This window comes from Barbus barbus, assembly GCF_936440315.1.
Source record: "Barbus barbus genome assembly, chromosome: 32".
Lineage (NCBI taxonomy): Eukaryota > Metazoa > Chordata > Actinopteri > Cypriniformes > Cyprinidae > Barbus > Barbus barbus.
This window is the reverse complement of record NC_136760.1, coordinates 22,837,302-22,909,390: the sequence shown is the minus strand read 5'-3', so window position 1 is coordinate 22,909,390 and position 72,089 is coordinate 22,837,302. Positions and strand designations below refer to the sequence as shown.

Below are 72,089 nucleotides of genomic sequence, written 5' to 3'. Positions count from 1 at the left end.
CTCTCACAATGCTGTAGGTAACCCATTCATTTATTTTATATTCATTTATTTTTTTAGATTTTATGATTCCTGGACGAAATCACTTGCCTGTGAAAAGATAGTCAGAGATGATGTTGAGGAATATAGCCAAATTCGTGCTAAAGTATTACTGATGCAGTCAAAAAAATCAAATAAAAACTCTCCAACTGCTTTGCAACCAGAAGCTTTAACTTAGCTTTGGCTTCCTGAAAGAAAAGTACTAGAGATGTTATAACAGTTGGTAAATCTGAAAAAAAAGACAGACAAATTCATCCAAATAAAATAAATCGTTTATATATTTAAAAAAAAAAAAAAAGTATCAAAAATACAAAGAAATTTGGCCCCAAACTTGTGTGTGTGTGTGTGTGTGTGTGTGTGTGTGTGAGAGAGAGAGAGAGAGAGAGAGAGAGAGAGCGAGAGAGAGAGAGAGAGAGAGAGAGAGCGAGAGAGAGAGAGAGAGAGTACACATTTCAGCTCATGAATGTGTGTTTTTTTTTTTTTTTTTCTGTTGTGTTTGTTGCACATTTTGATGCCTTGATGACAGGGGTAGGGGGCTCCCATATAAAGCACTGTGGCTTCCCCAAATTCAAATTCACATGCAGTGTGTTTTTCATGGTGGATTTGAACAAAACCAAAACTAGAAACAGTTTGGCTCTGGATGGAAAGCTATTGGATAAAAGTGTCTGCTAAATAACTAAATGTAAATGCATTATCTATCATGACAGAGCTTTACGTATGTGGGAGTCCACATTTTGATGCCTGACAAACATTTACTACAGAGAAAAAAAACAAAACAAAAAAACAAGCTGAAATGTGTGTTCTCTCTGTGTCTCTCTCTCTCTCTCTCCCACACACACACACAGCTTGACATACATGCTCAGGGTAAGTACTTTAATCCTACTGTATGTGTACAGTATGTACATTGAATACTGCTGTTCAGTTGGCTCGTTTGGGGCAAAATTTCTTTTTATTTTTGATTAATTTGTATTGTTAAATACACAAGTCTTTTTATTTCATTAAAATTAATTTGTCTTTCATCAGATTTACCTGATGTTATCATTTCTATTTGTGCTGGTCATTTATGAACAATAGGTAAAATTGAACTGCTTTGGTGCTGCAAATAATTGAGTTGCTCCTCCCCTTTGAGTGACTCCTCCCCTTTGCGTGCCCCCTCCCCTAATCTCACTCCAAACTTTTGCTATAACTTGAAAGCCCCTGGTGTACATGACATTCCCTATGTTATGGGGTCCAGATATGTGTGTGTGTGTGTGTGTGTGTGTGTGTGTGCCGTCCGACTAGACCGATACTGATCGTAGTGGTGTGAATTAAAAAATTGGAATAAAAAAAAAAAAAGGCCAGTGATGATTTTTTATTCCAGTCCGGTATTTAGTTATATTGATATGTCAAGTAGGTGTCTGAAAAGTGTTAGTCTTCGTGAGTGAGTCATTAAACCATTCATTTATCTGATTTAATAAAAAAACACTGTTTCCTACTGCAACAAAACATGAAACAAGCGACTGTCTATGAATGACCCACTGAATCATTCACTTACTGTATCTAATTCATTAAAAAAAAAAATGAAAAAAAGGTTTTGATGTGGAAACAAGTGACTGTCTCTAAAAGGGGCATTCATTCAAATGATTCATCCGACAATGATTCATTTAGAAATAAAATAAGTTACTGTCTTTGAGTGACTCACTGAGTCATTCTCTCATTGATGTGTTCAAAAACAGATTTATATTTAGTGTCACGAGTGCTGTGTTGCTCAGAGATACAGCGTGTGCAAATATATATGTATATCTTGACAGAAGAGGCACACAACTCTTTTAAAGCAGCAATCTACTATTTCACCCCCTCACAAAATATCTGTGTTGGAGGCTGTAAAGGTGAAAATCACACATATTTAAAAATACCTGGATTAATTAGCTTTACTTTTCTTTTCAGTGTCCATCTACCTCCTCAGGGACTCACAAAAGTACCCAGCATCACCTGAATAATGGGCTGATCACTGAGAAGAAAAGAACAGAGCCAAAGGGCTTTTGTATATTAATGATATCATCAGCCCTCTAAAGCATAACCAAAAAACAGACACCTTGAAATTTCCATGTCGGCTGGAGGATGTGGATAAGAGTGTGATATTTCACACTCTCCCACTAATCACATTGTAAAGTGATATGAAAGACTCTCCTTCATGGTCATTTGAGAGTGCTGTGACTGACGGAAGGAGGATGGCACGCTATTCTGAACCGCAGCTGCACAGAAATCAGGAATATCTTGATGGGGTGCAGTGCAGCAGAAATTCATTTTGGAAATCTGTGGCTAATTAGCCATTTCAGACAGACCTAAAGTGGGTTTAAGTTAAGCCTATAAGGTTTATGGGTTATACCTGTTTTTCAGAATACCTTGAAATCTGCCAGAATTCTCTCCTCATTATTTAGGATAGGCATTATTCTCAGTGCCAAGATTCCCAGATGCTGCTGATGCACAGCTGGAAAAAATGAGCTCATAATTTTGTCTGGGAGAGACTCATCCACCGGAAAATGTCTTACTCTGTGAATGAATGACTTATGGTGCTGTCATGCAGCTCAAATACAAGTCAAATGCACCCTAACATCATTTTTTATTTTTACTTTTTGATGCTACGTACCATCTTCCTAAGATATCAAGGCAGCTACACCATTCAAAAGATGATTTTTTTTTTAAATAAATTAGTATGTTAAATTGATCAAAAGTGACATTAAAGATATAATAAAACAAATATTTGTATTTTAAATAAATGCGGTTCTTTTAAACTTCGTATTTATCAAAGAATCGCAAAAACGAATGTATCATGAGTTTAGCAAAAATAATAAAGCAGCACAACTTTTTTAATATTGATAATGATTAGAAAAGTTTCAGCATATTAGAATGGTTTTTAAAGGATCATGTGACATTGATGACTGGATATTCAACTTTGACAATAATATAACAGTCTAAATAATAAACAGCCATACTAAATTGTAACATTATTTCAAAATAATACCGTTTTACTGTATTTAAAATCAAATAAATGTAGCCTTGGGGATTTCTTAAAATAAATAAATAAATAAATACAATAAAAATCTTACACATTTGAAAATTTTAAATGGGCTGTATATATTTTGTGTATACTTGTAAAAATAAAAATATCAAAAAATATGTGTAAAATATTACAGTACCTCAAAAATATTTAAAATATCTAATTATCTTTAAAGTTGCTATTATATTTTTTATGTTTTTTTCAACACAATTAAATAATTGTTTTACATGATTTTCAATCAGTATGTATGTGTGTTGTTTCATTGCTATACACACATACATATATATATATATGTGTGTGTGTGTGTGTGTGTGTGTGTGTGTGTGTGTGTGTATACACATCCTCATTATCTGCAGCTGGGATGTTCCTGTGACAACGCAGTACAGTGTGCGTCAGCGGATGTCGCTTTTTTAATGGCATTGCATAAATGTCTTTTTAGTGTTGTTAGCATAACTGTTGCAAATTAACATATATTTTCTATTTTAAAACCCTCTTTAAAGTTTTTTTTTGCTATATAATATATAAAAACTAATATGCATAAAACATTCTCGGAACATAAAAAAGCAGCACATACTGTATTTATTTTGGTGGCTCTATTAACATATTAACTGCAGACATAAGCAAGAGCATAGATGCACGTGGGGTTAAATGACTGTAAAAAGTTTGACTGAAATAATTATGAAAACAAAGAACGGAGAAATAAAAAAAAACATGATGAAAGAAAACTATAGACAGACTCAATTTCAAGACCCCCCTCCTCCGGTGGAAAGATAAATCGACTGAACCGGTCCTGAACCTTATCACTGTATGAACTGAAAGAGAATCACTTCATTAAGATTCCCAGCTCGTCTATCCCACACTTCTCCTGCTGTTTATTAAGTCTAACTCTATCGGCATGGCACTTATCTCTGTTTTCATGTCTGCAGAATGTTTATTGTCATTTCAAGCTTGTTTTCTGTGACTACAGGGAGATTGTATTCCTCTTGCTGTCATTATTAATCTTGAGAGGAGGAATGCATGTGGAATTAGATCCACCAACACAATCACGGCAGCCATCCGTTCACAGGTTTTTTCAAAAGTGCATTTTAAAGTGTACTTTGCTTTTGTAATCAGACTGGCTCGTGAAACGCTTGACTTGCATGTGATTATCAACACGCTGTTCAGAAAACTATGATGTAGCACCTTTGATAGGAATTTCACACATGAGTGAAACTGGCTCCAAACAATCTCATTTTTCGAATTTCTCACTGTTTATCCGTGTCTGGTTTATTTTCCAGATCTGTACACTGTGTGAAACCAATAATGAACTGACAAAACTGATGTCAACAGTTACACAACACTGAGCACCTCACCTCTAGCTTACACTGGGAGTATGAGACCTCATGCTAAACCCAAATAATATTAGGGTTGAGCGTTTCTCCCCCGTTTCCCATGATGTAGACAGTGCTAACACCCTTTCCATCATTCTAGGCAAGTTTACAAGCGCTATAGCCACAAGATCATCCAAAATCAGTTTGTGCATGTCAAAAAATGAAAGATTAAATCTTGTTTGAAGCAAAAAACATTCTTTTTTTCTCCATAGAGTTGTTTTTATGTATAAACGTAAACCTTTCTAGACAAAGCCATCATGAGCCCTAAGATTAAGTGGTGATTTATTCATTAGAAGAACACAAGAGTTCTTTAAACACTGAATATCATCCAAAAATTGTACAAAGAAAAAGACGTATAAATAAAAACAGCAGCCCCATCCACTCCCATGAAACATTGTAAATGACATACTTGCTACATTAAAAACTTGCTACAGTGTCACAAAAATATGCATATAAAAATGCATATATTTATATATACACGGATATAAATGTGTGTGTGTGTGTGTGTGTGTGTGTCTAAAACAATGGAGAAAATAAATACTTTTTGGGGCCAGAATAAGAAAGAAAGAAAGAAAGGAAGAGTATGAAAAGTAATTTGTCATTAAATTAACTTAAATTTTGAGGTCGGTATTTTTTTCTATTTTTTTAATAAATCTACGCTTACCAAAGCTGCATTTATTTGATTTAAAATACAGTAATTTTACAGCTAAAAAAGCACTAAAATTGAGATTAACTGCTTCAATATAAAGTTTTCCCCCCCTTTTTTTCTTTTTAAATTTTCTCAATGTAATTTATTAGTGAGGTCTGGGGTGGGGTTAAAAATTGTGCTATAGCCTAATACCACAATACCTAAATACCACATTAATACCACACTAAACACTTTAAAATAGACAGGGATGTAGATGTTTGTGAAAGATTTGTTCTCTGTTTTGGTGAGATGAACACTGTTAAATTATACCATATTTATTGCATTAACATCTATTAATAATTTACTATAGGATTGGGCATGGATAATTTTATCAGTTGTTTATTATTCATGCAACAATACATATTACGGTTCATTAATATCCATTGCTATATAGATGATAACTTTGTCTAGTGCTCTTATGATGAATGTTTTCAGACGGATAATACACACACACACACACACACACACATATATACAGTATATATATATATATATATATTTTTTTTTTTATTTTTTTTTTTTTCATAATTTCATTCATTAAATCTTTTGCAAATAAGATAAGATAAACATCACTGACCCTAAACTGCAACTTCAGTGTCAAATTAAGTGGAAAAGACAAGTCCAAAATGCTTAAAATACTTGGATTTGGCAACATCCTTAATCAGAGAACAAATTTTATTTTTGAAAATGTACCTAGCGGTTATTTCAGCAGCCAAGGCACCAGTCTTCAGTGTCACATGACGTCACTTTCGATAAAAGTATTTATTTCTTTTAAAAAAATTGTACCAACCACAAATTGTTAAATATAAATATACTATAAATCAAATCTAAATATTAATGTATATCCTGTATAAAATAAGCAACCAAACTTACAAGAGCATTTTGGGTAATAAACAATGGGGTAATTTCCACAGTGCAACTATGTTCTGTCCATGAAACATTTTGATAAAGCGGTCATCCTCAGTGTCTCGCTATAGCTCTCTGCAGGTGAATGTCTATGAAATGTCTGCTATGTTGATCGCGGAATTGATAGAGGATATTGGTAGCCACTACAATTCCTTCACAAAAGCTGTACAAATAAATGCAGACCTCTAGCTAATGTCAGCAGATATGAGAGGAAGTAGGCCTGGCAGGACATTCTGACACTCCTGGGGCATAAACAGAGAAAGAGCCTGAAAAGGGACATCAGACATGCTAACCGCTAGCCCGTGGTATGTTATTGTTGCCGTGGGAGAAAAGGGCGTTAAAAAGTATAGAGATATATTACTCTCCCAACCAAGAAAAACATCCACGGTTAGACCTTTACAGCTCCTGAGCATTGGGCTATTGTTATACTATAACAGTTCTGCAGTGCACATTAAAGCTAACATTGCCAAGAAACATGGCTTTTGATAGATATTCCTCAGCCTGGGTACATTCACACAACCGGAACCGCTGAAATATGAATATGGAGCATTAGAGATAGACGAGCGGATGGAGAGACAGCCCTTGCGAGTTCAGTTCAACTGTATCATCTCCAATCTGATACCGAGACAGTCATGCCTACTGCTCACATGTGGAAAATATGTCTTTTTGAAAGGCTTTGGATTCATTCAAACAGCATTCATAGCTCTCTTAATGGAAAAGACTATTATTTAGGGCCCACTGACATGGCGCAATATCATCTGAGAAGGACCGGGCGAGAGTTTCCTTTAAAGCGCACCGCTTGCCCTTGATGATGACAGATTTAATACAGGCATACAGACACAAGGTAGATCTGATATCAAACGTATCTCGTTATTTTATTCATCTCCTCTGGAGTTATTTTCAGCCGCCCATGACAGTTGCGCAGGTCGCAAAATACCGGACGTCGAAAGACATGGGCCGGCAAAACCTTTCGCTACCAGAGGAGACCTGAATGTGGACGGCGAGTTGGAGCTGATTAGCCATGGAGATTATTCCCAGTTGGTTTTCATTTTCCCACCTTGTTTATAAAACATTACATTTCCCTAGAGTCCCAAAACAGCAGCTGAGGTTTCAGCGAGATTACACACTGTACACGGAGGGAACGGGGTATTTGTTACTTTAGACGAGGCTTTAGAGTACAATTGGGTAAGTCAAACATCCAATTAGTTTTACTGAAACATTTGCGGCCAGCCCGTACTGTAATGTTTTAATTGCGCAGTCTGTTGGCAACTGTTTTGTGCCCAAGCCCTCTCTGTGCTTTTACTGGCTGACAATGAGCTTGCAAAGTAGGTGATGAATTACAATGTAAACATGTCACATATAAACCGCTCCTCTTTCCAATTTGATCGTGATGTATTGATGCCATTAGTGCGCTTGGTCTAAATGATAAGCACAACTTGAAAGGTTAGTTTTGGCCCACAGTGATGTCATTATACACATTATGTCTGTATTGGTAGACCTCACTGTTTTATTCTGTCTGCTGAAGGTTACGCAAACATTGCCTTAATAAGCAAAATCAAATTCATTTATCAGCACATTTTTTGAGGATGACACATTTCTTCTCTATTTACATCTGTGTTTCCATGAAAAACCTTTCAATTCCACCAAGGATTGTTTACAGTGAAATAAAAAAAGGTTATTTTAAGAAGTGTACATTGAGAGGTTCTTCAGGGAACCAAAATATTTATTCTATGGCATGGAAAACCCCCTTTTGGAACTTTTATGTTTAATAACGTGATATAATACACATTTTTACGTATTAGTATACTACTAGTAGCCGAACATTAAAAATAATAATAATAATTTAATGAGGTTTTTATAATTCTAGAATTCTAGAGTTGTTGTGACTAATAAATAAATTACATAAAATGTATTATGAAAATCCTGACAAGCTTATGAAGCAAGCTTCCATAATACAGATGCAATATTTTATTTTATTATCTGTATTTGTTTGAAAAAGTACATTTGTTATTGCAATGATCCAGTGTGTCACTTAACGGCATTAAAAAGCTAAAATATCAAGGTGCAGTCTTAAAGTTGGAGTATTAAATTACAGAGCACTGGCACAGAATCTAAGGAACCTCAACAGGATGTGTTTTTACGATGCGTCCTCAAATGTCTAACCCACTAGAGCTGTGGGTGATGGCCAGCAGTGTGCGTCATACTGTAGCCACCAGCGGTTGGACGCTTTGCACTTTTTCCCCTTAAAGGTACATTTGCAAGAAGCCATAACCATTTGCAAACACTGTCCGCTTATACTTCTCTCTCACACTGATTTCCATTTTTACAACTTGAACTTGAGTGAGGTTTGCTTCTAGCAAACATTCTCATAAAACAAGATATGATATCATTATGGCTTGACACATTTATGCAGTGTAGAAACCTGAGATATTGCTTGTTTGTGATGCCATTATAGTCAAAAATAAAATAGAGGGAATACAACTGGTTATACACAATCAAAGTCTTCAAGTTGTAAAAATGGAAATATAGCATTATTTTAGTATCGTTGATACAATATTTTTGCAATATTATATATATATATATATATATATATATATATATATATAGAGAGAGAGAGAGAGATAGATAGATAGATAGATAGATAGATAGATAGATAGATAGATAGATAGATAGATAGATAGATAGATAGATAGATAGATAGATAGATAGATATACAAATATATATGTAATATTATTTTTATATATATATATTTATTTATTTTTTCAACTGGTTGAAATAAAATACATTTGCTTTTTCATATTTTATTTTATTTCAGCTAATGTTTATTTTATTTCAAGTAAATTTTTTGTGGTTTTAGTTTATGATAATAATCTTATCAAAGCGTAACGGCATAAAAAGCTAACCAAAGAAAGACTCAAAAAATCAGAGGTTGGGAAATCCAAAATGTCACATTTAAAATGTATCATTCACAGAGAAAATAAATAAACAAAACTCCTAATTTTCAGCAAATTTTCATCTTTGGGTGAGCTATTCCCAAAAACCTTTGAAAAAGTTAAAGGCTGGGAAAAGCAGAATCCAGATCGTGCCACATTTAAATGTTGTCATTCACAAAATTTAAAATAATTATTAATGTGTTCAAAAACATGTAGAGTTTTGTGTCCTTCTGGAAAGTTTAACTGTGTGGCAATTGTGGGCTTTTATGTGGTCAGTAAATTTGGTTACTCTACTGAGACTTTCATTACTTGCAGAGTTCAATGGAATTCAAATGGAAAAATATACATATATAACATGTAGATATATTTTCCAAGATAAAGATGCAAAACCCATACATCCAATGTCACAGTTTTGCTTTGAAATGAAAGGTTTCGTTTTACTTTGGAAGCTGGTTTAAATTGTCATCTTAATACTTTCACTTCTTCAGAAACACTTGCCATTCATGCCAACTAGACCAATCAGACCATCAAACCACTCTTTCAAAAAAAAATAACTGAGATGTAATCATCCCTCGATGTGCACAAATCCCAAGATATCCACTCTTTTGGATGAATTCTGATATGGAATACATTGTCTTGGGCAGAAAACGGACTTTCAAAGATCATTTCTGACTTCTCCACATCAAATATGTCAGCACATAAACCCCGACACATGTGGAAGCCTGACATATCTGACTTATCAAATCAGATCAGGTTACCGCTTCGGGGCACATTTTTTCAGGCTTCAACCGCATGAGGCTCTTAGCAGAATTGTCAAGATCGAGGACCCCATTACCAGCCCATTCAGCAGATTGCTAGTGATATTCGTCAGCCGCTGTCCCTTTGCCCTCTATCATGTTCCACTGGCAGAACTCCACTATTTGTCCTAGTTAACTTGTAGATAGGCTCCCTATCCGTCTGGCAGTACGTACTTAAACTAATGCCAAAGAGAGTTTGGTTAACACTCCAGCTACCCATTTATAAGCCGAATGCATCCAAGATGCTGAGAGATCAATTACTTTCCAATCTTGTGCAATTGTGGCTGCATAAACACTCCAAACAATGCTGTTTATATGAGCGTAAGGTGGCCAGCAATATTGTTTTATTATCTCTAGTTTTTTTTTAACTCTCACTTCAGCCTCTTAATTAATTTCTGTGCAGCTGTTAACAGATGTTGTGAGGTGAAACCCTGAAATATGTTTCATTAGAATCATTATAGGCGGCCGGAGAGAGTTCAGTAAAACAGGCACGTCAGAGCAAACTGACAGCCAAACGGACGCAGCCGTGAAAACATTTGCTCAGAGCGAAGAAAATGGACAAAAAAAGTCACCAGTGATTTGTAGGTCCTGGGAAGGTTTTGCCCACTTCATCACTTCAAAACCAAGATAAACAATGTTAAAAGAGATATGAATCTGTGAACAAGCTTTTAAAAGCATCGAGGGACAAAATTTGCGGTTTGTGTGTTTCAGAAATTTTCAAAGTGAAAAGAAAGAGACTGTATATATATCAGTCCCTGAAATGTGTTATTAAAAATGTAAAACTTTAGAGACATCAGTTTATCAGTCTAATGCATTGCATCTAGAATAAAATATGAATGTTTTCATTAAAACAATGATACATTTGTATTAAAATTCACAATCATTTTAATTATAATATTTATGTAGCTTTTTTAATAACCACATCTAAAACTTAATTTCCTCCAATGAATACAGAAAAGTCACATCGTTTAATAAAGCAATAAGCCATGGGCGGCTATACAGAAAAGACTGCACTTTTAAAACAACTCTGCTGTCATTTTTATTTTTGTAATTAATTTAATTCTCAACACACACCCCTAATGTTTATGGGTGGTAGAGCACAGTGTTTAAATTTATTTAACTGTCACAGTTCAATATGTATATATATATATATATGTATATGTGTGTGTGTGTGTGTGTGTGTGTGTGCTATAATAAAAGAAAAAAATTATAAAGAAGTTAAACTGATAATATTAAAATTTTCCACCAATTAATTTAATTTCATTACCAATATGATTGGCAATGCCACAACTTAGTAGTATATAATGTGCGCTCACAGGTATGTGTTTATCGGCATTGCACATTGACATTGAAAACAGCTCATTTAATCAGAATTTAGAGTCAGAATTATCTAGATTTGTTGTGAAAGCCAGATGTTCTGAACTCCTTCGAGTGTATATAGTTACCATTGGGAGATATTATCAGGAGACATGGTGTTAGCTTTCACTGTTATGCTGATGATACTCAGCTCTATATTTCTTCACGGCCCAGTGAAACACACCAAATTGAGAAACTAACGGAATGCATAGTCGATATAAAAAACTGGATGACGAGTAACTTCTTACTGCTAAGTTCAGAAAAAAACAGAGGTGTTAATTATCGGACCTAAAAACCCCACATGTAATAACCTAGAACAGGGGTTTTCAACCTGTTTTCAACCCAGGGGGGCGCCAGCACCTGTCAAGGGGGGCGCGAGCATCAATTAATTCAGAGACATTGCCTTGAAGATTTATGAATACGAGCTTTCAAATCTTCAGCCATCCGCTAGGGGGCAATCTGACTTCCGCTGTTAGGCGACAGTGAGAATGGTGTAAAATGATTTACGGTTAGTCATGTCAGAAATCCAACCATGGATTGGCATGTTGTTATCTCAGAAACAGGCTCAGCCATCACACTGAATCAGATAAGCTGGTTATATGTTTATGTTTCTTAATGCTACGCACTGGAAACGCAGCAAACAATATGTGAATGATGTTCGCACACTTTGGGCTCGAGGGGAGGGGAGGGGCGGGGGGTTGATGTTGGGGGGGCGCGAGTGAAATTAGACAAACTTGGGGGGGCGCATGTCCTAAAAGGTTGAAAACCCCTGACCTAGAACACTGTCTAACACTTGACGGCTGCTCTGTCAATTCTTCTTCATCAGTTAGGAACCTAGATGCACTGTTTGAAAGTAATCTTTCATTTGAAAGCCACATTTCTAACATCTGTAAAACTGCGTTTTTCCATCACAAAAACATCTAAATTGCGACCTATGCTCTCAACGTCAAATGCAGAAATGCTAATTCATGCGTTTATGACCTCAAGGTTAGACTATTGTAATGCTTTATTGGGTGGTTGTTCTGCACGCTTGATCAACAAACTACAGTTGGTCCAAAATGCAGCAGCTAGAGTTCTTACTAGAACCAGGAAGTACGAACATATTAGCTTAGCTCGGTTCTGTCAACACTGCACTGGCTCCGTATTATACATCGTATAGATTATAAGATCTTGTTAATTACTAATAAAGCCCTGAATGGCTTAGCTCCTCAGTACCTGAGCGAGCTCTTATCACATTATAGTCCTCCACGTCCGCTGCGTTCTCTGGCCGTTTGATAATACCTAGAATATCAAAATCAACTGCGGGCGGCAGATCCTTTTCCTATTTAGCACCCAAACGCTGGAACAATCTACCTAACACTGTTCAGGAGGCAGACACACTCTGTCAGTTTAAATCTAGATTAAAGACACATTTCTTTAAGCTGGCTTACACATAACACACTACTACACTTCTATTATTCAAATCCGTTAAAGGATTGTTAGGCTGCATTAATTAGATCAACCGGAACCGGGAACACTCCTCATAACACACGATGTACTCGTTACATCATAAGAAGAATGGCATCTACGCTAATATTTGTCTGTTCTTTCTTATTCTGTTTCTCAGTCCGTGTCCGGATCAGATGGTGGATCGGTGCCGGGAGATGATGTCTGCGGCCCTGATCGTCGGCGGAGGCCGGACACCTGGATGAGCCCCGGGGACATATCCCCAGACCTCAACTTAAAATACAATAAAAATAAAACAAAATAACTAAAAATATAATTAAATACCTAATTACATAATACTATTATTGTTAGAAATTGCAACAATATAAAAATAGAAATATAATACATTTACACATTTAAAATGTTAATTAAATCAATAATTAAACAATAAATAAACAATAATATCCTGGCCAGAGGAGAACTGGCCCCCCGACTGAGCCTGGTTTCTCCCAAGGGTTTTTTCTCCATTCTGTCACCGATGGAGTTTTGGTTCCTTGCCGCTGTCGCCTCTGGCTTGCTCAGTTGGGGACACTTAATTTCTAGCGATTATCGTCAATTTGATTTCACAGATACTATTTAACTAAACTGAGCTAGACAATGACATCTCTGAATTCAATAATGAAATGCCTTTAACTGAAAATTGAGTGTTTAATCTTATTATTATACATTACTGACACTATATCCTCCAGTTTGATAATGTTAAGTGCTTTGATACAATCTGTATTGTTAAAAGTGCTATATAAATAAAGGAGACTTGACTTGACTATAGTCTGTAACAGCTGCAGGAGACCTTAGATGTAGGGAGATATCAGACATATTTGTAAGTTACAACTATGTTTTGTTGAAACGGGTAATGCCATCACACAGGGCCAGTCCATATCAATGGAGAACGCAGGCATATAAGAGCGACTGGAGTATGAGTTTGTCTATGTACACAAAGCAGTGGAGATTAAGAGGAATTGAGTGAGGAGAGTTCATGATGCAGAATCCCTCCGCTGTCCCAGACACACAACAAACTCTGTCTGACGTTAAGGATCTGCTCCCAGAGTGATCCAGATTCAGCCACCTTGTGCTAACTCAAGAGTTAAAGAAGAAACGTCACAGAAAGAAATATCACACTTCCAATATCCTCCACAGCTGATAAAATATTACAATAATACAAGATGACTCCAGTCGATGAATTAACGTCTTGTGAAGCAAAAAGCTGCGTGTTTATAAGAAACAAATCTATCATTATGGTGTTCTAACTTTACATACAAATCTACAACCCATACAACTGGGCATATTTCTCTCTTGATTCAGACAAGATGAATGTGAGAAAGCTTATGAATATAGACTTGTGCTTTAGACCGAAGCGACTGTTTACAAATGCTTTAATGAAGAATTAGTTTCTTACAAACTCGCAGTTTTTCACTTCATAAGACATTAGTTAATGGACTGTTTTGGATTACTTTCGGTTTTCATTATTCTCTCATTCTGACGGCACTGCAAAGGATCTATTGGTGAGTATCTATAAGTGATATAATGCTAAATTTCTCCAAATATCTTGTATGGCCTGAGGGTGAGTACATTTTCAGAATATTTTCATTTTTGGATTAACTATTCCTTTATAACATGACAAAATGATACATTTTTCATAATGCACTGTTTTTTTTTTTATATCTATGCAATTACAATGAATGTGGAAAGGAGGTTTCAAGCTTCAGAAACGATACAAAGCACCAGGCAAGTACAATAAAAGAAGTGCATACAGTATGACTCATTTGTAAGTTGCATTCAATAAAATAATGGCTGCTAAATGAGAAAATGTAAATGTAAATTTTAAAACGAAAATGACAAGTGTCTCAAGATGTGCACAACTAAAAATGCACAAATGTGAACTCTCTCTTTCTCAAAGCTATAAATGAATGCCTTTTTGCCGCTACAGAGTACAAAAAGTCCTGTCACAGACCATGTTGAAATCGGAGAGGAGCCAACATACTGTAGCAACTGACCTCCATTTTCTTTTCCAAACTATTTGGGTAGCACTGAGAAAATCAAAGCAACCTACATTCCATGTTTACCTTCCCACAGACTCCCTTAAAAGCCTTGTGTTCGCATGACACAAACACCCAAACTTACTGACATGAGTAACACGTACAAACTGCAGAATGAAGTGGATCTGGATGTTACCACATCAAAGGCGGCTGGTTAACAAGGCTCCTCAGATGGTCAGAGATGAGTGGACTAAAGCACATTTTACAGAATGTCAAAAGACTAAGATGGCCGAGTGTGTGTTTGCAGCTGTGCAGAGCTGCGTTGAAAGTCTGGTCGGGCTCTATTGTATGGTCAACAAATGCTGGTTGTTGTTGTGTGTGGGAACATCAGCATGCTCTTAGGACAGTTTATGATTTTTTTTTTTTTACAACAATGGAGAGCAGTTTTCTGGATCACGAGAATGGAATTCTCATGAACATCCAACAATCTCTTTAAATGATCCATCAAACCAGATCCCACCCGTAAGGCTCAGTCTTAAAACCTAGTCAAATGTTTATTGCTAATTTAAAGTATCATTGTTAATCCTTTTGATCTTTTATTTAAAAAATTCACAAAAATATGACCTTTCATTGGATAATAGGAATTTAAAATGGGAGGAAATATCAATATGAAATAAATGTTATTCTCAAATACACATTGGACACAATTATTGGCACCCCTAGAAATTCTTATGAGTAAAATATCTCTGAAGTATATTCCAATTCATATTCACAATTTTGAGCAGTCTAGGATGATTATGAACATGAAATTTTCCAGCCATGGCTTTCTGTTTCACAGAAATATAAATATGAGGGAAAACAAAGCCCAAATTCCCTTAATCATCCATCACAATGAGAAAAACCAAAGAATATATAGCTGCAGCAAAGATAACTGAGCTTCACAAATTAGTGAAGTGGCTTTAAGAAAAGAGCTAGAGCAGTGAAAATTCCCATTTCCACCATCAGGGCAATAATTAAGAATTTCCAATCAACAGAAAATGCACGGTGAGGTGGAGAGTTTGAGAGGCTAAAGTAAGAGTGGCTCTCCAAGGACCACAGCTGGAGAATTGCAGAAAATAGTTGAGTCTCTGGGTCAGAAAACCTTTAAAAAAAGTGGTCAAACAGCACCTACTTCACCACATGTTGTTTGGGAGGGTTTCAAGAAAAATTCAAAAATTCAATGAATCTGGTGGCATTTTCTTGAATATTGGTAGGAAAGATGGTTTAGTACCCTTCCAAATTCATTCTGCTACTGTTATCATACATAAAGGCATCAGTAAAGTTGAGAGGGCCTGTTCCAGAGACAGCCATGCATGTCCATGCCATGACACCACCTCCACCATGCTTTACAGATGAGGCTGTATGCTTGGGATCATTTGCAGTTCCCTTTTTTTCTCCACATTTTTGCTTTCCCATCACTTAGATAAAGGTTCATCTTTGTCTCGTCGGTCCATATATATCATATTTTTTGCAAACTCTAATCTTGCCTTTCTATTTTTGGTGCTGGTCAGAGGTTTGCATCTTGCTGTGTAGCATCTGTAAGTCTGTGTCAAAGTCTCCTGAGGACAGTAGATTGTCAGAGCATCACCCAGCTTTCTGGAAGTTGTTGGTGATTTTACAGACACGTCTTTTAGGGTTCATTTTCACAGCTTTTATGATTTGTCTGTCATCAACTACTGTTGTTTTCTCAGCTGATCAGGTCATTGTTGGTTGCTGGTGGTTTCCAAACTCTTGATTTCTCCATGCCCTTTGTTTTTCCTAGAGCTCTAGTTGACTTCCTCTTTTCTTTTAGCATCCAAATAGTTTGCTTTTCTCTCAAAGTCAGCTCCCTCATCTTCATCCTGGCTTGTGTGTGTCATCATCGAATACAAGATTCAGAATACAGAAGTAATGGATATAACTGATACAACACATTCCTTGCTTTTAATATCTGAAGAATTAATGCAACAGGACACAGCTGAACACTTAGAAAGACCTGTGAGACACTGGTCCAATACTTATGCTCACATCAGATAGAGGGATGAAACTCTAAAAGCTCTAAAAGCTCTAAAAAGTATAACTTCTTAGCTGGTAAAACATCTATGTGTTGAATCACCCAATAATAAAATGTGACATTCTGTAGTTTTGTCTCATATTCATCTTTTAATCATATTTGTAAATGTCTTAACTCCACAATCAACAGAGCAATTTTGTCTTTACTGTTCCAATACTTCTGGAGGGCACTGTATATATTAATTCTTGAAAAATAAATAAGTTTTTAAATAATAAAAAAAATAATAATAATAATAATAAGTAAAGTCCCAATCGGAGTTCAATAATGTTCAATAATAGCTCCAGGTCTCAATATTTTATAGCAAGAGTGTTTATGAACATTATAGTTCTTACATTAAAATGAATGTAAAGTGTCCAGCAATTATTGCAAATGATAATAATAAATTATTCATTTTTCTAAATAAAAAAAAATTTAACAAACAAAAATAAAAAAGAACATTTTAAAATAATAAAATTATGGTATGAAAACAAAAAAACTAATTTGTCACTGCTACTTTCATAACTACACTGAAAAAAAATGCTGATGTAGAAAAAAAAAAATCACTCAGAAATTGCTAGTAAATTTTATAATTACAAAGAAATGGCAATTAACTTATTACATTAATTTGTTGAAATTATCTGAAATTGTACTTTTTTGAACAATTAGCTCAGTAATCTGTTTTATTTAGTGTATTCATAACTGTATTCATAACCTGTTTTCAACAGATAAGATAACATTACCTTGGTGACAATTACATCAACAGAAATTTGCTCAAATACCATTCAAAACTCCACAAAAAAGCATATACGCTTACAAGGCATAAAAACAAATGTTAGCACATTTTAGCAGTTTAGCAGTTTCTGTAGCATGGCGGTAACAAGGCCAAGGCAAGGGTTTGATTCCCCCAAAAATGCATGAACTGAATATACACCTTTAATGCAATGTCTCTTTCTATAAAAGTGTCAGTATTTAGTAAGCACTGACCATCTATCCTTTCCTATGCTGCTCATCAAGCCCACATTCTTGAACGAAATGGAGGCTTTATTCAACACCTATTCTTTCATCCACAAATCTCTACATCGTTAAGTTTTTATAAGACAGACTGTTTACATTTTTCACACAGCTGCCACAAACGGTTTCAATGTGTTTCATGTAGTCACTATTAAAGAATTTTCCAGAATTTCAGCAAACGTATATCTCACAGCCTCAGCACCTAACGCAGCTCAGAGCGTGCTCTATTTTCACCCTCCCCAACGGAGGTGTCCATTACACATCACTGGGGACGAATTGAAAACACCTGATGAACAGGGGGGATTATTAGTGAAGGTTGTGAATACCGCAGCTGAGAGAAATGTCAGTAGTCGAAGAAATCCATGCCAGTCACCACAGCTCCCTAACAGACCTGACTCATTCCGCTTGGCACCTTTAGCTCCACACGGAAACAATCATCGGCATAATTTTGAGTGTTTTAACAGCTGACTTGCTGAGTGTATCTGTATGTGTGCAATTTAAGGGGTGTTTGCGACTGGCAAGATGACAAGCACAATACCCATCATGCCGCATGTCAGTGCCCAGCTCTCGGAGATGTCGACTCGGGGTCACTGCTCAGAGAACAGTGCTGGGGTTCATTTTCTCACACTTTAGCCTTAATAGTGGGTTCAGCTTAACTGTGCGTGTGTCCAGCAGTTTAGTCCTGGGAAAGTAAAACCTTTTTGTAACCGCATGTTTCTATCCACAATGTGAAAGCCAATGGATTTTTAAAATTTCAAAACTGACTGCATTAAATGTTTATAAAAGTGCAGTAATGAAAAATTACTTAAATGGTTCTCCTTCTCCTCAAGCCACATAACTAATGGACTTCATAGTGAGTTGCTAAGGCAGGAAAACCTCAGGAAGCTTCTTAAACACAAGGAAATAACAAACATCCTCCTCCTCAGGATTGATTTTTCTGATCTGTGAACACAAACTATCACTCAAACCAGATAAATGTGCCAGGAACAATCACGTTGGCACTTAAGACCAAATGTTTTTGTTGTTGCAACTGACTCTTTGTTAAGACCTTCCTTTAAATTGGTACTGTTGTGTCTGCTTTTTCACAAAGCTGTTGCTCTATTAAAAAAAAGGTTCTTAATCGTAATAATTAAAAATCTTTTCATTGAATAAATTTTTATTTTGGGGGGGCTACATTTCTGAAAAAGTTTGGGGTAGGTATGATTTTAAAATATTTTTGAAAGTGTCTCTCATATTCATTAAGTCTGTATTTATTTGATCAGAAATAAAGTAAAAACGGTAATATTGTGAAACAAAATATTAATGTTTTTTTTTTTTAAATGTAATTTATTCCTGCGATGCAAAGCTACATTTTCAGCAGTCACTACTCCAGTCACATGATCCTTCAGAAATCATTCTAATATGCTGATTTGGTGGTCAAAAAACATTTCTTATTATCATCAACAGTTTAATATATTTATAGAAACCATGATACATTTATTTCAGGATTCTCTGATGAATAGGAAGATCAAAATAACACCATTTATGAAATGGAATTATTGTGTAACATTATAAAATTGTCTTGTCACTTTTGATCAGTTTAATGCATTCTTACTGAATGAAAAATATATTCTTACCTTTACCGAATTCTGCTTATGCTCTAAAATGTTTTGACTCCACAACTACTATGCATTGGCTTACTTGACACCATTCTCTGCAGAAGTGACAATACCCTCTACTTGAACTGCAACACCTTAAAGTCTCTCCGATTGGTGGAGGCAATCACAAAACAGGCTTTCCAACATCTGGTCCTGGCGTATAGGTTGTTTCCTACATTGCAACAATCGACAATAGAACTCTTTTAATAACTTAATTCAAAACACAAATCATTCTCATGGTCCATTTTTGATGTGGCACTTGAGTTTATGTGAAAAGGATTGCTGGTGAACAGTGAAGTCAGTCAGAGAGAACAATGGGCCCCTGTGTGGAGAGGCCATTGAAGTTGGGACTTAGCATTAAACAGTGTCACATAAGGGAGGGCGTGACAGACAGGGTAACCAGTTCTGAAAAATGAACAACAAGTTAACTGACATTTGGATTAAACGATGAAATCATTCATCAATGACTTCCTCGATCCAGCCAGAACATTAATAACCTCAACATAATTGATCTTCTGAACCGTGAAGCATATTTGAGTAATGGAAAGAAATGTAATTGATATCACCATTACAGTGTGTTGAAGTTTCACTCAATGTTTATATGAAATATGTATCTGTTTTAAGTTTGTTCTTGATGCTGATTGCGTTTTAATGGGGTTAAGTTACAGATTTGATCACTTCATACAGTAGTGTGAAAAAGTGTTCGCCCCCTTCCTGATTTTTTTGCATGTTTTTCACACTTTAATGTTTCAGATCATCAAACAAATTTAAATATTAATCAAAGATAACACAAGTAAACACAACATGCAGTTTTTGAATTAAGTTTTTTTATTATGAAGGGAAAACAAAATCCAAACCCACATGGCCCCGTGTGAAAAAGTGCTTGCCCCCTATACCTAATAACTGGTTGGGCCACCCTTAGCAATGAGTCTGTTACAGTGCAGTGGAGGAATTTTGGCCCACTCATCTTGGCAGAATTGTTGTAATTTCAAGCATGAACCGTCTTTTTAAGGTCATGCCACAGCATCTCAATAGGATTCAGGTCAGGACTTTGACTAGGCCACTCCAAAGTGTTCATTTTGTTTTTCTTCAGCCATTCAGAGGTGGATTTGCTGGTGTGTTATGGATCATTGTCCTGCTGCAGAACCCAAGTTCGCTTCAGCTTGAGGTCACGAACAGATGGCCGCACATTGTCCTTCAGGATTGGTAGACAGCTGAATTCATGGTTCCATTTATCACAGCAAGTCTTCCAGGTCCTGAAGCAGCAAAACAGCCCCAGACCGTCACACTACCACCACCATATTTTACTGTTGGTATGATGTTCTTTTACTGAAATGCTGTGTTATTTTTCCCCCAATGTAATGGGACACACACCAAGTTCAACTTTTGTCTCATCAGTCCACAGAGTATTTTCCCAAAAGTCTTGGGGATCATCAAGATGTTTTCTGGAAAAAATGAGACTAGCCTTTATGTTCTTTTTTCTCAGCAGCGGTTTTCGTCTTGGAACTCTGCCATGCAGGCCATTTTTGCCCAGTCTCTTTCTTATGGTGGAGTCATGAACACTGACCTTAACTGAGGCAAGTGAGGCCTGCAATTCTTTGGGGTCTTTTGTGACCTCTTGGATGAGTCGTCGCTGCGCTCTTAGGGGAAATTTTGGTCGGCCAGCCACTCCTGGGAAGGTTTACCACTGTTCCATGTTTTCTCCATTTGTGGAAAATGGCTCTCACTGTGGTTCGCTGGAGTCCCAAAGCTTTAGAAATGGCTTTATAACCTTTTACAGACTGATAGATCTCAATTACTTCCTTTCTCATTTGTTCCTGAATTTCTTTGGATCTCAACATGATGCGTAGCTTTTGAGGATCTTTTGGTCTACTTCACTGTGTCAGGCAGGTCCTATTTAAGTGATTTCTTGATTGCGAACAGGTGTGGCAGTAATCAGGCCTGGGAGTGGCTAGAGAAACTGAACTCAGGTGTGATAAACCACAGTTATGTTTTAACCGGGGGGAGGGGGGAAACACTTTTTCACACAGGGCCATGTGGGTTTGGATTTTGTTTTCTCTTCATAAAAAAAAACCCTTCATTTGAAAACTGCATGTTGTGTTTACTTGTGTTATCTTTGATTAATATTTAAATTTGTTTGATGATCTGAAACATTAAAGTGTGACAAAAAAAAAAAATCAGGAAGGGGGCCAACACTTTTTCACACCACTGTATATTTCAGCATTGACTATAGCTCTACTGAACTCAAGCCAAATCTTACAGCCTGCAATCCCTCTTGAACCAGGTTAAATCCAGTTTAAACTCACAGCTTGGATTTAAATCTGATAGCCCCTGAGACAAAAGTGCGGCAATGTAACTCGCTTTCCTGATAACAATCACTAAATATAGCTAAAATGTTCAGATTTCAGTGCTTCAAAATGTGTTGGTGCATTTATGCATCTTTCTAAATGACATATCGCATGTTGTTCTTCTGTTTCCTGTGCCTTTAAGGACCAAGAAAGAGTAACATCTCTGGCAAGCGTGCAGTAATGGCTAATTGCTTGTTAAAGCAGGATGAGGTTCTGGAGTCGGGCCCTTAGGACGTCTCTAATAGTGCTCTTCATTAACTGTTCTGCTCAGTGACCGCTTTGTCTGTGTTAGCGGACTAATCCCACCGATTACTACCACTTACAAAAACAGCCCTGATAGTGTAACGGGGCAGAAAGAAGTCAGGGCAACATCCTGTTCTTAAGGTGCTGAATAATTTTTTTTTTTTTACGTGATACAAGAAAATTGGCTTTGTACCAATACACATTATGTACAGTAGTCAACATTTGAAGTGGATCAAAAATGTTAATCAAAGATGTCCTAAGACAAGAACGCATTTTGGTTTTAGGTTTTAGAATGACTTTGATGAAAGGTACTGTATTTATGAGCTAATTATTGAAATTTTTCTTAAGTCCTATAGATATTCACAACCAATCCCGAGAATTAAACATGCAGAATGATGCACATATTTATTATTATTATTCAAAATTAAAATCAGTGAATTTAGGCATCCAGACTTTTTATAGAACTACTTTTATGCAAAGATATTTTGTGAATATTTAATACTTTTAGGTCACATTTTACACAAACCTAAAGAAAAAAAACAAAAGGTTACTTTAATATCTCCATTGTTTCTCCTACAGAACAATGACAACCTTAAAGGTAATCTTACACATGCCTCTGTGAGATTTTTTTTATTTAAAAAAGTTTATTATGCTCACCAAGGCTGCATTTATTTGATCTTTTACTTAAACCCAAGTAAAAACATTAATATTGTAAAATATTATTACAATTTAAAACTGTAAAAATAAACATGAATAATTTCTAATATGCTGATTTGGTGCTCAACAAGCATTTATTTTCATTATCTAATAGTTTAATATTTTGGTGGAAACCGTGTTGCATGTTTTCTGTATTCTTTGCTAAATAGAAAGTTCAAAACAACAGAATTGATTTAAAACAGTTTTTTTTCCCTGTCACTTTTAATCAGTTTAATGAATCCTTGTTAAATAAGTTGTATTACTTAAAAAAAAAAAAAAACTCTTTTGAATAATAACGTACATTGCAAGAGAATAAAGACATTTTCTTAGATCTTGTGCACTTTATATTTTTCTCCTGAGAAATGACCCAAGTAATATCACACGTGTCCCTTTTATAGTTTTAGAAAAGTTCTCAACATCTCAAACTGTCCTCGGATTTGCCAATATACCAACATACACTATTAAAAGTTAGATTTCAATACGATCTTTCAACTTTCAACCTGTATGACAACAATTAGTTTCTAATTGTTCTACAGGAACGTAGAGAAACATCTAAAATAAACTTTGACAGTATAATAAAATATAATCAAGAACTCAATGCCCAACATAGACCACATAAATCATCTAAAATCAATCCCACATGACAATAAGCAATTGAAAATGCATTAAAAGAATAGCACAAGATCGCATAAATAGAAAATCCAATCCTGAGCACCGAAAGACCATCTTATGTGCAATAAAACTTTCCTCTGGGTTGCTGTGAGCAGGCCTCTATTCGTCAAACTAACCTAAATTCATGGAAGCTGTGCATAAAACTCTTACTGCAGCACTATTTGACTAAACATTTGGTAAATAACTGGAAATGCCCTGAATACACAAATTCCAGAACACTCATCAACTAACCTGTAGCTTAGACTGACAGACGGTGCCTGCTCGAATTAGACTGCCATTCATTTCAGCTTGGCGTTAAAAGTCGGAAAACATAGTAAAGCTTGCTTATGGAAATCTTTCCTGTGTGAATTGGCTACTTGTTTGAGGCTGCCTCCCTCCATTGCCCCCTCTGATCAGGAAGTTTTACGCAGTTCACCTTTGACTTCTCCGTCTCCGTATTTACGCCTTTGAATTATAACAATCATCACTTTCGGCTCTACACGTCTGGGTCACTATGGTTGACCAGAACTGAGAGCCTTTTAAAACTCCAAAGTCTCCTCTGAGAATAAAACCAATAATATTATCTTCTTGAATAGGCTGCTTGTCTTAAACACATGGGTTGCTACAAACCTTAGTATCTACTACTTGGTGTATTCTGACATTTTTAAACATTTATTTTATGAAATAAATTTGCAAATATTACATTAAAATAGGTAGGATGCAACTATCGACATCATACTTTTTAGTGTAACCCAAACAATCACCAAAACAACCAAAAAAATAATGGAAGTTGATAACCAAAGAGTTGCCAGTAGCCATTGACTTCTTTCATTTTGCTACTGGCAAATATTTGGTTACCGACATTCTTCTAAATAGTCTATGAAATATTATTCAACAGAAGAAATAAACTCATGGAATAACTTGAGTGTGTAAATGATGACAGAATATTAATTTTTAGGTAAACTATCCCTTTTAGAGGAAACTGGAATTCAGATGGTAGAATAAATGTCAAGTGGCATGGTAGAGTTACTAAACTGACAGGGAGCTGACAAAGTAAAACGCCGTATTTATGTGGAAATAATGACATGCTGTTGCATGAGGCTGGTAAATCATTTCTAACCAGCAGCAGCAATAAGACTTTTTCATTAGCAATGTGTAGATCAACAACACCACCTACAGGTGATTCCTTGCTTCCATATAAACACCAAACTCAGTCATAAGTTGGTAACCTGAGCCCTACAGGGAGGCATCACCGAAAACAAAGACTGACACTTGAAAATAACAATCTGTCAACTTGAAAAAATCAGCACCCCGTCCACCAGCACTCCACTCTTTGATCCACACTTGTCTTTCCACCAGGCTGACCTAATCAAGGGCTCTTTGAACAAGTTAAAGTTACCAAAACCACACAATGTCTGCTATTGATAAAAACCAATCAATGAGCAATCAGGTTAACTATATGAATGAGCTGGGAGGGAATTAGTCCAATAGCACAGCTCGGAAATAGATGCAATTGCCCACCCAAATTCAGCTTACGTTTCCAATCCTTATCAGCAAAACTAATTGATCCAGCTTCCATTCCTATCTGCTTTTCAGATATTATTGTCCTCAGATACAAAACTTCTCTTTTTAAAAACCTAGTGAGCTGCCTGCGTACTCAACATTTTAAGGCATTATCGGGTATTTGTAGGCATATAATTATGCTGCTTTCTGAGATTTTTATTTTTTTTTATTTTGAAGTCTAAAAACAATCATCAGAAGAAGTAAAAGGCAAAAATTAGGATAACACACTGCATCACAATTGCATGACTACCCCTAACTTTCTGACAACTCTTCAGTCTTTATTTCAAATCTGTGTAAATTTGAGGAGTTAGAATAGTTTGCTAAAGCACTAGTATATAAACAAAAATGTTGTGAATGTTCACCTAGTGAGGAGTAGAGTTTACCTGTTCATTATCCTATTTTATCAATTGTTAGCAAATGCCTTCTTGAAGACACATAAAAGCTTAAAAAATACAAATAAAGAGTGGGTTATTTGTAGAATAAACACAAAAATATCTTGAGCTTATGTTAACCACAGACCTTATTTCAGGTCAACCCACTTGGACAAATTGGAAGTGCAAAAAATTCTAACTTATTTCCGGTATTTAGAACTCAATTCCTGTAGCACTTTTTGTGATATAAATGTAAATCAAATGTTGAGTCAAACCTCTTGTGCGCTTTGTGCTCGTGTAACCATCCCAAATCACCTTCTTGTGAAGTTTAATTTCTTAGAAGACCACTGCCTACGCAGCCAGCAGACAGCAAGGCAGTTCGCTAGGTTTTGGAGTCTTAATAAAAGAAAAGCTGTGGCTTCCATGCACGTTCCACTGTTTTTGTATTTAAGTGACGCCATCAGGTTTAGATAGAGTTACAACATCACGCTCCTGACAGGATATTTAGTCAACGACTGAAGTATTTACTTCAGCCACTGGATATTTAGCTTCAGATTTCTCTCCACAGAAAATATTATTAGGAAATAAAGAGAAACACAGTTTTGACAAAGAAAACCAAACCATCTGTTTCTACGGTTTCCTTTCACATCACATCCTAGTCGAGAATTACACACACACTAGCTTAGCTTCTCGATATAATGGTGATTCTTTTGTTCAGTAAGGATGCATTAAATTGATCAAAAGTGACATCAAAGTTATTTATATTGTTACAAAGGATTTGTATTTTAAATATGAAAAAAATCCTAAAAAAAAATCACCCCAAACTGAATGATATCGGTTGGTTTAGGTTTCTTCATATAAAAGCGAAGCATAAACTAGTCATTCATTTCTTTCCAAAATGAGGCCTAATTAATGTAGTTCGTCTGTATACCCTCATTCTGTCATGTCTACCCAGCCTGGTGACAGTTCTGTCAAATGTCAACATGCCATGCAAATAAACTGTGGTTTAGGAGTTAAAATATGAGCCACTGGGACCTTTAAGCAACAGCCTGACATGTGCTTCCAACTGCCACCTACGTAGCACATCTGCAGCAATGTGATTTGACAGACCGTCATGACTAAATCCCTCTCGCTCCCAGACAAATGGAGATCACAAGCCCTTCTGGTCATTCATATGCACCGATTCCGCCTTATTGTTCAGGTTTTCAACTCACATCTGAGCTGCTTTATGCAAAGCAGAGACTACTCTTTTCCTACATGCATCCAGCCCCCGCACCCAAAACGAACAGCCTCAATACGTCCCACCCCAGGTCTCAGAGAGGAACAGGAGGCCTGTGCGCACTCCTGCATGAAGCATGTCTGTTGTTCACCTTTGCTTTGATTTCATGCTCGTTATCTCACCATGGAGCCGGTGACCCCAGACAACAAGGCTGCTACCTGGGGGAACAATGCTGGGTTTTCAGGATTTCAGTGTCCACTGAGAAGGCTTTTAGGAGTGCGTTCTCCTCCCCTCGATTTTAGACACAGTCACTGGTTGGAAAGAAAAGAGGGATACGGTGAAGCCCAATTTTCTGCAGATTAAATCAAATTAGCAAAAGATAGCTCCTGAGAGAGTGGCCTTCAGGGGTGAGGGGTGATTGCTCTTACTGCGGCCCACCCATCGCTCTCCACTGCTTTCACTTGCCGTTTGCTTCCTCTGCTGCACCGCTGTTGAATGCTCAAATGGAACCTCTCTGGAACAGAAACTCATCTACACCCTTCAGTAATGCAGCAGGTGGCAAGTAGAAAGAACTGATCAGGATGGGTCACAAACAGCTGCTGGACACAAAACCAATGGCATCAACGATCCAACTTTGAGAAGTATCATATGATTCATTTCCGCAACAAATCACTTTTGAACACATTTGTTTTGAATAAGTGAATCAAAGAAAGAGACAAGTATTGTGCCCAGAAGTTTCCAATCCATGCTTGACTGATGAAGGCTTACCAAAGAACACATTATTGTCTGTGTTGCGGTGGTGGCTAAACATGTTTTCTGAGGCAATATTTTTATGAAACTTACAGATAACTGATCTTGAGTTGATCACCATGTTCAGTTCATTTTCAAAGGGAGAAAGATGGCTAAACAGAGATGACAGAATAAAAGAAGCACTGAAAGCAGCAACAGTACGACTGCTAAAAGCACAAATTGTCTTTAATTTCATGGCTGCTGTTTTTCATTGACCAATCAGAAGCCATTTTATTCAAATTGGCTTTTACGTTAAATTTGGAGCAAAATAGAAGTAATACAATTTTTTTCTTCCTTTCATGTTGTGAGGTACATATAAAGGGTTAGTTCACGCAAAAATGAAGATTATCCTGTGATTTACTCACCCTCGAGGCATCCTAGGTGTATATGACTTTCTTCTTTCAGACAAATCCAATCAGAGTTATATTAAAAATTGTCCTGGCTATTCCAAGCTCTATCATTGCAGTGGACAGGTGTTGTTCTTCAACTAAATTAAGACCACTGGATGCAACTAACATACAATTCAACATTAAAATGCTACATACTTATCTCTAGAATTAGAAAACCTCAACAGACGATGTTCATTTGATGAACATCATTTGTTTAAAGCAGACAGCTTTACATTGCCTACTTTCAACAATAATAAACCCCATCTCACAACTATTTTTCAGTTTCAATCTTTAAATTAGAACAGCTCACTAATAAAATAACAGAGTTCTGACCGAGATATAAACAGTTTCTTCAAAGATCTCTTTACTCACAGTGTGTGGCAAATCTAATTTATTATTGTCTCTCCAACATCAGCAAAATATGTTTACACATCTTGTCAGCATCTCTCATTAATTAGGTAAAAGTCACAGTGTTTGTATATGCATGCAGAACTGGTGATGAACTGTCTGAAATAATCATACACTCTTAAACACACAATCTTAAACAAGTCAATGTATAAAGATTACAATGTAATGCAAAATATCCTTTAAAATGTAAAGATTTATAACTATTTTATATAATATTCATTATACCACAATACTCAGTACCACTCTGAGATTACCATTTACACGGGACATTTGAACTGCATGGGACATTTTAACTTGTACTTTGCTGCCCCCTAGCAAACATGTTCAAGTATACAAAAAAGCCACAAAAGAAAGACATGGCACTAATAAGCTCAAATTGCATAGATATAATGCTAAATCAATCAATTTAGCTGTGTTTTGGAACATGGTTTCTACCTGGTTATTAGTTGAACAACCACCATGTCCCAAAAACCAGCTTAACCACCTTTTAGCTGGTTTGTTGCTGGTCCCAGATGGTCTAGCTAATGATCAGCTTGGACCAGTTGCCACTACATGTTCTAAACCAAGTTATCCTCTTAAATTAGATTTTTAACCAAATGCAACTGAAGTTACCAAAAGCAATATAACATTTTAAATATTGTATTACGTTATATGTTACCTCTGTAGAGTTTTAAATTGAGAATTCAGTTATGCCTGGTTAGCTATGACAAAAGTGTCATGCCTTTAGATTTTAGTACCTTACTGATGACAATGACTGCGCTTCCAAACAGTTTTACCTTGGTCATCACCACTGCCATGTTTGTGAATCTGCTGCTGTCTGGTACACTCCTGAATGTAAGCCTCCAGTTGAGTGTCCGTCCTCAGCTGAAAGTCTCCATGCTCCCTGAAGGGGTTTAGTGGGACATGATATGAACTGGACTTGTTAGTCACTTCAAAATCTTCATTGTAATGTGTGGGCATGGAGGTTCGCCTCATAAACAATCGTTGTGGTGTCTTGCCATCTTCTGGGGAAGTTGTATTAAGTGGGCCAATCTTGTTTGTTCTAGACCTAACTACTTTGAATGATCTCTGGGATTGTTTGGGAAGGGAGTGGGGTGTGAAACAGGTCTGTCTGGACTGTGAGGAGCTCTGAGGGCTGAGGTCGACACTATGGGTAGTGAATGGGGTATGGATTTCGGAAGTTTTTTTGGTGGTGGTTTGAAAGGATGGCTCTTTGGATGAATCAGGTCCCCAGGCATCTCGTACTCTGGCATTCAACTCCATGTTGGACCTTGCCAGGTCACTGTACTGGCCCTGCTGGGCGCTGCTGGTCCTTAGTAGAATTAGGTCTTGAGTCATTGGGTGGTGAGGACCTCGCTTTCTCACCCTGTCTCGGGCTGCCTTCTCACTCTGGCTGAGTACTGAGCGTTTGGTGTCCTTCTTATCTTTAAATAAGGAAGCTATTCTCACATTTCATGCATGAACATTCTACTTTAATGTCTAAATAATGTTCTCTAAAGCTTTTAGAAACATTTGCATATCAAATAATTTTGATTTGGTTACTTTCTTACCCAAGCTGCTAATGGAAGTGCTTTGTGACTGGCTGACTCTGTTTTGAAAGTCCTTGTATCCACTGACAGGCCTACCTGCTGAAAGAACAGATCGAGGCCTGGTGTGGGACTGTGGGCTGATGGAGACCCTGCTGTGACGACAAGCCTGGAGTTGACTCCATGTCGCCGCCCTTGTGGACTCCTGCTGAGCATCTAAAAGGTACAAAACAGTAACGTTAAAGTCGGCATGAAAAGAATGAAAAGAAAATTCACCCTATCTATTTTCTATATTCAGCTATATTCAGCCTGAACAATTAAAACTTTCTTAACTATACACTGTCCATCATAACTGACACATTTATACATAAAATCCAAAATTTGACACATTTGTATACTACACACTTGTACATATCATATCTGTACATTCAACAGTAGGGGAAGGAGATGGAGCACTCATATAAAAATGAAAGCAAAAATTGTAATAGTTAATATGGTTAAAAAAGGAAACTGGATTTTTGATAGCGGTATCAGCTGCTTTTTAAGTTTTTTTTACTGTGATTTGAGCTAAAGAAGAAAAATTACTATACTTCTTGTCAAAATTTGTTCTGATTTTAATTATATTATTTAAATATAATCTTGACTTGAAAAACAGTTTTAGAGATTTCGGTCCCTATTCTAGTAGACAGGAGCTGCCAGGAGTGTTAACAATATGGCCGAGGAGCGAACTGACATGTAAACAAGAATGTCTGGGAAACTTGTTTGAAAACAGTCATTATTTTTTGTCATTAATTCTTTTTGTTGATGCTAGTAGTGCAGAAATGACAAATTTCTGCTTTAAATATGATGAATGTCAGCCACATCAGTTCATTCTTTGGCAAGACATGGCAAACTATATATTAAACAATGCATTTATTTAAATATTTATTTTAATAGTATAAATAATTACTGCTTATTGTAGTTCATAAACCACTGTAAGCAAAGATTAGAAATTATGTTCTGTATATAAATTTGACTGTAAGCCATTTGAAAGGTCGTACCTTGTGGCATACTGGGGGTTGAAAGGCTCTTGAAATGGTGAGAACGACATTTTAGTCTGGAGGGGCTCCCTCGAGTCATCGGTTCAGCGCTCTGAATCACATTCTCAGGGGAGACGTGAGACTGCACAGAAAAATTCCTCACAGCACTGGCAGAGTAGTCCCAGTGAACCTCCGCAAACTGAAGCATCAGAACACTGCTTCTGTTGTTTACAACCACACTGAAAGCATGACAGAAAACATCAACCAATATCAACCTTTGTCCAATTACATAACATAAGAAAGAACAGCATTGAAAAATTGTGAGATATGTCTGGCCGTAGGGTATACTCACGTGTTGTGGTGCGTGTGCAGAGAAAGGACAGGACATTGCTTCATGTTTGTCTTAATAACTCTCAGACAGTCTCCAGTTAAGAAGTTGAAGATCCGGATCTTTCCGTCCATGCAACCAGTAATGATCCGCAGGAACAGGAAAGACATGGTCAACACCTCTCTAAAGATTATAATAGAGAATAGGCAAGAGAGCAAACCATTTATGAAAGTGCACAATTTTGGTATTAAAGGTTATTATTGAGGACGGCCAGCTGTAAGGTCACTGATGGTTTAGTTACTTCGGATGCTGGAAGATCCTCAGGCACTTCTTGAAGCTAGAGTTGGTGCTCCATGCCTTGACTACCCCATCTGAACCCCCAGAGAGGATATGCCACTGATCAATGCACAGACACAGCACTGCCCCCTGGTGGCCACTGATTTGCTGCAATGAGGAAAGTAAGGGAGAACATCTAGCATTCAACTATTCAGTAGCTCTTTCATGAAAAACATGTTTCTGAAATTTATCGGAGGTCAGGAATACCAATGTTTTTATGAGTACTTTTCTAAATCAAAGCTTTTCTAAGGTTCTAAACACATGCTTGTGCCCTGGAAAAGATCATGGAGCATCTCACCCTTATAAGTGATGCTGTCTCCATGCTCCATATTCTGATCTGACCTCCAGCACAGCTGCTGACCACCAGAGTTTCATTAATCTTCACACACATGATTGGTTTAAGGTGTTTGAACTTCAGATTCTCAACGCACTTCCCCGTCTGTAGGTTCCACACTGTGATAAATATACATAAATGGATATACATATATTCTTTCAGGCTGTTAGGCTTTGGTCTGTTTGTGTACATATGCCAGTGCAGACAATATGCCAAATGACAGCACATGACTTCCACAAAAATATTGAGCAGTTTCCAACACTGATAATAAGAAGAAATGTTTACTGAACAATATTAAAATCAGCATATTAGAATACATTTTGGAGGATCATGAGACACTGAAGAATGGCATAATGACATTATATAGAATTGTGTTGTTATAGTTGTATACAGGTCATAACTGCCTACCTTTAACTCTACAGTCTTTGGCTCCAGACACCAGTCTATCTTCATACAAATCCAGGCAGTTTATAGAGCCAAAATGTCCATGAAAAATGATCATACATACACCTGTTTTCAGATTCCAGCACCTTTGAGAGGATAACAGAAATGAAGCACTGTTGTCTCTGATCTTACTTTTTTAAACAACCACAGTAATGTTTGACTAGCCTGATACTGAGGTCATAGCTGGCGCTGATAACTAGGTCTCTCTCTTCACAAACCAGCACTGCTCTTATACTACCTGCATGTCCTTGGATCACTGGAGGAATCTCTTTTAGTGATGGGACATGCAGCAACCTGATTACACGGTCCTTGGAGCCAACCACCACTAACGGCCCCCCAGCATAATGCATCACTCTACTGGGATCTTCTCTAAATGGAGCAAAAAAAGTGACTGGAAGTATTAAAACTATGACGCATCTATGTATTTAACATGTATCTTACAGCATATTCTTACATGTTTTCTACCTTTCCAACAGGACTGATATGTTATACACTCCACAGTACACGTTGCGTTCTTCCAATTGGACTGTCTTGGTTTTAAAGCCTTTGTAGATAGAATCCAAATCTTGCTCTTGTAACTAAAAACATAGGAATTGTTAAAACTATACAATGTTTAAACTGAAGATATAAAAAATTGTGTTTACATTTTTATTCAGAGTGCAAAAGGTGGCTTTTTGTTACCAGCTTATGTTTGTGGAAAGATTCTCCATGCCGAAAGTGCTTGTCCTCCTCACTGATTGGCACTACAACTTCACAGATCTTTGCATAAACAGGGTTGACCTTAGACGCTGAGTTACCCTGAAAATGCATACAAATAATCAGGCTTGAATTGTAACATGTAGAAAGTTACGCGAGTCATTTGAACTACTTTCATGTGGCAGAACAAAGAAAGAGAGAGCTAATATAAATGATCACACTCACAAAATTGGTATGTTTTAAATGTATCCTAAGCAACATATTGTGCATTGAAGATATGGATATTATCAGTAGGTGTGTTTGCTGGGAATCAAATCCATGAACTTGCTATTGCTAACACCAGGTTCTACCAGCTGATCTGCAGGTTACACTGATATATTTGATATCAATGAGATGTCAAAAATCACATAGATATTGTTTATTTTGTTATGCATTACCTGCAGAATCATGGCCTGTTTCTCAACACTCTTCTTTACTTCCAACTCGTTTAAGACCTCCTCCGTCAGGCATTGCCAGTGCATGGACACACGCCTGCAGCTGTACAGTGAGACCTTATCCAAAAGCCCTAAGTGTCAATATCAAAAAATATGAAAATATGTAAAACAGGAGAAAAATATTAATATTTAACTGCTATTTGTCCTTACATCTGGATGCTGCTAGGCTACCTTTAGGATGAACAATGCATAATTGCATAAAGATAATTTAACATGCATAAATATCATTTAATATTATATGTTAAAATATACATGTATGGCAACTAAAGCTCAGATACAAGAATTTCTGATAATAGTAATTTCATAAAAAATAGTTATCTTGCCATTAGTGTGGTTTAAGTTCAGTTTTACGCTCTAGGTAAAGAGTATCTTTAGAGTCAACCTAACCTTCTTGTCCACAGGCAATAAAATTGTTTCCATAGCAGCACAAGTCTAGACTATTTCATAGGTCCAAAACGAATAAGGTGACGAAAACAAAGGACATGGACTAAGCATGCACTCATATATCAAGCAATTTAAAATAAAGCATCTATATTTATAACATCTGAGAATATGGAAAGTGACAGACATTATACAGAATTCAAATAAAATCTAGTTCTTACATTTTCTATTCTTAATTCTGACAGTAAGTATGAAAAGTCAAACTCTTAAAGAGATAGTCTATGGAAGGGTCAGAGAGCTCTTGGATTTTATCAAAAATATCTTAATTTGTGTTCCGAAGATGAACAAAAGGTCTTACGGGTTTGGAACGGCATGAGGGTAATTAATGACAGAATTTTCATTTTTGGGTGAACTATCCCTTTAATAGCTCCATGTGTGGAAAAACTAGACTAACCTAAAATCCTCTTTGCAATGTCGACTGGCAGGCTTCGAATAAAATCTCTATGACGGCTGACCCCTGACAGAGATTTTGACGACCTGGGGACGACAGTGAGGGCAGGATCTGGATCATCCGAACAGTCAGAGGCTGAATCTTGGCCTTTTGTTCTTCTGTTCCAGGGGTCTACATTCTGAACGTCCAGCTCAACCACATCACAGATACTCTTGAGAGATTTGGAGTCATTTACTGTATAATAAAAGGGGTAACTTGAATAGACCCACAACTTATGAATATATTTACTTTAATATGCTATACTTTTATATACTTACACTGTTCTAAAAGCCCCTGTTTTAAGACATCTGTTCGACTGCCCTGGTGAGCTTCTTGAGGCAGGTCAGCCGGCTCATATACAGAACATGATGAGAAGATGAGAAGATCTAGATCTGTGTGGTCAGATTCTGAACGGTAGGAGACTCGTGACTCTGTGGCTGAGAGATCTGCATAAAAATCAGGCAAGATACTATATTTTAATAAAACAACCATGTTTAAAAGCCTTGAATGTATCCGAAAACTAAATTCTTACAGTATTGTGGCACTTTAACTACAAGCATTGATTTACATGGATATACTTTGGTGAAAAGAGCTGAACTCATATGAGAACAATATTTACATATCTGCCTTTTGATTTTGCCACTTATCATTTACTTCAAATCATATAGGCTCATGCAATTTACTAAAACCCTATTTGTCAATTTTAATTGCTATTATGTAATGTTTTTGTTTTATTATTATTATTTTCATAATCATTGTACAGTTGGCGGTGCATTCTTACCAGGACTGCTGAATTGTAGAAATTTGTGTTTCTCCCAAACTATCAGGATATGCACCAGATTTCCTAACATGTGCAAAAGAGAGGTGTCACATAAAGACAAGAGCCCCAGCACATACTTGGACTTGATCCAGTCTGGGCTCTTCCTAAACCATTCCCAAGTTTCCAACGTGTCCATTCCTTTCAGTTTTGCTCCATCCGTTCTCCATATGGAGTCCTCGGGTCGGCTGAGCTGGCCTCTGGACCTGGCATATGTGAAATCCTTGCCTGATGTGACTTGTAAAGCACTCTGAAGATTCTCCAGGATTTGAAGATTGTGGCACCGCACCAGGATGCCAGTGAGAAACCTCCTCTGGGATGCTCCTCCAGCCTTTTTCATCCATTGGGTGGAGTGGTGCAGTTTCTCAGAGAGGACACACGACTGACAGCATCCACAAATGCTGAACTCCTCATCCTTTCCTTTACAAGACCATCCGAGCACTGAAACACCAGATTCTCCCCTTAAACATTTCACTTCAGTCATGGTAATGATCTAGAAATGTGCAGATCCATTCAAGTGTGCTGTTTTTAAAACACAAAATAGGTAAGGGATTATAAATAACAGAAATGCTTCGATTCACTGAACAGACTTCAGTTAAGTTGCTTGTTACCCTCCTAGAGACTCAAACTTATGACCCTGGTTGCCAAGCAACAACAACAGAAGCACTTCAGTTCACAAAATGACAAGCTACCTTCGCTTACATGTATTCATTTAGCATTGTTTTTTATCTTCTACATACAATAAATGTATACTAATAAGACAGTGACATTAGCCAAACTCCTTCAATATAATATTATTCAGTTTCAACAGTAGTACACCGAGCCTAGTAAAACATACCGATAGTTGTTTACTTCAGTTTCCGTGGAGAAAGCATTCGTCGATTAAGTGTTCGAGGAAGTCTGTGTCTGTAAATGAAAGATCATCCCGTTATTATTTTATAACAGCAACTAGGTAACACCACATTTATTCTAAAAAATAAATAAATGCATTCAAGTGAATCTTTTGAATCCCTTCATTTAAAAGAATCGTTCAGAAATACGCCAGTGGAGAGTGATTCATTGAATCTTTCACTCAATCGAAACACAAAAAGCGATCAAACTCGTTTAGCTTCTTTCAAAAGCTCCTATGGTATGGGATCTGGCGTTTTATTTGTATAATTCATAAATAACATGCAACAGCTAATAGTATATTATTATCGGTCGTTTTTTACACACTGTCCGTTCCCTTTGCTCATCAAACTGCTCCGTGTTCAATGAAGGGGGCGTGTTCGTTCAGTTGGGATCAACCAATGAAATGCCCGTCACAGCCCGCGCTCGAATACTATCAGCCAGTCTTTGAAGGCAAGCAATCAAAAGCCAGACGAGTTTACAGTGAACGAAAAACTAAAACTATTTAAATACCTGTAAAACAATCCTGTGTCATCACCGGCGGTAAATATTGTGAGGAAATACTGTATTGGAAAACATCAGAAAGTTACCACAAGGCTTGACATGAGTATTTTGAAATGTTCATATTTGATTATGATAGATGAGTCGGTCGACATCCAGTGAATCACAATTAATCAACACCTAATATTTCTTCTATTTTCATTTTGAGGGGTTTGATAAAGCGTGCGCCGCCCGGGAATCGAACCCGGGTCGCAAGAATGGGAATCTTGCATGATACCACTACACCAGCGGCGCGTGCTGAGGAGGAGTTATTGTGAAGGACAGGAAGCTGCCCAGTGAGTCTAAATTATATTATCATTCAGGAATATGACCTGCAGCACAACAAACTACATACAATATGAATTTCTATACGGCTACAACAAACAATATAGCACAACACAATACTACTAATGTACCACACATCCAGGGTGGAATATAAGCATTATAATACAAACTAAACTATTTTAGTAAGATATTTACCAAAGATTAAATAATAGACTTTACAGACAGACAGACAGACAGACAGACAGATAGATAGATAGATAGACAGACAGACAGACAGACAGACAGACAGACAGACAGATAGAAAGACAGACTGATAGATAGACAGACAGACAGAGACAGATAGATAGATAGATAGATAGATAGATAGATAGATAGATAGATAGATAGATAGATAGATAGATAGATAGATAGATAGATAGATAGATAGATAGATAGATAGATAAAACGCTTCTGCGCTGATTTTATCTTCAACTGTGTTTTGCATATTCGCTTCTTTCTCAACACCAGAAGTTCTTCATAATGACCACATGATGGCGCTTTTACTCTTCACATCGCAGTGGGAACTACACATAGTTTGGAAGCATTATTATATTATATTATATTATATTATTATTTTGAAACAGCCTCCTTGGAAGTTTACAGCTCTAAATATAGAGGGGAAAATATGTTTTATGGGGATTTCCCATTTACAAATGCAATATGCAATTACATGCTGGTAGGATCAAAAGTCATTTGAATGACTAAGACTTTCCAAACACTAGCATCACAGCTTTTGCTGCAGGTTACTGATTCAGCAACCCAACAGAAATGGCATGCTCTCTGCATGGAAAACAATGCTCCACAAGGCACCACCCCTCACAATGTAGAGCGCTTTGAGTGCTTAGAAAAAGCAGAAAAGCGCTATATAAATGTAATGAATTATTATTATTAGTATTATTATTAATGCTTAAAACAAAATTATGCAATCATGCCTCTGGACATTTTAGTGTAGAGAATACAAATGGTCCTTGCTGTATTCTATATGTTTTTCATTTCCAGTTATTTATTTCTGTACAAAACAACAACAACAACAAAAACTTAAAAATAACTTAAAATAGCATTCTTTTTCCTTTTACTCTTTGTTATTTTACAGTTGCTTGTGAGATTTAAGCCTGCATTCAGTCTAGTCAATATCTTCAGATTAATGAGCTCTGTAGTCTATCTTTATTTCAATAAGCACGGTCTCCCATTGATTCTTCCCAACAGAGAGTTTGGGAACTGTTAGATTCAACACCATTGCTGTTTTGCGGTATAAAGCTTTTTCCTTTCCTAATGCAAATCAGTGGTGTTCTCCATTATTACTGAATGTTATCTGCTGATATTCACGAGAACAGATAACACACAGCAAGGACCAGCCACTTTAAATGGTGCAAACAAAGTTAGTATGCTACAGTTACAGACGGGAACTATGAGAAACTATGAGAGCAGAGCATCCAATAAGAAGAAGCTACCAAGACTACACCGTGCTGGTTTAAATAGACTCTACATACATAAAGATAAAGAGTGAGTGGCATAGAGTGTGGTGTGTTGAGAGCGAGGAAGGAGTGACAGAACAACAGGAGGAGACGACGTGGTAGCAGTTTCTGCTGTAAGAAGAAACAGTTGAGTTGCAGGTCCGACCTTTAACAGGAAACACCAACTTCCGCACCCTAAATAAAACACTGCGCTCATAAACATGAGACGTTTTTGAAGACTCAACACTCCTGTCAATTTAGGCGCTTCACTATTTGATATTACAAAAGAAAAGCTGTGAGCATCTGTCACATACTCACGCTGCTTGAGTTTAGGAGAGCTGAATAATCAGGTTAGGTGTGAGTACAGCTGTAAAATATGGTTCCAGTCCAAGATGGGGCATCCACACAAGGGGAAAATCTACTTCTTCCTCCTAAAGAGGTTAGTAAAATGCATGAATTTTAAAAAATCTTTATCTTTCTGGGGTCAAAGCAATGTTTTATATGTTGCATGCTCACAGCAGTGGTATGAGTTGAGGGTAGTTGACACGACAGTGACAGCAGTGACCTGCAGTGCTATACGAAAACTGTTTTAGCTGTTTTTATAATTCTTTTATAATTAGCATTGACTTTAGTGACCTCATAATCATAGAGAAACAACTTTGATACTTTAAAAATATAATTTGACACACTGCGGGACTCTTTTTAGTTATTATTTTAAATGCAAAACAAAAAGAAACTGAAATAGTGACCATTTACATAAACAGAAACATTTTAACATAAAGTTAAAATAAAATAAAAGGTCATATAAAAACTAGTCTCTGTTACAGGAGACATAAATGGACATTTACATATATATTTTTTTCAGTAAGAGCAAGGCGCCTTTACTTTCTGCACACTAGCTACATCCTAAACTCATGATGGTGGGTCACTATGATGAAGTTTCCTCGTTACTAATAATAAGGAAGTGCTGCAGAGAAGATAGCAACAATCATGTATTTGCATGGGCATGTGTAGCAACTCATAATGTAAAAACTGCACATAATGTAATAAGTATCACATTATTATTGTAATAAAATGTTCAAGTTGCTACAGCATGTTGATAACTGATTACAAAAGGGTTTATGAGATATTATTTTATAAATGATTCCATTTCTGCCGGATATTTTATAGCAATAAAAATAGGAATATCAGGAATTAGAAATATAGACAATGTTGTGACGTAATGATATTGTACGTTATGATGAGTCTATGCATACTGTACATTTTTGTGTTAGGTATTTTCATGTATTTTCTATATCAGTTTGATGATTGCAGAAATGTTGCAGATTGTACATTTATTATCAAGTGCACTCTTTGTTTCATTTGTTTATATCTGTAGACCCACATTGAAAGTACAGGGTCCAGTCGGATTCGACAGAGGCAGGTACTGTAGAATTATTTACACTTACTGAATTTCTTTCTAAATTTCTGCATTTCTCTCCAAATTTCTGAATTGAAATGAAACTCTTCTTTCTCTCTCAGTCCTCCCCTGCACGGAGAATGGGCATGACCAGAAAACTGAACAGAAAGGTAAGGAATTATTTTCTTTCTTTAAGAGATTTTAAAACTCTGTTGATGCTATGAAGGATAATGTATTATGTAAACAAATTATTATATTTGCTACAATATAATTGAACCATCAGGATTTCAAAGACTCTGAGAACCCAGAAGAGAGTGAAAAGAAACATAAAGAGAAGGAGGTAATGATTCATCAGAGCCTGATAACTTCATGTATTTTCCAGTGTGCTTTGTGGAATAATGACTATTATTGTCCCTGCAGCTCAAACCGCTGTACAAGGAGCTTCTGTACACAATCACTCATATGCTAGGAAAACCACACACAAAAGAGCAATACAGTGCCAAGCAGTTACAAAACTATATCAAAGAGGTAACACACTTTTCTGGATTTGTTTGTAGTCTCGTATATTTTACAGTACGGTTGTTATTCATTTTATAGTTGCATTTAGTTTTTAAATTGTGTCTTAAATATTCATTCTCCATGAATACAGGCATTCTCCATGGCAGAAGATGAGCATAAAACCTTAAGTGAAAAACTCCAGAGCCAACTGGTAAGAATTTGACATAAAAATATGATTATATAATCTCCTGTGTAATATAATCCACATACATGTAATGTATAAGGCATGTAAAAAGCCTTTAAATAAGTGATATTATTTTAGTTTGCATATCATTACATTAATATGTTGTTATTTACGGAATTATTTGTATGTAAATATCTTCACGACTAGGCCCCAGTCTACTGCCTCATGGTTACAGTGAAACAAGCCAAAGGAATTCTGGGGAAGGACATTAGTGGTATGATTTTATCTGTTTTGTTTTGTTGTTGTTTTTTTTTACCAAGAGTTGATCATTTTTCAGAATAGAATAATAAACGTAAAAACACATCCATATCTTTTTCATGATTTTATAATAACTACTATCCAGACAGCCTGTACATGTATCTAAATATTTGACAACAGGATTCAGCGATCCGTACTGCCTGCTGTCGATCCTTTGTGAAGACAAGGAGTCTCATGGTGGTGGATCATCCAATAAACCTCAGAAAGCAGTAGTGCGGGATTCAGCTAAAGGACAAGTGTTGCAGACAACCATAAAGAAACAGACCCTCAACCCCATCTGGGACGAGACCTTCAAACTGTGAGTAGGCATATCTTCTATAGAGAGAGTATCTGACCACCTGTTTATGCAACTTGCTGATTGATCATTTTGTCTGAATCCTTGCTTCTTTTTACAGGGAATTTGAAGACATCTCAAATGCCAATTTCCACATTGAGATGTGGTGCGTGAAATGAAATTAGCTTTTTTTAGAAATAAGATATACTGTGTATTTTATAGTATGTTTTAATTCTAAGCACCACAGTGATGTTTGTTTTATAGGGACAAAGATGAAGAGGTGTCACTAGTGCAAAAATTTGATGAGTTTCGCACAAATATCCATGGACTTAAAAGGTTTAAAGTTTTTTTTAAATAATACAAACCAGTTTAAATAATTCATATAAATGGTACAGGCATGTAATTTAATTCTGACTGTTCAACTGTCTCTTCACAGGATGATAAAAGATGCAAAAAAAGAGAAAGGACAGGATGATTTTTTGGGCAATGTTGTTCTAAAGCTGAAGGTATATTGCATAACACTAGGCAATGCTCATATTTTGATTTCCTGTTACCAGTTCTTACCTCAGACACATAACTGTTAGTGATAACTGTTTTGTGTCATATTTAAAGAAGTATTAATATAAGATTTTATAATATAAAGTACAAAGATAACTCAATTTCTCATATTCAGTTTCATGGCATGTGCTTCATGTACTGTATATGTGTTGTGGGCAGGACCTGCATTGCACAGAGGACACATGGTATACCCTGGAGCCCCGAACCGAGACATACCCAGACAGAGGACAGTGTCATCTTCAGCTTAAATTCATTCATAAAGAGGTGAAAGCTTTTTTTCTCCTGTATCAGCAGGCCAACATGTTGTCTAGTACTTCAAAATTGTGGTTTTTGTTTGGTTAACTCGTAAAGATCACAAAGGGATCTTCTACTGTGCTGCACTTTAAAAAAAAAAAAAAAAAAAGAAGTGTTATTTTAAAATATCTTTTTAAAAAGTGAAGTGCAACTGTGTGAATGACCAGAGCATGTGGTCTTATTTTCAGTTCATCTTGAACTAAATATTTTAGAAAACTGAACCTAAATATCTATGCATTAGAATGTGTGGCAGGATTATTATCAATAACTAAAACTAAAACTATTAACACATTGTTAATTGAAATAAAGTTGAAATAAAATCAAATATAAGTATTAGATGAAAAACGCTGATGGAGATGAAACTGCCTTGACAACTAGTACAATAAATATGAGTTAAAGCACTAAAATTACTCACTGGAAATAAATAAGAACTAATTCTGAAAAGCACATAAAATTACAAAACGATACTGATGTGAAGTATGTTATGATAAGTGAAAGATACTGTATAATCTTGAAAAAAGCGTCTGTTTGTACACTGGTCTTGGCACCTTTGAAACAGACCAAACCAGAGATGAACATTGCAGACTGACTATCATACTTTTAGTATTCTTCAGATATTTTATTTACTATTGACTGAATGACAGATCTTTAATTTGAATTTAATTTGATTCATTTATTACAGAGAGATGAGACCCTGAGTGCCGGACGGAGTCCTTATGTGAACTACTGTGGCATCTTGCAGCAGTTTGTTCAAGCCCATATCTCCAAACAACAGGTACGTCTTTAACAGAGAATTTATGAAAGCTTATCTAAACATGATGAAATATCTTAAATTTCCTCTGGTTGTGTAAGCGTCAAAATCACTTCCTGTTGCGCAGTACTGTTTATATACTGTAAAGTTTAAACTCAGCTTTTCATTTCACAACACTGTCTGCATCTGTCTCTGTTTTTCAATGCTACTCTACTCTCGGCCCTCAGGACAGTAATCCGTGGAAGGGAGAGTTGTGTGGGGAGGGGACGGCCCTGCTTGAGCACTACGCCAACCAGAATGACATTTCACCTTTTCTCCAAGACTTGGCGTAAGAGCATGTGATACTGTCCATCACACTGATCTGGAAGCAAGATTGATAAAATAAAAACAGCAGACGAGACAGTGTTGATTTTAGCTTTTTAGGGACAGCTTTTAACTACATACCCAGTGCGCTTAGTTCAACAGTGTTAGCATGCTGTTTAAGTGCAATGAATGGAGCACATGCTGATGGATTTAAATCTCTTCTGCATACGTGTGGGTTGTTTGTGGTGCTACACAGGAAGTGGGTGGCCTACAGCAAACTTTACCAAACCCTGGAGGTGGACTCAACTGTGCTTTTCCAGCAGCTAACCAGTATAGAGTACCACTGGGACCAACAGGAACTCCCCTACCTACAGGTTGGTGGTTCTTGTGGGGTTTTTTGCCCCTGTCATATGAAAGCTGAAACACACAGCTTTCAGAGTGGGTGTAGATGTACAGAACTAGAAAGTACTTTCTACACCCCATCACAAGCGGGGATGTTGCAACAGTGTCACATGATGTTTTAGCAATTTATCACCTAAATCATCAGTGTTGTGGGTGGATATCAAGTCATCATGTCTCAGCGTCATGCTGTGGTAAAGCTGAGCTGTTGCTGTCACAAGAAAGCCAAACATTTTATCAGCAGCTAAAATGTTACATGACAAACATTTCAAATACTTGTGTTCTAGTATTTTTTGTGTTTTGTGACATATACTTGTATATATGAGTATCTGTCACTTTTATTAATTTAAAATACTTTTATTTAGCAAGGATGCATAAAAGGGAGAGTTCACCCAAAATTAAAAAAAAATATCTTATCATTTACTCACCCTCAATTTGTTCCAAACCTGAGTTTTTTTCTTCTGTTGAACTGTTTTCTTCTTTTTTTGAGGGTGAGTAATTAAAATTTTTAGGTGAACTTTCTGTTTAATGCATCCTTTCTGAATAAAAGTATTAATTTACCGTCCCTAAACTTTTGAACGATAACCAAATCAGCATATTAGAATGATTTTTGATAGATTGTGTGACACTGAAGCTTGAAGTAGTTTTACCAATGGAATAAGTTACATTTTAAAATATATTAAAATAGAAAGCATATTAAAAACATGTTAAACGTGTTTCCATGCTAACAGAAACAGGAGCTGGGTGACTCTCTACATGGGTTTCTTCAGTATGGGCTCTGCTTGGTGTCCAAATACAGGGACATCTATGCTCCAACCCCCAAAACAACACCACGGCTACATACACTGCTCAGGTAACACACACAGACTTGCAAAACACAAGTTAGCAATCATTGGTGTGTGTGTGTGTGTGTGTGTGTGTGTGTGTGTGTGTCTGTATATATATATTTTTTTTTGTTTGTTTTTTGTTTTTTTGTTTTTGTTTTTTTTATGCAAAACTCTCAAAAAGTATATTGATGTTTTGGTTTATGTAGAGTTCTTGTTCAGATTTGTAAGACCCGAGCATTTCAGAAGCTCAATCCTGCTCAGTTTGACTTACATGTTGAGGTCACAGATGCTGTTGTTGTGAGTAACAAAATTATATTAATAACTATTCAGTATAAACATCTTACATGATACTGTACATAAAATACCTTTTTTCATACTAGTCCAAAATAATGTTTTTTCTGTTTATATGAGAAGAAACAGAACAGTTTTGGAGCTTAATATATGTGTTTGCGTATTAATCCCATAAAGCATGTTCCTTTTCTCCCAGAATGGCACAGAAGAGTGGTTTAACATCAAAAAAGGTTTACATCAACCCATGACCAAGGTGAGAAATCATGCAGATTGATTCTATATGCATATAAAACATATAGTATTCCAGTAAATTTAGAAGTGAGTTCAGATTCTTCATAAGTGCTCTTTGACAGGATCCATTAGAGACCATCAGTGCCCTTTCTCGGTTGATTGGAGAAGTGCAAGAAGACATTCGATTCAGTAAAGATGTCTGGAATAAGGTGTTTGTCAGGTAAGAATAATGAACTGTGCGTTTTAAAATGTAACTAATGCATATATAATATCATCTATAAGGTTAAGCTTCTTTTCTGTTGTAATTTAGTCAGCTAATTCACTTCTAAACATTACATTTCTTCAGGATGTTGGAGCTAAAAGCTGCTCACTGGATATATTTTATAATCTGAACAGTTCTTGAACTGTTTTTTGGCCATCTTTGGGCCACTAAAATTAATGGACAGTTCATTTTATAGCCTTGTCCATCATGTCACTGACAAAATGTCATGACTTTATGACTGTCTTCACAATAAAATACTCTCTCTCTCTGTTTCCAGTGCTGTGCAGTTGGATGTTTTCACTGTGGTTTACCGAAAACTGGACATTCTGGTGAGAATCAAGAAATGTACTAATGTGCATTTTGTCTCTGATCGGTCTTTTTCTATGTTCAGTAGATCATTGGTTGTCCCTTATGTGTGTGTGTGAACAGCTGGCTGATGAGTTACGAGCTACCCTCTCTCAGTTGGAGAATCAAATGGATCAGCCTTTGGCAAACAGCCTGTTTCCTGTTTATCTCACCTTGCAAGTCATCCACAAAGACAAAGCCTTCTTACAAAAAAAGTCAGTCAGTCCTACAATCAGCTGTAACTTCTGAGTTGTCACATACATTAAACATTATTTTGTGATTTACTCTCAACCCAATGTACTGACTTCCTTAACATCTAGGATAGTTTACCCCCAAATTAAAATTGACTCACCCTCAGGCCATCCAGATGAAAGTAAAGATGGATCCTCTGCGGTGAATGGGTGCCGTCAGAATGAGAGTCCAAACTATCACAATAATCCACAAGTGATCCCATCGATTAACATTTTATGAAGTGAAATGCGTTTTAAATTTAAATTGGAGTAAATTATCAGAAGATTTTTATTTTTGGGTGAACTATTCCATCATTCCTTTCTTCGGTGGAACGCAAAAGAAGATATTTTGAAGAATGTTGTCAACCAAATGATTTTGGTACCTCCTGACTTTTACTGTATGGACAAAAATTACTATGAAGTCAGTACAACCTGAAACTACTTGGTTGCCAACAACATTCTTCAAAATATCATCGTTTGTGTTCCACAGAAGATCAAAAGTCATACAGGAACAACATGTGAGGGAGTAAATGATGACATCATTTTCAGTTTGAGTGGATTCTCCTTTTAAACATGAAGTTTGGATTTCTCTTTTAGGGGGAAGTTACTACAGCTCACAAGTTTCCATGAGGACTTCAGAGATGCTCTTCCATATTGGTTAAACAAAGCCTTTAGCACCACAATGGAGAGGGTGGAAAAAGCTGTGCAAGTGGATCAGGTAAGATGCTCTAAAACACTTTTTTAGTAAAAACATTCTACTTGTGAATTCCCATTGAGCAAAAAATTGAAATAGCTGAAGGGAACTACACTCACATTCTCTTTCTCTTTTCTAGTTGCAGCCGCTGCAGACCGGAGGAGTTCCCATCAAGCACAGCTCTTCTGCAGTGGACATTGCAGCATGTTTGCATCCTGTTGCCCAGCTCTGGGAGCAGTTGAGCTGGCCTGACTCGGAGGAGGCCTTCATGCTTATGGTCAAACTCACAGAGGTACACACACACACTCAAATTTGAGCATTTAATTGAAATGTAGGATGTATAAATATGCATGTTTGTTACAGGATGTGTGCAAGATTGCATCAACATACTGTCAAATGCTGAAGGCTCGAGTGAAGGAGCTCTCTGTGGACTCAGATCGCGAAAGTGCTATAAAAATGGTGAGCTGATGATGATGTGGTATTGTATGTGGTGTGTGGTCTTTAACTTTGCACTGTGTTTTAGCTTGATCATCTGCATTTTTACTCTAACACGGTTTATGTATATTTAGCTGTGCGTGGTGGTGAACGATCTAGAACATCTGCACACAGTTTTGACACGTCTACCGCAGCAGCTAAACTGGGCAGGGCTCCGGGAACGCACGCAACACGTGATTGGAGATACTCAGTTCCAGAACACACTTCCATCACAGCTGCAACACACACAGTCCGCCCTGAACCGAGAGATCCGCTCTGCAGTTGAAACACTCGGGAAAAAGGTAGCATAACTGTGATCACAGCATCAATTGCATCTCACATCTCACAGAGTCTCACATCTACATGAGCTCTTCCTGAGAAGGTGCAATAAGACACTTTCACAACAACCAGAACACACATTTGACCATGTTTCTTGGGGTAACAGTTTATTTTGATAGTCACCTTTTGACATTCTGCTTACAGTACGTAACTTTGCAACTACATCAACTAACAGGCATTAGAGTATTATTAGACTTTCTGCTTAATATCTGAGTACACTTTATTCTAATGGTCCCTCAAAGGACATTCTATTGACTATAAGTGACTTTGCAAGTGCATGTCAACTTATTGTACTAATTGTAACCTTAACCTAACAGTCTACTAATAATGAGAGTTAGATGACATAAAATGGACTTTAAATCAAGTGTGACTGTTTCTTGTGTCTCTTTTTAGCTAAACAAAGACATTGAAACACATGTTCGCAACATGGCTTCACGTCAAAGACTTCCCTCCAGATCTACAGAAGATGTAAGAGAAATGTTTCATCAACCTGAATCATAAAATGACATTTTTCTAAACCGTTGCAATACTGAGTGTCTGGCTCTCTTATCTCCAGGCTGTGGTTCCTTTGATGAAATATCTTGAGAAAGAACTGCAGTATATGAATGAGAATTTGGTTCAGGAGAATTTTAATAGGTATCTCAATGAGTTTTTTCAGCCTGTCTATATCTGTATATTTTAGTTGTTTTTACTTTAGTTGATCAGCCTTCATGATGTGTTTTAATTGTCTCTTTCAGTCTTCTTACTCCATTGTGGATGAACTCAGTTAAGATTCTGCATCAGATATCTCTGCAGGACAGTAACATGGTTTACTTTCAGAGATTACTCTATGCACTGCAGGTTAGTCTTTCATCCTAATGCTAATAATGCTAATGCTAAGATCCGTACTGTTTGTGAAAGAGACACAAACGATACCACAAAGAGTGTGGTTTGTTTCTAAACTGTCAGACTTAGAATCCACCCAAGAACACAATAGCACATTAAAACAGTCAGAACACCTTAGCGATGCCTTGGCAACCACCTTATGTTTTCTTCAGAAATGTACTTTTATGAGTTTGTTCCCTGGCAGTGCTTAGAACAGTGTTTTCATGCTGAAGGGAATGGACTTTCTCTTGAAACACTACATACTGAGGAATATAAGGTCAGTGTTATTGTTCTATGCTCTTCATGTGTTGTTTTTCCTCCCTTTCGTTCCCATTCAGATATGAGTGATTGATTTTTGTTTCCTCAGACGCTACGGGAAAACCTGACACAAAACTCTTTAAGCTGTAATCAGCTGATAGAGAAGTTCTTTGAGAGAAAAGTGTGGGAACAGGTGAGGAAATCACTCAGATCAGGACATCATCCATTAGACCCAACGAAGTGTTACTGACCTGAATTTGTTTACATTTCCTACAGAAAGTGTTTAATGGAGAGAAATACGGAGCTGTTACTCTCATCACCTCATACAAACGCTCAGAGAGCAAACTGCATGTAGAGGTTCTCAACGCCGTCAATCTAATTCCTCTCGACTCAAATGGTGAGAAGACAAACACATTTTATACTATGCTGGTTACTCTGTGGGATTTATAGAAGAAATTCATAAATCATGAGCCAGTAGGTCTTGTATCTGTGGTGCTCTGACACTGCCAACACTTGAGCTTATCTAAATGTCATTGCTTTAGATGAATATCAGAATTGTCCGTTTATGAAAGTGCATTTTGTCCATTACAGGTTCCAGTGACCCTTTCGTTCAGCTGTCTCTAGAACCAAAGCACATGTTCCCTCAAGTAGAACCACGATCCACCAAAATCAAGAACTGCGATCTCAACCCTTTGTTCGAAGAGTCCTTTGAATTGTATGTAAACACGTGGTTTCAGTTCACTTTTAGGATTCAAAGTCACACAAAGTGCCCTCTTCTCTCATAGCTCCCACCTGCTAGATTCATAGAAGAGGATTAAAAAAAAATACAAAGAGTGAAAGGAAAAAGCATGAAAGCTTATTTCCACCATTGAATAAAAAAATAAATAAAGGTAATCTCACAATTCTGTCTTTTCTCGCAATTCTGCAAAAAAAAAAAAAACAATTGTGAGACGTTAACTTGCAATTGTGAAATATAACTTAGCAATTCTAAGAAGAACTGTGAGATACAAACTTGCAATAGTGGGGAAAATGGTTAGAAAAGTTGCTTTTTTTTTATTCCACGTCATAAAAAAAACAGAATTTACAGAATTACAAGATGTAAAGTCAGAATTCTGAGAAAAAGTGAGAATTGCAAGAAATAAACTTGCAATTTAAAGGAATTTTTTTTTAATAAAAAGTCGCAATTTGAAGGGAATAAAGTCAAGACAAATAGTTGCAATGACCTTTTTAATATTTTAATTCCCTGGCAGAAATAAGCTCCCAAAGAAAAGTCCTTCTCCCTCTTATTCTTAAATAAAGTTGTCCCCCATTTACAAACCACACTCAAATAAGCACACCGATTCCTTCATAACTACATGCAACATACACAAATTTCCATTTTCCAGCTCTTTTTGTGGAAAGCCACAAAAGTAACCTGTATCACCTGTGTTCACTCATTAGCCCAATCCACATTAGGTAGCCTATCTGCATGTTGCACATCCCAAAGAAAGACACCGAGAGAGAGAGAGAGAGAGCAACAGTTACAAACTGTTAAACAATAGATTGTTGTTTTATGGTTGTAATGCAGTTTCTGTCCTCTGGCACAGTATCATTTCATTAGAGCAGTGCCATTCTCCTGGAGCATGTCTGATGGTGACAGTGCTGGACCATGACACCTTGAGGAGTGATGACTTCGAAGGAGAGGCGTTCCTCTCTCTTAAAGCGGTACCAGGAGTCGGAGGTGGACAGGACAATCCCACACCTGCACAGATCCGCTTACCTTTGATGCACCCAAAACCCAACAGTATGTCACTTCTTGTTACGCTCAACATTTGGTGCATTAAGAAACTAATCGCCTGTACTGTTTATGTAAAATTGTTAACAGGTAGATGTTTCACAAAATAAAATAATGTGAAGTTGGAATGACAAAATTAACACTTTAGTCAACAAGGACACATTAAATTGATCAAAACTGACAGTAAAGACCATGTTAAAAAATATATTTTTCTTACAATTGCTGTTCTTTTGAACTTTCTATTCATCAAAGAAACTAAAAAAAATCCTCAAAAATATTTATTATAATGTTTCTTAAGCACCAAATCAGCATATTAGAATAATTTCTAAATAAATTAAATTTTAAAATATATTAAAATAAAAAGTTAACTTTTTTTTATCAATATACACATCCATAGCTACTTTTGACAGTAGTGTCTATATATATATATATATATATATATATATATTAGATGTCATATGTAGCAATTCAATTTGACCGCATGCCATCTCTGTTTTTGTAGGTGAAAATACCTTGAAGTTACTTGAGGCCAGGAAAGGCGAGAGAGAAGCTCAGGCCTTCGTTAAATTACGCAGACAAAGAGAAAAGAAGTCTCAAGAAGTCTAAGAGGACAAAAAGATGAATGAATACATCCAAATTAACATCATTTGTTTCCCTTTTCTATTATTTGTTATTAAAATATTATTTAATGTAGAGTCATTTAATTATTGTAAGGACGTGTAACAATGATATTGTTATTTGATATTAAAAATTAACCATACAACATTTTCATCCAAAAATATACATTTGTTTATTGTCTTTTACAAAATCAGACTGAAACACTGTATATGAACAAAACTGAGCAGGTGATTTCTGAATTCACAGTGAAGCTCTGTTTCAAAGGAAGTCGTCTGTTGAGCATCCCATATAACTGTGCCTTCAAACTGAATTCAAATAAAATCTAAATAAACTGAAACACTGAAGTCAAGCCCTCTTCCACAGCCGTAGCTTATGCTCTCATGTTTGCTAATCAGTGCACATGAATTATCTTCTCCACTGGTGTTGGACATACACACGCCTCTACGTGAATGGAAAGCTACAGTTGGGAACGTGCTGTTGGTTTAGTAAACAGGCAAATTATTAAATCAATGCATTAAATAAAATATGCGCATTATATGAATTACATTAAAGAAAGTGTTTGGCTTTTTGCTCTTGCACTCCAGTTTACCATAACTCCTACCAAAAAAAAAAAACTAAAAAAACCTGAGAACGAAAAGCTGCAAAACCGTATTTATTTTCCATTTTGCTGTATAGCAGTTCCCTGGAATTTCTCCTTAAAAAAATCCTATGAATGTAATTGTAAATTTCCTAAATAGCTACTAACTATACTAAAATCTGTATTAATTACAAAATCTCCCCATGTCTGAAAAAAAAAATAATAATAATTTCAGCTGCACTGAAGATGTACAAACTGCATTTCTACTGTAAACATTTCAGAATGTTCTGGAAAGACATTCCGCATTTCGATTTAAATGGGTTTTAAAAAAAGAATAGGATTGTCTTACTATGTGTATGTGTTATGCTTGTATATAAATCATATAGGGAGTATGGAATTTTGGTATCATGATCTTCACTTAAATATTTCCTTAAAATCTCTAAATGTGTTGTCATGTAAGCACTAACTAAATTATTAGTGCTAGACCAGATCGGAATACTAATACAAGTTATATTTGTTCCCATTTGAAAGACATGGAAAATGATTACAATGAGACATATTATTATACTGTATCCGTGATGTTTTGTGACTTTTGTCCCCACAATAAACATGAAAATATCACAAACTGCTGATGCATGTCAGTTTCTCTAGTAATTTTCTTTCTTTTTGAAAATACTGTATAATGGTCCCATTGAGGTCTACAACTGACTGCATGCTAATGTAAAGGATATGGCGCGTCTTAATCAAACTAGATCATATTTATCAATTAAGTCTCAGCTTTTAGCTAAGATAAGGCTTCGGGCTCTGTAGGATACATTTAGCCGTAGTTGTAATGAGAATTTGAGTGAAATCCAAATGAGATCCAGTGAGGGGTCAGGGTTTGTGTCTATTGTGTGGATTATAGCAGATTAGGATTATGACTGCGGGATATTCATACTCTGCTGGTGTTCAGTGCACAGCGGGCATTCTGTCGATGATGCGCATCGTTCGCAGTGCAGGCCATGTTGGCATGGTAACGTCACTGATCCCATCTCATCGCAAGATACACAATATAATCTCTGCTTCCCGAACACAGCCTGAAAGAAGAGAGAAGAGAGATTCAGTGCAATCCAACATACTTTATTATTAATCTAATTGGGCTCTATTGATACGTCAAATTATTAGGTGAACCTCAAAGAAATGTCAAGGTCATATTTTACCAGAATAAAAAAAAAAAAAAAAAAAAAGAAATTACATTTTCATTAGTAAATGAACCCTATTTTTATTATTATTTTACCTATTTTATATTATTTTCATAACAATGAAACACATTTCCCCTTTCATTAAATTTTTTTTATATTTAATCTTAAATTACATTTTAAAGAACAATTTCAAGCAAATGTCACTGTAATTTTTGTTGTTCAGAGCAAAAAATAAATAAACGTTATGCATTTGTAAATTTACTGTAAATCAGCCTAAAATTAAAATTGACTTCAAAAAAGCTTAATGTGTTTTTCTATAAAATAATATAGCAATGCCTAGGTTATTTATTACCAGAATCAAATGAAAAAAAAAATGAATCATAATTTGAAACCCACCTTTTATAAATAATTTTTATTTAAAGCACAATTGTAAATAAAATGTATATAAAATAGAAATTTGCACAATATGTGTGTGTGTACTGTGTATATTTATTATGTATATATAAATACACACACATGCATGTATATATTTCAGAGAAATATATAATTTTTATATATTACATTTATTTATAATATGAATTATATGAATATAAATATAGACATGTAAATATTTTCAAAATATATACATGCTTGTGTATTTATATATACACATAATAAATATACACAGAACACACACATATATTATGCAAACAAAAGCTTATTTTGGATGCGATTAATCGTTTGACAGCACTAATTAGAAATTGTAATTATATAAATATTTAATATAATATAAATTGTAATATAGTGGGTAATAATTTAAAATAAGGTTGCATTAGTTAACATTAATGCATTAACTAATATTAACTAATGGAACCTTACTGGAAAGTGTTACCATATAATGCAAAATAATATGATTATATTTATATATAAATCATTAGCATAAAAGTTTCAATCTCTTAATGATAGAAATATCCATATTTATTTTTCTTCATTTGATTTTTGAATGAAATAAACCCCAGACATTTCATGACAGTTTGATCAGGAGATTTCTCAGTTGTGCGTGGATGACCTGTTCTACAGTGCGTAAGCAGGAGCAGATCTGTGCCTGCAGGCTGCAGATGGAGCTCAGGGGAAGTCTGTGCAGTAACTGTAGCTGGTGAAGCTGGAGATGTGGGTTTTCTGCGTGCCGTAGGCTCTCTAGCGCCTCCTCCAGGAAAGCGGCTTGCTGTTGCGCCTCCACTTCAGCCTGCCGCGCTCGCTCCGCCTCCATACCCAGCTGCCCCGTCAAGAGACGAGCGTCCTCTGCGTCTGCTTTTAAGACCGCCAATGACTGCGGCAGGTAATAGAAAACACACAGTCAAAACACTAACCATGCTACAGGTCAACAAATACTTTGATTAATTTATTAGTAACTCTATGTTATGAATGGATTCTGTCCTAGAGAAATGCAAAAATATATACGATTTTAAATTTATTTGAAATTTAGATTGAAATTTTAAGTTTCATTTCACTTGACCCTGAGCAGACACATTTTTAGGTGACTTTTACATGAGATGTGTTCCAAAACAGAATGCAATATAATTTAAAGAAATATTGCTGAAGTAACAAAATAATGATAATAAAAATATTTACATGGTATTATGTATTTGTATTATTTCTAAATAAAACACACACATATGTATATATAAAAAAAACATGCATTATAGATTTTACATAACAATATAATGTACTATATTATTATGTAATCAGTATATTTCTATGTATTTTGTATTATTTGTTTTATTATTGTTCAAATATTATATATTAAAAATAAATAATATAGGTTATTCAGAAATCGTTATTACAAACCCAGCCCAGCACCTAATTATTCAGAAACTTGATGAACAAGCCTGAAATATGTAATATGGATAGCAAATGATAATATTTACATATGGAAGTCTTAAAGATACAGAACCAATGACATCCTGATTAATTTCTCAGAATCAGAAAAGCGTGGAAAAAGAGAAGGTCATGGAAAACTAGATCACGGGTGTTTTAAACATCAGTGCAAAAAAAAATAATTTAGTAAAAGTGTGAAATATGGTTCTGTATGTACACAGTTAATTTCACATAAAGACACAAACACAGATGGAGTCTGACCTGAGTCATCTGTCTCCAGCTGTGGTCCCAGTGTTTCAGCACCCTGTGTGCCTCCTCCACTTCCTGTTTGAGACGTGACGCCTCGGTGTACATGCTCCCTGTGGAAAGCAGGGCAGGAGGGGTGCCTGGCGAACTTTGGCCTGTCGGAAAATGTTCCCAAATACTGCTGCTCATGCCATTTAAACCTACAAAAACAAAACAAAGCTATCATGTTTGATTGGATCCGCCACACAATCTATCCAGTCCACTACAGCAAAACAACACTGCTTTGTATTAAAAAGACAACCGGTAATTGCACTTGTAAACAAGAATGTTGGCCTAGATGTCGTCACAGGAGCTCTAAACTCATTCTGATAGAGACTGCTTAGAGGGAGCATAACACACACAGTTTCACCCAATCTCATGTTACTCTCGAGTACCTATAGAGTAGTACTGCATCCTTCATAGCTCTAAAAAGTCTTTAGTTTTATCATATTTATAAAAGAAAGATACAGCTTTACGATTCTCTCCGAAAACAGCCAAGCTCCTGGAGGCGTGCCGTGTGGGCGGAGCTAAAGAGTGACGAGCACTTGAGCGCCGATTGCCAACAAAACACAGACATTTGATGCCGTTTCACTTACCGTCTGCAGTTCTGAATCATGACCGGGATCTTTTATAGCTGAGACCGCTCCATCTTTCAGTATCAAACGATGCGCAAATCCAGCGTCGAACTGGGCCTTGTTTATAAAACTTTTGTCAACAAACGCACTTGTGAAACTCCGTTGCTGCCCCGAAAAACAAACTGCATCCACTGTTCACGTAACGCTGGGTTCTTTTGGGAAGCTGAACAAGGTTATCTTTCCCTTACAAGCAAAAACACATTTCTTTAGAGACATTCTTCCCGAGCGAGTCCTGTGCAGTGCAGCCGGATGAAGCGCGTTGATGGGCGCGCTCTCGCACTGGTCGATGCGTGCGCGGGCGTGCTCTTCTGAGAGAAATGCCCATATAAGGAGTTCCACCCTTCATTACGTCACCAAGAGCCATGACTGAAAAAAACTTTCTGAAACTTGTACGAACCCGGAAGGAAGATTTTTGGCACAGAAATACTCATACTTCCAAATAGTTTGTTGAAACTTTGGCCATGTTTAGCATGAGAATCCAACTCTTTAACAGTGTAAACAACTCTGAATGCATGAAACAGCATTGTACCCCCCCTTTAATAGAGTAATATGGAAAGAAATTACAGCTGACATTAAAATGAATGAAAATAACACAAACCTAAAGAACCATGAGAGGTCCCCAAAAAGCTGCTCTCTGATTGGCTGGGTTGTGGCAACTGTGCAGAGAGGAATGGAGAGTGGTGGGCTCTGATTGGTGGAGAAGGTGAGGGTGATCTGAAAGGGGAGGGGCTACTGAGGGAGCCAGGAATGTTAACGGGTGCTGAACTCTGTAACTGACTGCCTCCTGAGGAAAAATGAGTACAAAAACAGAACTGAAGATGGATGTCAATGCGGAATTTTTTAAGTTATGACACTACAGTTTACAACAGAATCTTTTTTTAATTAGACTGTAAACTCGTCACCAACCCAACATGAGGCCCATGCTGGGTAAAGCTGAACTCTCCAGACTTTTCTCAAGAGCCGAGACTCCAAAGTCATTCAGGTCTAGATCATCCAATGCAGACTCTAGTCAAAAGCAGAAACAGACACGGTTTTAAAAATACAGAAATCTTACGTCATTCTATTTATCAGTAAAGCTCAATTATGTATACTAATAAACAAATGAATAAAACAACACTAATTTATAGAACGACATTTTGTGTTCCATAGAAGAAAATGAAACTAATTTGGAATGACATGAGGGTGAGAAAATAATCATATATAATAACAACAACATATATAGGGCCAGATTTACTATCAGCTTGCGTCAGTGCAAACCCTGATTTGGCATTAAAAATCTACTGTCATGATTTACTAAAGACGCGCAGTGGGAAATTAGCGCTGAAAAGGCATGGACAGATATTTTTGAGACTCACCTTGCCGATTATGCATTTGTAGGGGTTTCCCTTTCGATCGGTAAATTTAGGGGAGGAGAGTATTTAAATGAATCACGCACCGCGATTTACTAAGGTTTGCGCTTATCAGTTCACTGGTATTTGTGGCATTTGTTTAATGTCAAAAAACAGCAGGTCTTAAAGCAGGCGGTAATTTGCGCTTCTCTTGGTAGATTGCGCTGGTCATTATGGAAATGAGATCTTGCCTCTATGTTCTTTAAATATGCAGCTGGGGCCGGTTGCACCAGCTGTACGTAAATTACAACTTAGCCTAGTTTTGACGTAAATGGGCACTAAGTTACAACTTACGCACTACTAAATATTTGTTCATTGCACCATTACACTTAGTTAAAGTGTAACTCTACGTATAAACTAAATATTTACGGAAGCGTCTGGTCAGGAGTAACGGTTGGAATAAAATAGCATGCTCTTCTTTTACCCGACAACCTTCAATCCTTTATATCCATATGATGCTGCTGACATTTACACTCATGTACATATTAATAGAGAGAACAATGTTTTTATTAGCGCGTCTTCAACATGCCATCTACAGCGCGCCTCTCTGCGCTTCGGTCCGTGTTGCGCATGTCAGATGAAATAATAAACAAATAGCATTTATGTTTTTTTTTCTTTCAGTATTTATTGATCACTATTTATTTCAATTACAGTTTCTGAATGCTATTTACATATAAAATAGCTTACATATAGACTAATGTTATTAATGTATCGTTTTTAATGGAAACTTGTTTTTACCGTTAGTATACGTGAGGCAAAAGTTAGAATGAAGGATAAATTAAAATTCAAGTTCTGCTCGCGTATTTGAAGGTTTCTATTGGATGATTTAGGGTAAACGTCATATTATGCGACTACGCATTACTTTACGGAGAGCTTACGCACTACTAGCTACGTCCTGCCTTACGAACAACTGGTGCAACCAAATAATGTATAGATTTAATTACAAACTAGTTAGTAGTTACTAAGCCTCTAGTGTGGACTTAAAGTTCTAATTTAAGTAAGAACTTACGAATGGCTGGTGCAGCCCTACCCTTGTCAGTAAATCACCCGCAGACTTTTCCCCTCCCATCGGCACTTTTATGGAATTGCGTTCTAATGTTAATTTGCCCTGTTTACTAAATCTGGCCCATAATGATAATAAATAAATAAATAAATATATAAATAAAAAGTTATTTTTATGGGATGAACTACTGTATCACTCACCCACTACAGACTCCACTGTGTCACTTGTAGGGTAGAAGGGAAGAGCGTTGGCATTCATGCCTGAAGACGGGCCGGGGGGTGCAGGGCTGGGTGGGGTGGCTGCCAGACTGGAAGGTATGCTGGAGGACATACTGAGAGGACTGCCGACAGGCAGAAACACCAACAAATCCTGAAAACCCACAAAATGGAATAATGCAAAGGGTGCTTGGCCTATTTGTAATTGTCATTCATGTCTGTTTTGAATCAGTAGGTTCAGTACCTGTTTGCTGTGCATGGAAGAAATGTCTCTGCTGCGCTGTTCCATTGAAAAACTTCTATGTCTGGCCTGTATGAAAAATATGAAAGTTATTTTTTAATAAACAAAAGACTTGTTTTTCATTTTATGAATATTTTTAGGGCATATGTTCATTTGTATGTCAGGTATCAATCCTTGGCCCAGGAATCCAATTAATTAAAAAAAAAGATTTTGTATTAAAGGGAACCTATTATGCTAGGTTCTTTTTTGAGTTTTAGCTCAAAATACCCAACAGATACTATTTGTATAGCTTGTTAAAATTGCCACTTTCAGGTTATGAACCCAAACGCTCTGATATTAAGTGTGTTGCTTTAATGCAAATGAGCTGTTGCTCCCAGAGAAGAGGGCGGAGCTTCTCCGGCATTAACAGTGCTAGCCTTTGCAAATAAACATTCCACTATTAGTACAAGCTGGTTATCTTTACAGAAAACATACTCTGTTTCAACGTCAGTCATCTGATTGTATGGTGCATAATAAATTTCGAGTTTATGAATAACACAGACAGGAGCACAGCGGGATAAAAATAACAACATAGCTGGTCTCATGCTATCACAAACTTTATAAGACCCTCTCTTGATTATGAGCTCAACAAATTCAAGCGATCGAATCACATTGCTTTCATGTGCAACTTTTAACCACCACATTCCTATTCACGATCATTCATGAAGACAGCACCAGTGAGAACAGACGACAATGGTAGCTTTAGCATCATTAGCCTTACAGAGTGCAAAGAAGCTCTTTCAGAATTTGGAAAACAAACGTGTGACACTTACTTTGTCTGGAGCTGACGTTTGCGCACAAAGCGTTATTATCCCTACACGTATTGGGGACTTTACCGATTTTTTTTCAGGGACATTTCCTTAGAGAATGAAACTTAACCACAGCTTCCTCAGCGGCTCAGATGGAGGGAGTCTATGGAGGCTCCTAAGTTTGTTAGTGCATCTAAAACACAACACTTGAAAAGCCTCTTTGGCGCTGACATTGTATATCTCCAGCAGCTACAGTAATCAGTAACTTTAATGGCGGAGGTGGACCGCAGTGTCTCACTCAGGGCTGTGTCTATAGGACAGAGTCACAAAAGGACGGGACTTTTCCCCCTCAGTGACGTGAACGGAGGGAGAATCTGAAACAGCTCGTTCTGAGAGACTGTTTATAATTTTTTTTGATTATAAATAAATGAGTGGGTGGATTTTTACCATTATAGGCTGGTTGTTTTCACACACTGCGGTCACAAAACTGTGTTCTAACACATCATAAAAGTGATTTTTGCATAATAGGTCCCCTTTGATACTCAGCAAGTATGCATTAAACTGATCAAAATGACACTAAAAGCAGTTAGTTTTACAAAAGATTGCAATAAAAGCTATTCTTTTGAACTTAATTCAAAGAATCCTGAAAAAAAAGTATATACTTTTCAGTCTCCACAGAAAATATTAAACAGAACAACTGTTTTCAACATTGATCATATTTTTTCAGCATCAAATCTGCATATTAAAACAATTTCTGATGGATCCTATTACACTGAAGACTGGAGTAATGGATTCTGAAAATTCAGCTTTGTCATTACCTGAATAAAGTGCATTTTTACATATATTAGAATAGAAAATAGTTTTAGTATTTCACAATATTATTGTTTTTGCAGCCTTCGAAAAACTGTTTGAAAAATCGGACTAACCTCAAACTTTTAACCTGCATATTAATTCTATCCAGTTAAATATTTTTGAGCTGAGAATTTTTTTTTTTAAAGATGATTCATTTTTATGACTTTTCCTATCCTGCAATCATAAAATTCCCAGGTTTTGCATGACAATTATCTCAAAAACACAAGTCTTCTAACCGACGCCTTTAAATAAAAGCATTAATAAAGTGTTATAAAATGCTATACCTGGTCTTCCCTCTCAAACCCAGGGGCTTTCCCATAACCTCCTAGACTGGCATCAAGACTGGAGGACTCCTCAAAAAGAACCCTTCCCCGCAGCGCTTCCTCTGTGGTGGCACTTGGCCCACTCTGACTGAAGTCTTCTAAGGGAACAGAGCAGGAAGTTTCTAGAAGAGGTGAACTGCATTGTGAGGCCAGCTGCTCATCACTGACAGTCACTTCTGTGAAACAACACAGAAACAACACACAATCATACAAGTAACACTATTGGATAAGTTGCCATGTAAGATCTTAAACATCCAATACAGTGTAACATCATCACATGATAACTTTGCATGTGATGTGATTAACAAAATATAAGCTTACTTTCTAAATGAGCAAAAGCACAGAACGGCCCTCTCGGACAGTTGCCACTCTGCTGAATGTCATTGCATTTTGTGGATTTGTAGATCTGTGGAGGGAAAAGTTTAGAATTAGATAAAATAAGAAAATATTAGTGGCGCTTGATTTTGGCGCCAAAAAATATCAGAAAGTTGCTGTGCTTCTAAGAGGGCCTCAAGATGACGTAAAATTATTTAAATTAAAGAGGTCATCGGAAGCCCATTTTCCACAAGTTGATATGATTCTTTAGGGTCTTAATGAAAAGTCTGTAACATAGTTTGGTTAAAATTTCTCAAAGGTAGTGTAAAAAAACTGACAGAAACAGCTCTTGTCGGAGCAAGCAGTTTTGTAACATTTTCCTTTAAATGTTAATGAGCTCTGCTGACCCCGCCCCTCTCTGAAGGACTGTTTTAATAATTAGCACATTATTAGGAAAGACGATTTGCAAAGATTCATTAAAAACCCTTATGCTCACTTCTTCTGTAGGTGAAGCTGGATCACGAATGATTCGCGCGAACAGTTGCATTTAGATAGATCAGGGGGCGCATTCACTTCAAAAACAAACATAATCCTCTGCATCTTCAGCGGCTCAGATGTCGGGAGTAAATGACGACTGCTATATTCATTATTACATCCAACAACAGAACACCTCAACCTGAGACATCTTGTCTTCCCCTGTACCGGAGTCGACACAATGGCGGCTCACTCAGGGTGGGTCTAAGGTAAGACGGCTTGTCAATCAACTATCGTGGGAGCGGTCTGTACAGAACTACGTCATTCTGACAGGAATCTCAGAACAGCCGGATTTGAGAAAGGGGATTTTAAAGAAAAACACTGGGTGGATTTGTATCATTATAGGATGGATGTGTACACACACTACAACATAAATGTGTGTTAGAAAAGTGAATTTTGCATGCGATGAGCCCTTTAAGAAAAAACAAGCTTTGTATATATTTTAAAACAACTAAAAATCAAGATATTTCTTACTTAAATATACCCTCCTTAGCAACTGTTTGTTTAAGTGTGATTTCTGTCCCTGGAAAAGTCATGTAAATTAATAAAAGCTTAAAACGTCAACAGCATTTTTAGAAAAGAATATAAATTTTTTTGTATATACCTATCTATAAAATATTTTATCAGATAAAATTTGTCATGAAAAATGTTTTTGAAAAATCCAGTAAATCATGATCGACCGTCATGTAAATTAATTGGTTAAAAAGAGATGGAACCCTGAAGAACTTTCAGCTCCTAAAACGTAAATATAGCTATTTTAATGTTTTATTATTATATATATTTTTTTACTTTATAGAATCTATGAGTTTATCATTTTCTGATCCCTATATATGGCTCAGGTTGATTTATTCCACACTTTTTATCCTTTGCCAGATGATCATCTGGAGTAATGACACACAGGTATGACTAACATTAACACCACTAATCGATCATCTAAAAAAGGAGCTACTGACGCCAAAGGGCCAAAAAAACAGCAACCCTAATGAGCATCACAAGCACAACATAATCCAATAGTCACTGTTTTATCATATTACATCCAAGTACCATGCAAGAAAACAGATGCCCTTGTTCTTAAAGTAAATGCTGATGTTAAACAGGGTCCAGCCGCATTAGATTGAGTGTGAAATACCTCCGGGTGGAACTGCTGTTCTGTCCGCGTGTGGCAGTACTGACAGCTTTCTCCGCTCTCACACTTACTCGGGTCCCCCCACTCATCACTGTGCTTCACTGAGGGACACGGCAGGGCTCTACAGGAACAAAACACAGCACCATTAAAAAGAACCAAAAAACGGCTTCAACTTGTTACTTTTTTCTCCCCACAAAAAGCTATCACATGACTTCAGAACATGTGACCCTGGACCACAAAACCAGTCATAAGTAGCACAAGTATATTTATAGCAATAGCCAACAATACATTGTATGGGTCAAAATGATCGATTTTTCCTTTTATGCCAAATATCATTAGGATATTAAGTAAAGATTATGTTCCAGGAAGATATTTTGTACATTTCCTACCATAAATATATCAAAGCTTAATTTTTGATTAGTAATATGCATTTCTAAGAACTTCATTTAGACAACTTTAAGGGCCATTTCTGGCACCGTCAGATTCCAGATTTTCAAATAGTTGTATCTCAGCCAAATATTGTCCTATCCTAACAATACATCAATGGAAAGCTTATTTATTCATCTTTCAGGTGTATAAATGTATATGATGCTTAAATCTCAATTTCAAAAAATTGACCCTTATGACTTTTTCGTAGTCCAGGGTCACATATAGTGCGCAAGTTGTGTTTGTCCTTTTTGGTCACTATGATATGAGCTGTTGTATAAAAATGATTAAACTTTATCAGTTTGTGTTCTACTGAAAGAAGAATTTGTTATACAGACCTGTATTTGTGTTTGTGAGGGCTCCGCCTGCGGTCTTTGCTGTTGTGATAGTAGGGACATGCATAGCCTTGACGGCACAACCGGGGAGGTTTTTTGCAAAGCTCCGTCTTATAGTGGGAGAGCACAAAACTGTTGTCTGCATGAAGAGAAATGAGCACAGAACGGCATGAAGAATGACATATGAATGTAGTGTAGGGTGATTTTAATGTCATGTGGAGAGGCTGATTTCACCTTGCCAGCGTGGATCTTCACTCAGGATCTTTTCTATGAGTGCAGTGCTGGCCACGACTCCTGACTGCCCTTCTCCAGATGTTCCCTCAACCAATCCAGTGGCAGATTGGGCTTCTAACACCTGAACCTCTCTTAACAAGACATTAAAAATACACATCAATCCCAAGGAAAAATATCCACAATGTATACCACTGTTCAAACGTTTAGGGTCAGTATGATTGTTTTTTTAAATGAATACGTTTATTCTGCAAAGATGCATTAAATTGATCAGTAAAGACAAGAATAGTGTTACAAAATATTTCTATTTCAGAAAAAAAAGCTGGTTTTTTTATTGTATTCTGTTCATAAAATATATCACTGTTTTTTACAAAAACATTAAGACACAAAACTGTTGTCATCATTGATCATAAGATTTTTTTTAGCACCAAATCAGCATATTAGAATGATTTCTAAAGGGTCATGTGACACTGAAGACTGGAGTAATGATCCTGAAATTTGAAAATATACTAAAATAGAAAACAGTTATTTTAAATTGTTATAGTATTTCACAATATTAAACTTTTTACTAAAAATAGAACAGCTTTGGTGAGCATAAAAGATTATTTCATTTAAAAAATCTTATTGACTCAAAATTTCTGAACTTTAGTGCATCATAATAATAAATGCAATTTAATTACTGTCTTCAATTAAAAATGACTATTTTTGTGTCTCACAGAAAAGAAAGGATACAAGTTTGGAACGACATGGTCACTAAATGATGACAATTTTCATATTCAGATGAATTATTGGTTTAAAATTATCTACCTGATGTCATAGACAGGGCTACGGAGGTCATGGGAGCCGTGAGCAAAAGCACAGTGAGGGCCGTTCTTACTGCAGTGGCCCTTCCCATCAGTCTCGTGGATACAAGAACCAGTCTTATAGTACCGCAGGTGATACCGCCTCTCTGTGTCTCCAGCTGTCCGGTGCAGAAATAGACACCTGGCAGTACATAAATAAAGAAAGACATTAGCATAAATTCAGACAGTGTGACATTTACATTACATTTAGTCATTTAGCAGACACTTTTATTTTTTAGTGTGCCTTAAAAATGGAGTTTGTGCTAGTTCTTACTCATCTCCGTCGGGACATGTCCCCGTGCCCTCGTCGTATTTAACACAGTACACATCAGGGCTGTAATTAAACGTTCCATCTCGTCTGCGAATCGGCCTCCGTCGTCTCTGGTTCAGGAAGTGCCAGTGGAAGCAGGTGAAGGGCCGGTGCTGAGTGCACTTGTGCTGCACAAATAAGAGACACTGCTCTGTCCTAAACTCTTTCAGATACCTGAACACAGATAGAGAGAGATGGGAAGAGTAATAAAGAGTAAATGCTTTAATGGCAAAACTAACAAAACACTGAATGAAAGCATATTTGGACACCATTAGCTCACAGGTGCCCGATCCTGTTTCTGGAGCGCTACCATCCTGATCAAATGCACCTGAACCAGCTAATTATAGATGTTATGTTCTGTCATTGTTATGACCTGCTTCAGGAATCATGAAAATTATAGTGGGGAAAAAAACATAGGTATTTTACTGTTGTCATTTACAAGCATGAGGCTACAGAAATGAATTTTAAAATCTTAAAATGTCATAGAATTTTTTATAGTCAAAATATAGTTTACTAGTTATGCTCATCTATATTACACTACTATATAAAAGTGCAATGTCTATAAAAATTATTTAAAAAAAATGTTAACCCAAAAATCATGAATGACTGGATAGTCTCAGAACATCATGGAAAAGTGATGGGAATTTGTATTGTGATTTCTATAATCTTTTTTATGGTAATTTTGATTCTATATTTGATTGTATATTTAACTGTCTCTTTGTGAGTGTAAAAACAAATTACAAGCAATGGGAAAAGTCACGGAACTCATAGATGTAACAAAATTCAAGATTGAATTGAAAACCTCGCAGTGAAAACATCCCATATTTACATTTGTTTTTGCAGTGGAATGTAGAGAATATAAAGGCAATGTACAAATCTAATTTTTTTTTAATACAATACAGGTGGATATACACTAATGCAACATTTACTTTTCATGGCTCTCAGTCAAGTTTGATTTTTGTCCCTTGGTAGTAAAAGCTTAGGAACCTCTGATGCTCGGTTTTTTTTGTGAGAGGAGGAATTACTCTAAAATATTTGTTTTAAATCCTTATACAGCAATGAACGACTGGACAAAGGCAAATTCATTGATCAAAAAGTGTGGGCACCCAGTTACGTGGTGCTTCACTAGAGATCACGATGGATGTTTCTTTAACCGTGAATTCACGATGACATTGTAGACTAATGAAGCACTGTGTAGTTTGCCTTCTTTATTGTGTTTACAAATCATCAGAGGTCTTGCCAGGATGCTCAAGTGCATCTTTCAAAACATCATATCAATGCAATGCATGCAAACAATCGCACTACTAGGCCTCTATTAAACACAGCTCTTGATCCAGCTCATCACAGCCACGAAAAACGTATCAGAGGCGTGTAAAATTACGGATGCATGAAATATATGTGATTTGCATGAGTGATCAGGTGGGTATAAAGGTGTTTCGTTACGTACGTGTAGTGCTGGGGTTTCTCGGGCTGTGCGTGCAGCACGTTAGCGGGGGACGTCGTGCCACCTGCCGAAGGTGAGGAGCAGGAGGAGGACGATGAAGGTCCCAGGTTGGCCGCGGCACCCGAAGAACCGGGCTGAGATGGTGCTTTCGACATGACTCATCAAATTATGGCCATCAAACTATTTAATATTGAGAGAGCTGCGAAGTCCGCATTCTTTTTCGATGTGCGCATGCGCCAGATCTGGCGAGGAGGAAATTCCGGGCCATTGTGATGACGTCTTAGCCAAGCTTCGAAACATGCTGCCTGTTTCTGATGCAGAAAAACTAGTTCATGCATTCATGACCTCTAGACTGGACTATTGAAATGCACTGCTAGGTGGCTGTCCTGAATCTTCAATAAACAAGTTAGAGATAGTCCAAAATGCAGCGGCTAGAGCACTATACAAATAAACTTGAACTTGAACTCTTAGTAGTAAGCGAATCGGTTCATTTGAACGATTCGTTTCGAACGCCGCTCGGATCAGTTCAGTTCAATGCGTGCACGACTTGTTGCGTCAACCGATTCATTGAAAAGAATTGAGTTAAAATAAAGACTCGTTCAGTAAACGGCCCTTGCTACGTCAAAAGAGAGTGAAGTTAGAGATAATTAACACAGGTAATCCCCAATTTAAGAGCGAGATGTGCTTCAAATTCAAAGTCTCGACTCGCAGCTAAAGGTCTCCAAACGTGATAATGATTTCTTAATGATAAAAACTGTTTGTCCGTGCCCAGCATTTAATTTTTACACTTGATGATTCTTGAGAATATTCTTAAGAACATTTTGTGCCTCCTTTTATATATTTGAGTTTACCTGCTCAATTTATTCAGTAAGCTTTTAATAAATTAAGCTTTCCATGATATGGCTATTTGAAAATCTGGAGTCTGAGGGCGCCAAAAAATCTAAATACTGAGAAAATCGCCTTTAAAGTTGATTAAATGAAGTCCTTAGCACTGCATATTACTAATCAAAAATTAAGTTTTGATATGGTAGTAAATTGACTAAATATATTCATGGAACATGATCTTTACTTAATATCCTAATGATTTTTGGCATAAAAGAAAAATCGATAATTTTGACCCATATAATGTGTTGTTGGCTATTGCTACAAATATACCCCAGCGACTTAAGACCAGGGTCACATATAGTATTTGATTGGAGACAAAGAATAGTACTGGAGAATGGTAAATTTATCGTATTCATTCTAGCATTTTTCTTTATTGTACTTTTTAAAAAATGTTTAAAACCTTGTATATTTACAAGTGTAAATGCAAAAACTCATAAATCAAAATTACATGTTTGGACTCCATTGTGTGCATATAATAAAATCTTGTAACAAAAAAAGATTCAGTATTTCTATCAAAACAACACTGCACAGATACAGGATATTACAATAAGGTTTTATCTATCATATACTAATACAAACGATAAACTATATTTTTATAATATAGAATATATAACAATGCAATATATGTATTGTGCTCAAAAATGCACACTTCAGAAGATGTCCAATCCACTCAAGTTCTGAATTTTCATACAAACCATTCTGTATGTTTGAACCCAGCAGCTGTGGCGATAAAAAAATAAACGTACAAATTATATTAATTACCTCCAAAATGATTAGCACTTGACCTAAATCTTTCATTACACCCATAATGTGAATTAAAGTGGTTGCACACTCACCTATATGGTTAACAATCTCTTCACACTCACTACTTGTGGCAGCCTGTAGGACCACACAACAGAAGCCTGACTGTTTGCCTGCTTGCGGTGAATCTCTGAAACCAATTACATGGTTAGTACTGAAAACACAAAGCCTGGAAGAAATGTCACTAATAAGCAAATGGAATGCAGATAAACCAGTCGCATAACCCGTCTGTCATTTATTCAAACTCCAACACCATATCAAATACTGAAAGCTGTCTGAGTTTTCATATCTGAGAGAAACACTAGACATGTCAAGAAAGAAAGCTTAGCATAAAACAGCATCCCATGCATTTAATTTGAATGACTTGAATCAACATCTATCTACAACATTTTATCAAAATACTTACAGTACACAAAAAGCAAAAATGGTTAAATCAGGTTGGCTTCCAAACCTCCCAACACATGATATCTCAGGGAAATGGTGTTGAAACAGCTCCTGATCAAAATAAGAAACTTTGGCTTAAAATTACTCACCTTTAAAATAAGTTATTTGTATTTCGCATTGAAAAACACAAACCTGCTTATTGGACTTATCCATGCAGGTAAGATGAGTCTCCTTTACATCCAGCAGTACTTCCTATATGACAAAATCAGAAAGCATGCATGATATATGAAATAGGTCTTGAAATTAGCTCACATATTTATCTCTCTACATAAAACTCACTCGCTCAATTGTAGATATACCTTTCTTGCCTGACTGCTCTCCATAACCACAGGAATGACATGCTGCAGAACCTCCTTTCCTCCATACTTAAAGTTGAAGAAAATTAACATTCTTATTCAATAATCACGTTTTAGGATCACATATTGACTCAAAAATACACATGCATGGATTAAAGTGAAACAAGAGCACCATAAAGAGAGATGTTTACACAACTACTGTACCATTCCTATGTTTGCTTTTCCTAAGAGGTGCAAGCCATACAGGATCCTGTTAATGAAACGCGATCAAACAGTTTCAAGCTCGAGCTGTTTATGGTATTTGTGACTAATAAAACAATTGTAAACATACATTAAATCTTTATTGAGAGTACCTGCCGTTTTTCACACACTGTGTCTGCCCTCTCTTCTGACCTGCAGTTCTGTCCTGCTGAGAGGCTTGTTTTGGGCCAAACTGAAGTGAGGGATTTTCCTGTTTGAGCTGGCGTAAGTGTTTGACCAGTGGCTGATAGACAGACCCATCTTCTCTTCTCCAACGTATCAAGTGAATGGAAAGGGGCTGACCCTTCAGCTTAGACAGAACCACACCTGCCTTTGGATGGGAAAGATGTGTGGCCTGTTAGTCAGATATTGAGCGCTATAGTTAGTTTTTGTTTTTTCTCACATTTTTCCACATCTCTTGTTCTTTATTGTTGATGTAAATCAGGTTATCGAAAAAAACAAATTAGGGTGGAGACTTCTATATAACAGTTGTTGATTATATGTAGGCAGATCTGACTGTAAATGTGTGGTCAGGCTAGCAATTTTAGTCAAATTGAGACAAATTAGGCCCATTGTCTATGGTCGATTGTGACTGTCACTTTCGATGTCACTTTCAAACCAAGCAGTTTTCTGTTAGTCAATGCCGTGAATCCATGTGACAAACTTGAACTTGTTTTGAAACCTGAATTTTGACACATTCTGCACTCATGCGAAATTCCCAATTGCATGGATTTTTACTGAAATGACTGCATTTCACCTGTAAAATTTTGCCAAACAATGTTGAATTTGACCACACTTATAGTGGCTTTGGTTTAAGCAGACAGGAAATGAAACATAAGCATGCATGTATCATTCACAATGAGATCAATAACATGCATTTGGAAAATATCTGGTGAATTTCAGTTTCTTTAAAACTTTTAAAAAGCTGCTGCAAATGAGATTTGAGCGCTTCAACTTAACATTTGGTCTGTTTGTCAGATAAGCTATTGTATGTCTTCAGAATATAGCATACAAATTGCATGGATTTAATAAAGCTTTTTTGTCATTTCAGGAGCTGTGAAGTTTATTTTATCATCCACTTTGTGGAAAACAGCAGCTTGGACATTGTACCTATGCTTTTTACATTTCCCAGAGGAAAGAAAACAAAATATGGTTGGAACAACATGAGGGTTGGTAAATGATGACAAAACTGTAATTTTTGTGTGAAGTATTCCTGACAGGAGCCATATCTTGTGATGAATCAGTCTTAGAATAAGCAAACACAATGAAGCTTATCATGATTATATATTCAATTCAGGCAAAGCAGATAACAGAGTACACATATATAAAGCTGTCTCTAAGATTCATTTATGATGGTATGTCGGGTCATGCAGGAGATACATTTTATGGGAAAGATTACTTCTGACCTGCCCATTGCTAGCATTCCTCAGTGATGTCCCATTGATTTCATCAATGATGTCACCAGGCTCGGCAAACATATCTACCTGAGCTTGACTACCCTGAAGCAGGTCCAGTACAAAGATGCGTCCATCTAGGTACCTTTAAAAAAAAAAGATTATTAAAATATGCGATATGAATAGAAATACTGATTAGGAATATTTGCTCTTATTTCTAGAAAATCAAAAACATGCAATGTGTAGTTGAGCATGACTTTTTCAACACAGACAGCAAAAAGGTGATCAGAATGTGTGCACAAATATTTTTTTTAGAAAAATTGGCCAAAATGACATGAACAAATGCAGCATTCAGAATTGAAAAGACATGCCAACATGCTAACCTGAGTACCACCCCCAGCTCTCGACAGGGAACAGCTTCATAGATTTGACACACCTAAAAAACAAGCAAGGTTTGCAACATGCAATTCAGCATGACCTCTTCATGCACATACAGGTAAATCAAGTGCATCGGAACATTAAGATCATACCGGAAGCAGCCAGCTTTCATCCAGGAAGCTGCAGTTCTGAGATTAAAGTCACAAATAGTAAGAAATGGAGATCTCAAACTCAGCACAATGAAGCACACAGCAAATGCAGGGGATAAGCAGTTCATACCTCAATCCTGATCTTAAAGTTAATTTCTGACAGCACCATAGACAGTGAAAGAAATGGTTCTGTTTGGAGACATTTGAGACAGTAATTACAGCAAAACAACCATAACTGCTAAACTATTTTAGGCTAACAAAAACACTCACCAACAAACTCCTCATTTCTCAGAATAGCACCATTAGGGCAATACCACTGTGAAGAAAATAAATGATGTTGTTTGTCTGTAAAAAAACTAATTTCAATCATCACCTGAGTGTCTACTAACCTCGATGACTCTGTTTGTGTGCAGCAGGTGTTTTACAACATTTCCCAGGATTCTCCTCATCAGCATGAGGCGTATGAAGAAGCGTCCTCGGCCTTGAGAGGTGATGAGTTTGCTGCAGGCTGTGGTCTGCTGCACAGCCAAAGAAACTGAACTCAACCTTCAGGAGCAGACAAAGCATTCTGATCAGACAGACCACATTTAGATGCACTTTCTGTTCCATTTTCAGCAAATCTGTGGTTGTGATTAATCAAAAGATGTTATTTTTAAAATATGAAAACAAGGAGACATACATTAGGGTCCAAAAGCATGAGAGTGAAAATGAATTTGGCATTTTTATAATTTAATATATATTTTTATTGTGATTACCAGCATAACAATTTGGGAATGGCGAAAACAATAATTTCAGAGGTTAACAATTTGTATAGTTCTTTTTCATTCTTTGTCATAGTTTAAATGAGACTTTTAAACCTACGTTATGTTACGCTAAAAAATGAAAAGCAATAAGTGCATAATCACTCACCTGCCGCATGTGTCGTGGTGTAGAAGCTGTTCAAAACAATGCCAGTAATCTCTATGTGCCAAACTGAGAACAGGCTCTAAAACATTAATGATTAATGTTCATTATGTAATAAACAGAGTGTAACATGCATACACTTTAACTTGCTTGCATACTAAAATTTTAACTAATATTAAAATGAAAAAAGGAAATCTAAAAATAAAAACTACCGTTTCAAAATTTTAATAAAAACAATAATACTAATCAGTGATACTAAAATAACAGACTTGGTGCTTCTCCTTTACTATCTTGTCCAACTAACACTTTAGGTTTGTAAAGAAATGCTTACGTTGATAGTTTATGTTTATGCACTGGATCATAATGCATAAACTTTATGTTAAGTGCGTCCAAACATCTATTGTATATTGTCAATATAGACATCCTTATTATCTGTAAACTGCAATTAAAGTCATCCTGTAATGTATATGTATTTTCCCACAGTGTGTGCCAGGTGTAATGACGCCTCTTATTTGAGTGTTTGTACTGTGTTTGCTGACAGGTGATGATGTGCAGGTGTACAGGAGTGTGTGGAGCTCACGCTGCAGTCCCTTTCGCAGTATAAGTTCCAGGAGCTCACAGCAGGATGCCAGATGTGGGCTGGAGTCAGTCACAGTGCCTTCCGATTTCAAATTCAGAATGCACACTGGGAATAAACAGGGAGGACGATGGTTAATGGTTAGTTTACTGTTTTTAATCACAAGATATTATGTTATGTAAGTGGAATAGACCTTGATTCATTAACCCAGACCAAAACATTAATGCATGGACAGCTGCTCATTGAGAAGTCACTTAGAAACCAAGCAGCTTTCTGTTGGTGAATGCACAAATTTAATTGAACAACAAGCAAAATCTGCATGGGGAATTTTTCACCCTCATTTAAAACTCCAGATCGCTTGGATTCCTATAAAAATTTGCACATGAAATTTTACAGAGCAATGGTAAATGTGACCCAACCTTAAACAGCTAGATGGAGAGTACTAGTGCAGAGGAGGATTGTGGCAAGGGGGTCCTTTAGAGTGACAGCTGCCCCTGATATTCCCTGGTTTTATTACATTTTAATGAATGTCTGACGGTGTTGACAAAAAGCGGGGACACAACTTTTGAAACCTTATAAAACATGCACGTGTCACTGGAAAACAACCTTGCTTTGATACGAGATATTATTAAGTGTTACTTTTGATAAAACAAGGTATTTTTCATCATTAAAAAACACCAACAACAACATTTTTATCCATTTTATAGCATATTAATGATTGCACCCTTCTCTGTGGACACACTGTTTTAGATGTAGTGAGAAGACAATAAGCGTCATAGATTTCACATAATAATGATAAAATTAAATTGCATAATTGTGTTAAATACATTGTATTATTAATCCCCATAACATTTACAATTGAAAATATTTTTAT

General features: G+C 36.5%; 4 protein-coding genes across 5 annotated transcripts; 1 reads left to right on the top strand and 3 right to left on the bottom strand.

Annotated features, from left to right (window-relative positions):
- Positions 1-27,919: 27,919 nt before the first annotated feature.
- On the bottom strand, positions 27,920-36,104 carry LOC306852256 (F-box and WD repeat domain containing protein 10B-like). Its single transcript, XM_079388970.1, has 15 exons — positions 35,688-36,104; positions 34,814-35,371; positions 34,311-34,478; positions 33,997-34,227; positions 33,105-33,232; positions 32,653-32,769; positions 32,437-32,549; positions 32,137-32,340; positions 31,936-32,057; positions 31,492-31,646; positions 31,159-31,301; positions 30,882-31,040; positions 30,551-30,768; positions 29,535-29,726; positions 27,920-29,408 (listed from the first exon to the last, which is right to left on the bottom strand). The coding sequence occupies exons 2-15, from the start codon at positions 35,331-35,333 to the stop codon at positions 28,723-28,725; spliced, it is 3,156 nt and encodes a 1,051-aa protein (XP_079245096.1). The 5' UTR covers positions 35,334-35,371; positions 35,688-36,104; the 3' UTR covers positions 27,920-28,722.
- A 1,868-nt stretch (positions 36,105-37,972) lies between these two features.
- Positions 37,973-50,842, top strand: LOC306852615 (protein unc-13 homolog D-like). The gene is made up of 34 exons (XM_079389592.1): positions 37,973-38,494; positions 39,434-39,478; positions 39,577-39,624; positions 39,738-39,794; positions 39,875-39,982; positions 40,104-40,163; positions 40,344-40,410; positions 40,575-40,752; positions 40,850-40,894; positions 40,993-41,064; positions 41,165-41,234; positions 41,446-41,550; positions 42,263-42,355; positions 42,559-42,659; positions 42,891-43,008; positions 43,765-43,886; positions 44,067-44,157; positions 44,348-44,404; positions 44,505-44,602; positions 44,922-44,973; positions 45,074-45,204; positions 45,817-45,937; positions 46,053-46,205; positions 46,277-46,372; positions 46,483-46,689; positions 47,120-47,194; positions 47,283-47,362; positions 47,464-47,566; positions 47,796-47,867; positions 47,958-48,041; positions 48,125-48,245; positions 48,440-48,563; positions 49,435-49,631; positions 50,125-50,842. The coding sequence occupies exons 1-34, from the start codon at positions 38,432-38,434 to the stop codon at positions 50,226-50,228; spliced, it is 3,318 nt and encodes a 1,105-aa protein (XP_079245718.1). The 5' UTR covers positions 37,973-38,431; the 3' UTR covers positions 50,229-50,842.
- On the bottom strand, positions 50,392-66,504 carry unk (unk zinc finger). 2 transcript variants are annotated; one of them, XM_079389593.1, is made up of 15 exons: positions 65,152-66,504; positions 63,669-63,878; positions 63,360-63,536; positions 62,556-62,686; positions 62,325-62,460; positions 61,564-61,681; positions 59,907-59,991; positions 59,547-59,761; positions 57,626-57,691; positions 57,367-57,535; positions 55,682-55,780; positions 55,374-55,559; positions 54,117-54,301; positions 53,047-53,307; positions 50,392-51,893 (listed from the first exon to the last, which is right to left on the bottom strand). In XM_079389593.1, the coding sequence occupies exons 1-15, from the start codon at positions 65,301-65,303 to the stop codon at positions 51,732-51,734; spliced, it is 2,352 nt and encodes a 783-aa protein (XP_079245719.1). In that variant the 5' UTR covers positions 65,304-66,504; the 3' UTR covers positions 50,392-51,731. The 2 variants fall into 2 exon arrangements, with proteins under 2 accessions (XP_079245719.1, XP_079245720.1); XM_079389594.1 differs by having other exon boundaries at positions 59,547-59,683.
- On the bottom strand, positions 66,381-69,918 carry LOC306852617 (uncharacterized protein). The gene is made up of 11 exons (XM_079389595.1): positions 69,866-69,918; positions 69,739-69,774; positions 69,592-69,644; positions 69,221-69,353; positions 67,928-68,145; positions 67,779-67,824; positions 67,578-67,643; positions 67,411-67,470; positions 67,241-67,329; positions 66,870-66,964; positions 66,381-66,753 (listed from the first exon to the last, which is right to left on the bottom strand). Exons 1-11 carry the CDS (start codon positions 69,902-69,904, stop codon positions 66,719-66,721), a joined length of 870 nt encoding a protein of 289 aa, XP_079245721.1. The 5' UTR covers positions 69,905-69,918; the 3' UTR covers positions 66,381-66,718.
- Positions 69,919-72,089: the final 2,171 nt, after the last annotated feature.

Bases quoted from the DNA above. Each gene is read 5' to 3' on its own strand.
- LOC306852256 (XM_079388970.1), bottom strand. From the start codon at position 35,333: ATGACTGAAGTGAAATGTTTAAGGGGAGAATCTGGTGTTTCAGTGCTC. The intron at 32,770-33,104 runs GTAATGCATAAC...ATGCATTTTCAG, and splicing joins AACAGGCCATGATTCTGCAG to GGTAACTCAGCGTCTAAGGT. The intron at 32,341-32,436 runs GTAGAAAACATG...TGCTCCATTTAG, and splicing joins ATATCAGTCCTGTTGGAAAG to AGAAGATCCCAGTAGAGTGA.
- LOC306852615 (XM_079389592.1), top strand. From the start codon at position 38,432: ATGGTTCCAGTCCAAGATGGGGCATCCACACAAGGGGAAAATCTACTT. The intron at 41,551-42,262 runs GTGAAAGCTTTT...CATTTATTACAG, and splicing joins TTAAATTCATTCATAAAGAG to AGAGATGAGACCCTGAGTGC. The intron at 46,373-46,482 runs GTGAGCTGATGA...ATGTATATTTAG, and splicing joins GCGAAAGTGCTATAAAAATG to CTGTGCGTGGTGGTGAACGA.
- unk (XM_079389593.1), bottom strand. From the start codon at position 65,303: ATGTCGAAAGCACCATCTCAGCCCGGTTCTTCGGGTGCCGCGGCCAAC. The intron at 62,687-63,359 runs GTAGATAATTTT...TGTCTTGTTAAG, and splicing joins AGCCCTGTCTATGACATCAG to AGAGGTTCAGGTGTTAGAAG. The intron at 59,992-61,563 runs GTATTTCACACT...TTCCCTCCACAG, and splicing joins AACAGCAGTTCCACCCGGAG to ATCTACAAATCCACAAAATG.
- LOC306852617 (XM_079389595.1), bottom strand. From the start codon at position 69,904: ATGGTGCTGTCAGAAATTAACTTTAAGATCAGGATTGAG. The intron at 68,146-69,220 runs GTCAGAAGTAAT...TCCCATCCAAAG, and splicing joins GGAATGCTAGCAATGGGCAG to GCAGGTGTGGTTCTGTCTAA. The intron at 66,754-66,869 runs GTGAGTGTGCAA...TTATCGCCACAG, and splicing joins AGAGATTGTTAACCATATAG to CTGCTGGGTTCAAACATACA.